The sequence below is a fragment of the Lygodium microphyllum genome, chromosome 24, assembly GCF_053477565.2.
Source record: "Lygodium microphyllum isolate KBCC chromosome 24, Lygodium_microphyllum_v1.1.10, whole genome shotgun sequence".
In the NCBI taxonomy this organism is placed as follows: Eukaryota; Viridiplantae; Streptophyta; class Polypodiopsida; order Schizaeales; family Lygodiaceae; genus Lygodium; species Lygodium microphyllum.
The window spans coordinates 90,874,780-90,946,868 of record NC_141158.1 but is presented as its reverse complement, the minus strand read 5'-3'; the positions used below and the strand labels follow the sequence as shown (position 1 = coordinate 90,946,868).

The following is a 72,089-nucleotide window of genomic DNA, read 5'->3' as shown; positions in this document are numbered from 1 at the left end:
GATGACAAGGATTGGGGACAATGGACAGCAGACAAAATTAGCAATGTGAAAGACACAGTGGCATCCACAGCGGGTGTTGGTGGCAGCGAGCCAGAAATAGGTGAGGGGAGAATCTCAACACCAGTAGAGGAAACAAGAAACACCATCTCTGAAGGAGGTAGGCCAGGGGATGAGAGCAGTCTGGGTCAATGGACAGCTGACAATGTCAACAAGGCCAAGAACACTATTGCATCCACAGTGGGACTTGCTGGAAGTGAAAGTAGGCCAGAAGACACAGTGGGACTTGCTGAAAGTGAAAGCACGCAAGAAAGAGTTTCTACTCCTGAAGTGGACAGAGGTACTCCAACAGTGGAGGCACACTACACATCGGATGATTTAGCAGATGAGAAGAGTTGGGGACAATGGACAGTGGACAAAATCAGCAACGTGAAAGATACAGTGGCATCCACTGTGGGTATTGGTGGCAGCAAGCCAGAAATGGGTGAGGGAAGAATCTCAACACGAGTAGAGGAAACAAGAAACACCATCTCTGAAGGAGGTAGGCCAGGGGGTGAGAGAGGTTTGGGTCAATGGACAGCTGACAATGTCAACAAGGCCAAGAACACTATTGCATCCACAGTGAGACTTGCTGGAAGTGAAAGTAGGCCTGAAGAGGGGTCTCATGTAGCAGACGTTCCTGAGAGCAAAAATGTGGTTGGAGACACTGCAAACTTAGCTGCCCGGGAGGGAGACCGTACCGGCTTGGGCCAACGGGCAGCGGATAAGGTAGGAGATGTCAAGGATAGTGTGGTGTCTACTGTGGGCTTGCCTGCAGCCAATAACGAGCACGTGATCTCGGAAAGTCAGGAACTGGATATAAATAGAGACGCAGATAGAGACATTTTGCCTCAGACTGCCTCAGGAGGATACCTGGACAGAGGTTTAGCCTTACTCCCTGAAGGAGGAGTTGCAACAAGTGTCTCCCCTACTATGGAAGATGAGCAAAGGGAGAAAGAAAGCTGGGGAAAGTGGGCAGCAGATAAAGTGAACAATGCAAAACTTGACGCTGTGGCATCAACTGTGGTATTGGGCACAAGTAGGCCGACAACAGCAGAAGAAGAAGAAGAAGAGGTGCCGGCTGTGATAGCATCTGAGAATCTTAGTAATGATGGTATAAAAGAGAGAACTATGTCACTGGCATCTGATGAAAACTATTATGATCCCAATACACTGGAAAATAACAATGTTGATGTGATTGGGATCTTCTCAAACTCTAGAGATGATTCTCAAGAGGCACCCTCTCTGAAGGAATATGCTACTGGAAGATTACTTGGGTTGAAGGATGCTGTGGCATCAAAGATTGGATATGCTGCCTTTGCTGCTGAGCCAACAGATGGCAATGCTAGCCATGCTGATTCTGTTGTATCTCCAGCCTCGAATAGAGTTGCAGAAGAAGGTATTAATGAAGGTGAAGGAGGGGTCAATGGCACTGGATTCACTCAGAAACTCCTAAATACAGCAGTTGCGTCAAGAAATTTTGTGGCTTCTAAGGTGGGGTATGCCACTTCAACCAAGGATACTGAAACTGGTGAGGCAGAAGACACTGAAAAGGAGCTTTCACCTATTGAAGAAGATCTGCAACCTGGTAGCAGTACTGATGGAACAATGGTGGACAAAAACCAGAGAGGGGAGGAAGGCAAAAGCAAGAACAGTCAAAGTGCTAACCACAAGCAGAAAGTGCTTGATGCAGCAACAGCTGCAACAAGGGATTATTTAGCTGCTTCAGTTGGGTCTGGAAATGGAAAGAAAAATGCAGAAAATGCCAGTACACATGGTGAGGGCTCTACTACCGTCTTGACAGGTCAACAACCAGGAAATGTAGATGAGAAGAGAGAGACTATTGCTTCAAGACTTTCTCCTGGTGAGGAAGACAAGGCCCTTTCTCAGCTTATCACTGAGAAGATGTCTAGCACTGCAGTTGCTCTTAAGCAGAAGTTGATGTCCCCTAGATCTGCCCGGAGCTCTGCAGGAGCGGAGGCACAACACTGATGAATGAAAGTGATGTTATCCTAAGATATTCATGCGTTGAATGGTGATGCAATACCATCTATCTAACTAGAAATGCTTTTGGTAAGGGTTTTGTCTATTGCATATACCTTTATCACGTACATATTGTAAGGTTGAATGTAATATCATATTCTTGAGATAAATGAATGGTGCTCTTGTATGCAAGCAATGTTGTATCTTCTTGTGCACGTTTTGCAGCTGCATCTACTTGGATTTCCAGGCAATTGTGGATTCTTGTTCTATTGCCAAGTTTCAAAGGACTGTCAACTATGGAAGTTAAGATTGCCATGTCTACTTCAGTTCCCTGTTCAATCTGTGTAGAAGGTTTACAACAAGTGCTGCCCTATTGGGAGTTCACAAGCCATTCGGATTTCTTAGCGACTCCAAGCATTGGGTGGCTAGCAATCACATTTAGAGCAAACGAAGGGTGGCGTACCAAACATTGGCAAGCTGGCTGTAATTTGGGAGTGAGAGCACTAAACCAGTGAGCATGCACTTCAGAGCAATGATATTGTCATGCCATGTCCAAATCCACAAGACTTAAACAAACAAGTAAGAGGAAGTGGGAAAGCACCAAGGCCACCCGCATATTGACTATGCAAGGACCCCGCTTGTGCCAACAAGGAGAGAGAGGGTATTCGAGGGGTGAGAGTGCCATTTAGAGGAGCGTGAAAAAGGTCTTCGAGAGTACGATTTTCACCAATCCGACGATTGTCAAGTCTTTTGCATTTTTCACGTTCATGGAGTATCACCATTCTTAAAGGGTACTTCATAAGTGAAATTTACTTAAGCGAGGCTTGGCTCTAAGCTTAGCTTGTTAATAAATTTTTAAATATTATATTTAGTTTACATCCCTCTTTTGAACAAGAACCAAGGAATTGGCAAGGGTTATGCTAAAGTGAGAGTGCTAAAGGAATTGGCAAGGGTGAGAAGACTTCCTAGCCATTAGTGTGCATTGACAAATGTTAAACACTCCATATAAGATAATGGCCAAAGCTATAGTGTTGATATTGCTAGATTGGTTCACAAAAACCAATAAACTTCATTCATGGAAAATGTGTTGGAAATTTGGGATAGTAGTTGTCAAGAAATTCAGTATTGGATTGATGTTTTGTCAAATGGTAAGGGCTTGGTTTTCCAATTGTAACTAGCAAATCTCCAGAAATTTAGCTTTGGATTGATGTTTTATCGAATGGTAAGGGCTTTGGTTTTCTAATGCCTTTTCAACATCCATTAATGAGGATGCTTCTATTGGCCTTGGATCAAAGAGGAGTATTAGGCAAGGATACCCCCTTGGATCCCTTCTCTTTGCATTTGTAACTCACCCTTCATTGTGCAACATAGACTATGCTAGTAAAAGAGGATGCATTAAACCTTTTGTCCCTTCTAGATGGTTAATATCTTTGTGACCAAGTTTGATGGAGATCAACTTGAAAGGCAACTTGCAGAAGAAGAGGATGAAGAGCAAAAAGATGCATACACTACCATGGTGGAGACCTTCAAAGCACAATCCCAAAAGGTGATTGAATATCGTCTTTCCTTTGAGATACCATCACAAGATTAAAAGGGAAAACTAGAATAAGCTGTGCAAAAGTACCACAAAAGATACAAACTAGATACCTCATTAGTATTTAACTTCAAAGTGAATGAGGAAAGCACATTCAGAAGACCACTACCTCTATGCACAATGTGGTTGCTCATACGGGCAGCCAAGAATATAACGACTGGCTTGATCAACCTACCATAGGTCTTGCCCTCCACAAGGAACTAGGTGCATATATTTTAAGAAGAAACCAAGGGAAGTATAGCCTGGTCAGTTAGTGTGGTGATATCCCATCCTCAAAGAAAACAATAACCCTTTCTAGGAAGGCAAAGATGAAGGCGAGATGTACAAGAAGAAATACAAAATCTTAGAAATAAAAGAGAGAAGTGAAAACAAGAGCATCTCTCAAGCACTTGTAATTTTTGGCAAAAAATTATTTGAAAAGAAAGTTGAGCTCACTTTTGTGCAAGGCTCAATATGATCTAAGTGAGGCATAAGCATAAAAGTTTGGCTTAACAAAGTTGGAAAAGATTTGCAAAAACAAAGAGTGTGTATAAAGTGAGAGAAAATCAATTTAGGCCAAAGAGACGGGAGGTTGCCCAAAAGATCAAAGCCATGTATAAAATCTAAGAAATGAAAGAATAAGCTCATTCTTGTAGTGTGCAATTTTGTGGAGTTATTTTCTTGCTTCTTGCCTCCATTTTGAGAGAGAGAGAGAGAGAGAGAGAGAGAGAGAGAGAGAGAGTGTGTGTGTGTGTGGTAGAGTGAGAGACCAATGTGGGTGAAGCTCTTGCTTTTTCTTATTTTACTTCTTCTTCTTCTTCTTCGCAAAGCATGTTCAACAATTGAGACTATTGAGTTGGAGCTTGCTTGAGATGCATTACTTCAATCATGGAGCTATTGACAAATCTTTGTGGATAGACTACAACAAAGAGGTAAATTGGTGAGTTTGCTATGTCTTCCGTGAGAGCTTGCAATGGTTATATAAGAGATAGCTCTAGTCGTGTTGCTTAAAGTGCTTGAAACAATAGGCATTTCATCAAGTCCAATGTTTAAAGCTTGGAAAAGCAATGACAAATAACAAACGGGCATGGGAGGCTCTTTGCTACTCACATGAAGACGAGAGGGAAGATCCTCTCTATTGCCCCTATCCATAGAGGCATGGCAGAGAAATACAAGGAAAATAAGCATGATAAATATAACTTTCCTAGGATTCTAAAAGATAAAAGCCACCCATACAAATAAAACCTACCTATTCCAATCCTTAGACCTAGTGAGATTTCAACATTGCCCAAACAGAATTCACAACTATCTCAAATGGATGATACTATAACAACTAGTCACACCATATGAAGATGGCCTCACACCACTATTTTTTAATATAAATATAGATATTGATCGTGTGGTGATTTTTGAACTTTGCCTCGAAGTTATTTTATTGCCACTTACTATATGTATAATCACTAGACATGATGGATAGTAGATTCGTTAAGTGCATGCATCCCTTCTTCCTTGAGTTGTCCTTGCACCTTCGTGAGTCTGTAAAATAATACCTCCTCAATAAAGGATGCCTCCAACAACTACTCCCTTCTTGAGTAGTACTCTCTCCTTTATACATTTAATTTTACTTTATTCAAAAAATAAAAAATAAAAATTTTGAAAAAGAAAAGAAAGAGCTACAAGCACATCATACTTAATCACTACACCTAAGGGGTCTCACGTTAGAAAATGTTCGGTAGCCTTGGTTGACCACCTTTGTTTGTAACCCCCTAGCCCTCAGCTCCCACATCACAATCTCATAACACATCAAGGATAGGAGATCCCAGGCTTGTTTGGATGACTTGTTACCCTGAGATCTACATAGCATAATAGAAATTCACGCCAAATGGGCCCTCAAGTGTAAGACAACATTTTTAGTTTACTCGAGATCCAACCCAACTCCCAATTACATATGCATATGCATAGTCACTCGATAAGTAAGGTAGACACGCCCTTTAGGAAAAACACTAGTGAGCTTTAGAGCTACAATGGACTCCTTGAAGATCCCTCAATATTGATGGCCCAAGTCAACCATAATCCATTATCCCTTCATTCACTAGACAACCATCACCCTTTTGTCATTTGATGCAACCCTATCAAAAAAAAAAAAGTAATCTTCTTCAATAGCAACCAATATCCCTCCTCTACAAGGACTTTTCTCCTTATTAAAATCTTACCTCTGTTGCATTATAAGAACTAGTTTATCATCATTCAAGGGGTCCATGATCAATATTGGGAGTGGTGCATGCCTCAATGGAGGGGATTGTTGAGCTAACATTTGTAAATTAAGAGTGTCCATTAGAATTATCCATCAAGAAAAATTAAATTTAATTCACTTACATAAAAAAATTTACTTTGTATGAGTGGTCAAGATCTTTATGTATGGAGGAATTGGAGGATGCATGATTTTTGTGATTTTTGGTTGGTTTATTGATATTTATAGACAAGGGTTATTTGTTTATGAACATTGTTTGTTTTGGGGATTCACCAATCAAAAGTTAGGGTTATACTCAAGCATGGTGAGGTGTCTAGATATGAAGACTGAACCATGAGGCACATAAGATGTAATTGCATTGAACGAGGGGCCATTAAAGTGATCGAAAATTTGTAGATCTTCTTCAATTAGGATTTTATCTAGAAGTGGGTGATGAAGCAATTCTTTAAGTACGTCAAGTTTTTGTGATTCGATGATGGATCTAAGACAAATGGATTCACAATATGTGGCCACGGTCACACTTTGGCTGATTGAGTACATGGCATTGTTATTAGCTATCTATAGTGGCCATGTCATATCATAATCAGTACTAGTTTCCTACGAAGCGGCTCAGGGATGTACATTGCTGCTTGAGTGCCTCAACATTAGATTGGTCTTTATGTTTAGTAGCAGTTGCATATGTGGGAAGTATTTAACACTTCTACAATTGCTTTTGGGGGAGTTCACACGAGAGTTTCTCCTCCATGATAATGCTTTTTTGGTACAAATGCTCGTGCTCTTACCAAAACTAGGGTACCATTGGGAGGTAAGCGCAACCATGTTACTATAAAAAACAAGCAGACCTAAATCAATCATAGCAAATAGCTCAAAAGTACCAAAGGTTCAATCTAGCTATAGAAAGCATTCAATCAGAGAACATAGGGTTTCTTGGGCCATTTCATCCACCGTGTTGTAAATTGAGCAATAGTATTGATTCATTTTCAAAGTGGCTAGAGGTAGTGGCCTATGGTTATTGATCCTGAAAGGAGATACATTATGGTTTTCCTTGATACACAAACTAGTTGAGGACTAAGATGCATTGTGGTGGTTTCCTTGATACACTAGATAATCAAAGGTAGTTGTGATAAGGGTATTGTCTACTGTTGTGTTTTTTGGACTCCTAGGCTTTCAAATTTCATTGTGGTAGGCACCTCATAAGGAATAGAATAGTTTTTAGTGGGGTGCTTTGTTCTATAAACCATCAAATACCTAGAGTTCTCATTAGGTGCAATTGTTGTGGAGATTTTGCATGAAGTTTGGTTGGATTTTTAGGGGACCTTGGTGGCAAAGTTTGTTTTTCTTGACTTTCCTATAGTTTTTCCATAGAAAGAGAAGTGGCACAGATCTAATGTTGTTGTGATTCCCATTTTTTATAGCACATGCTAGCTTGCGTAGGATGAGGCAACAACTCCTGGGGGCATGATTGCAAGGGTGTGGATTGCTTAAGAGTCCAAAGATATTGACATATTGGTAGTATCCTTGCACTCATAATAGGACCTTGGGTACCCATCGAGGCATCGTATGTGATCTCTGTCAAGTGTGTGTGTTTTTGGGTTCTCCACAAGAAGATGTAGTCGTCCAACTAGACCTTAGTCCCTATTGGGGTTGTATCTTTAGCCTCCACTATAAGCGATAGGCTACATCTACTCAATGGTGTTGCATAAAAAAATTGGATTTGGATGTTTTGGATGATGATCGGGATAGCAAGGTGGGTTTAATAGTTTGCATGTGCCCTATAGTCAAATTCTCAAGACTAAAAGTTGAGATGACCTAGTGAACTTCAAGTGGGTGTTCTTATCTATATAGTTGACATTGCAATCCATGAGATATTTGAATGGGTGTTCCAATAGTATTTTTGGTTCCAACCCCTTCTTTGTTCGGTAAAGCATTGAAGAAGATCGGAATGCTTTTAGTCTTCATTGTCAGCAGAATCAGTCTACAACTTCCTAACAATAAATAGGATTTTCCTCCAAGGGATTCAAGTTAGCATCAATGGTGGACTGTAGCAGCAATTGACCCAATTCTCTCTAGTAAGAATAAGAAAGATTATTAAAATCATTCCCCTTGGCAATGCATGCATCTTGGGTACAGCCTTGTCTATGGTCAATTGAATGCAGAGGTAGGTGGATGGAATTATGAGATCATTTTTCAATTCTAAGCTATTAAAAGTCATTGCGCTAATGTTAAAGCTTGCAAGTGTGGAGGGAAATTTGTCATTGTGTTTGTTGCTCCATTTTCTCATACCATGTTTGTTTCATGACCATGATAGATCTAATGGGAATGTCGAGTTTCTTCATGAATTGCTTATGTAAATAATGACTTGGAGGGTAGTATTGTTTAATGCAGTTGTCATTAAAGTGTCCAATACTTTACACTTTCAAGATTTTCTAACTCTACGTTACCTAGCCTACTAATTACGCAAATGCTGGAGGGTCCAAGGCCTTGAAGTTTACACTTCTTTATGGCCTTTAATTGAATATAAGCGTGAAGTCACCTTTCTTGAAGGATCACTCCTTGACATGCTTATTAAACTAGGCCTTTCATCATGAGTCTTTTTAGCAAGCAAGGCGTGAGGTACCAAAAGTCGGGTTTTTGTGAGGTATTGGACCCAAGTCTTAGTGCCTTCTCGGCATTCTTACACTATGATCTAAAGACTAGGGATGAGGAATTCGACTGGGATAATCGTATCCAAAATCAATTGGAGGGGGTTGCCATCTTGTAAATTGTTTGATAAGCCCACATTGCTATCACGAGCTTATGATCCCAATTTGATCTTAAGGTTGAGATCATCTTGGTTAAGACACTTAACCAGTATTTTATTAATGGACTTTGCTTCGCCATTTTCTCAAGAACAATAAGGGCTCGACTTTCAATGTAAGATTAGGAATGTGCACAAGAGATATTTGATGATCTCATTTAGAAAATGGATTGCTTGGTCATTGATGATCTCAATGGGACAACCAAATCATGAGATCACTTGCTCCCATAAAAATTTTGATGTGGTGAGAGAAACATTCTTGCGAGTGGCCCTAGCATGTGTCTACTTGGTCATGTAATGAGGGGACAGAATAATAAAGCATGCTTGGGAATATTGGATAGTAGGGCTAATGGGTCCCATGAGGTCTATAGCTCACTTCTTGAAGGTTGTTGGGTGACTACTAGGGAGAGTTCCATTTTATCTTTCCAAAATTTTAGTTTGATTCTCTAGCACTTGTCATAATATTTGATGAAATGAGCTACATCCTTGAATAGAGTTTCCCACCATAATTGGGAGTGTAAAACCTTCTAGGCTATGATGTTTGTATCAAAATGACCACCTACAATCCCTCTACGTGCCTCTTGTAGCACATTCTCAATTTCATACTCACACACATACCTTCAAAGAAGATTGCCTTGCCCCAATCTCAATATAATTGACTAGCGATATTTGATAGGGTTGGGTCTCAATCAAGAGAAGGATGAGCCATGTCTTTTCAATAGGTTAGTCTATGTGCCATTTTCTACCATGTGAACAATATGATTCACCTAACGGGGTGTGAGAATAGCCTTAAATAGTTGGGCCTCATGTTATATTCTAAAAAAATGGACATCATGGAGATTATCATTGACCATGATCGCTTTTTCTCCACTAGTGATACATGACATGTGATTAGCAATGAAGTGGTTTTTTCCACATTAAAAAATAGAATTTAAGTAGTGTCAAAACTTCTTAACGGTGTATGAAATTGCTAAACCTTCCTTTTTGTTGTCAAATAATTCACTTTTGTTTCAATGAGTTATCTCCTTGCAAAACTTATAGGGGAATCCATATTATGTTCACTGGATTAGCACATCACAACTCCAATTGCCATTTTTGAAGTGTTAGTATGCACATGGAAGATTATCATCCAATTTGAGACTCGCAAGATAATTGTCTAAATATTCCCCTTTTAACAAGCTCATATGAATATTCCTCTATTTGGTGGAAAAGGGGAGATATATTGGGCCCATGTGACAAAGATAATTCTACCCATGTGAGGTGCTAGTTGTTCTCCCATGTGACGATGGGGTCACCTATGATGTAAGCAAAAGCAACTTGTCTATGCCTATTAAAGAGGTACTATCGCACATTGCACACCCCAAAAAAAAAAATCCACTTTGTATCTAATTTGTGTCTTGCTCTCTTGTTTCTCTCCACATACACATTTTTTCTCTCATCCACACAACATGAGCACTCTAAAGTGCCATCCTCTATAGCTCACTCTCATGTGTATAAACATGTGCGGATATGTGTATACCAAAACTCCATGGTGTCAGAGTAAGCAACATGATTACCTAAAATGAGCTTGCATCATTAGTCTCTCACATGCTTAGGATTAATTTTGTCCATTGTTTTATCATTCTCTACCTAATCCTAATCTCTTTTAGCACTAAATATTATTGTTATTATTTTGATCTATCATATCTTCTTTATTCTCACCTAATTCTTACTACTCAACATCCTCTTCACCTACTATCTTCTCTTTCTTCATTATTATCAACTCCCTACTTTATTAAGATACATGGATAGATAGAGGGATCGCTCTTCATTTTTTACTTTACTTAAAAGAAGGGGGAATCATCCATTACTCAATAGCCATCTCTCAATAATTTTAGCCATTCACTAAGCTCTATCAATCAATATCTAGGGTAACAACTCATTGGCATTCTCAGAAATCTTCATAGCTAAAAAAAGGGGCTTCTACTCTAGCTCATAACTCCAAGCAATTACACTCCACAAAAGTCAAGGGTGCAGACACGAGTCCACCTGAAAGCCTCTCATTCATAAGCAAAATAAAGGTGGCAAAAGCAGCATGGATCTTCAACCTCAATCACAACATCAACATGATAGTCCACACTTCAAGCTCCTGATCAACATGATACATATGGTGCCATTAATATGTTGATTATTACAACAATAAATAGGTTTTTAAAATTATATTACTAAGGGTTAAAAGCCTCAATTCCCTTAGTAGCTCCTATTCACACTAAGCTAAGAATCAAGGGTAGTAAGAAATCAACCTTTCACGTATCATCTCTTAGCGCTTGTTCATAGTATGAAGCACTATTCGCACCAGCACTTGTCTTGTGGGCTCCGATCTATCAACATGCTTTTGAAAAAAAACTTTTAGATTCAATGAATTATGTGATTCTATTTGCATACTAGAAGCGAGGGATATTAAAATTATATTCGCATCACTACAACAAGAGATTCCATAAGAATACCTCAAAGAAACCATCAACAAAGGGTCAAACATATCACTCTCATCAAATATCAAATTTTGAATATTTTATGCTCCAATTCTCTTTTCTATTGAGAGTTACATTATTATTTGTGATTGAGCATAAATATCTATATTGTCTTCTCACGTGGAGAATTTGAAGACTATTTGTAATGGTTAGGTATTTTGTTTATGGGCATCTCCTCAAATATATTTGTACTCCTAAACTTGAAGAAAACCATGAAACTTCAAGTTTCATATGTTTCTCTTTCTGTTCATAATGTTAGTTTGTCTTGGACTTTATAGATAAGTTCCATCTTTTTTTTAACCTTTGTATACGTGGACCTAAAGAGAACCATTGAATCTTCAAGGTTCCAAATGGCAAGACAAATTTTTGGCCATTGGGCAGATTAAACCATCTCAAGATGCACTTTTGTAGCTATAGTTCATACATCCCAGCTCCCTATGCATAGCACGATCTGGTCCATGACCATAGGGCTTTGGAAGCCCATTAGCCAAGCTTCATTTCCATAAAAGAAAGTTCTAGAAATGATTGAGTACACAGCCCATGCATAGTGAAAAAACCAGGCCCCTGGTCGTCCTAAAAACCCTAAAACTCCATAGCCAGTTCACTTTAAGCTCTTTTTCACTTCATCTACTCACTGGTTCCAACACATTGAAGGTCCTGTCACTCAGATATGAAGGTCCGCCTCCATGCAGTTGTGTTGATTGGAGTAGGCCAATCCTTCCTGCATTGAACCTTCTTTGGATCCACGGTGATATCTTGTTTACTTTACTATATGGCCTAGATACTCCATCTCTTTTGCCATGAAGATACACTTTGACTCTTTTACAAACAATCTATGCTATCTCAAGAGCTCAAACACTTCTCTTAGATGTTGCAAATGGTCTTCTTTGTTTTAATTGTAGACCAATACGTCATCAAAAAATACAATGACTAGTTTGTAGAGGAAAGGCTGGAGTGTTTTGTTCCTTAATGCTTGGAAAGCGGTAGGAGCATTGGATAACCCAAAAGGCATCACTAAGAGATGATAGAGCCCTCTCTCAATGCAAAAGGTTATTTTATGCTTGTCCCCTTTCTTCATTCAAATTTGAATGAAGATTTATCATGGGACTTTGGCATCTTTAAACAATACTTGCATGAATCTCTTTTAACAAAAAATATCTAGATAACTGCATGAATAGAAGCAACACAAAATAGGGCCAATTTACCTATAAGTTGATCTGTTGAAGATAAGATTGAATCGTTGTTGATCAAAACCCATTACAAATGATTGTGTGTTTTTAATAAAAACTTATAACATTTTTATATTTTGAAGTGAATGACCAACGACTAAATGCAATTTTAGCTATGTTAAACAAATGACTTTTATATCATGCAATTGCATTTTTAAATGCAAGATAAAATGCAAAACCAATTTAACTTAAAATTAGTATCATATAGTTGCATTTTCAAATTAAACATATAATGTGATACCAATTCAACTTAAAGATGATGTCATGCAATTGTGATTTTTAATGAAGATAGAATGCAACACCAATTTAATTTCAAATTGATATTATTCAATGCATTTTTTAAGTGCAGATAGAAGACAATATCAATTTAACTCAAATTTGATATCCTTATCTTTATTTGAAACCTTGATTACCCTAAATTGGAAAGTAGACCCTTTTATATTCATTATGTTAGAGTCATATGTCTATTTTAGTCTATTTAGATCATTCTCTCTCTCTCTCTCTCTCTCTCTCTCTCTCTCTCTCTCTCTCTCTCTCTCTCTCTCTCTCTCTCTCTCTCTCTCTCTCTCTCTCTCTCGGAAATATTGATAATCACAATGAGGAAAATTAACATTGCTATATTCATTATCTTGGACTTATTAGTCTAATATATGAGAGGGAAGCAATGGTAGGATGATGCAAGGCAAAAGCTATGGAGTGTAAGGGGGCCAAGAGAAAGAAAAACACAAGAGAGTCATGTGGGTACAAAATGAATGGTACTCTTATTATTTGTTATCTTCACTTATGTATGATTATACATTGTGTACATATATAAAAGGTACCTATTCGGCTATTAGACCATTGGCCTTTACCCCAACAACCTCCCACTAAAAGACCAATGCAGCTTTATGAGAGTATTTTAAAAAAAGTGAAGATACTATCCAATGCCCATCAATACTCTATAATATGCAAAGTGTGTAGAAGGTAAAATCTGCATGAGAAGCTCTATAGGGTTATCATTCACATGGATTGTAACACTAGTCTTGTAGCAAAAAATCCAATTTTATGGCAATTTGGACCCTCTACGAAAAATTCCATTTCTCATCAAAGAGAAGAATTGAGAAGAAATTGTTTTAGGAAAATATGATCAACACAAGATAGCAATTGAAAAAAAAGGGGGTCAAACAAGCTAGGAAGTGTATATTTCTATATTCACATTTGAGACTCTTTTCACATAAAATTAAATAAAATTAGTATTTATAATCAAAACCATCTCAAAATATTTTTAATCATGATAAAACTTTCATGAAAAATGCTTTGGTGTATAGTTTGTATTCCCATTAACAGATTTGTAATTAGATAAAAATTGTCAACTTTTTTAAGAGCTTCAAATAGTGTTTAGTATTGTTTTGATCAATTTCCAAATTAATTTTCACTTAAAAATTATTCTAAATATTTTATTCTATTATCTTACATAATGAAATAGCACGCGAGCCATAAAAGTGGCTTGCGACCACTTTTACGGCAAATTACATGGCTAGTATTAATAAGCTCAATGTGTTTTTCCTAAAGAACCTTCCTGATGAAGTAATACTTCATCTAAATCTACTTTGTCTTTACATGAAAGACAGGGTTTTGTACCAATTGAATGGTAATGTAGGCACCTCTCTTACAATAGCTTCCTTAGTGGGCTACAACATACTCTATCTCAGTATGGTAGATAAAGCCATATGCAATTGCAATCAAGAGATCCAAGAAATTGTAACACATGTGAAAGTGATGATCAAATCTGTAGTAGACCTCCTATACTCTACACTTTCTACACAATCAACATCTAAATATCCAAGAACAAATGTATCCTTCCTTGAGAAGTATATGCACATAGACCTAGTGTTGTTCAAGTATCTCATGATACTCTTTACTTCCTCCCAATACTTCTTGCTAGGATTTTCCATATACAGACTAACCACTTCCACTACATAGACAATGTTTGACATGTAGCAACCATGGCGTGCATCAAGCTACTAACTCTGTAGATGCATACGAAATCTTTGCCATTTTATCCCTTTACTCATTTGACCTAGGTTTGTCCTCTTGGCTAAGTTTTACATATGGAGACAATGAAACATTGGTAGCCTTCCCCCTATTCATATTGAAACACTCCAATTTCTTCCCAATGTATTCCTTTTTAGACAAATGGAGTATCTTTTTATCTCAATTTCATATAACGTATATACCAAGAATGCAAGCATCATTCTCCAAGTTCTTCATGTTAAAGGTTTCCTGCAACCTTCATCTACATATCCAAGAACGAACGTATCCTTCCTTTCGAAACATATGCATATACATCTAATGTTGTTCATGTATCTCATGATACTCTTGATTTCCTCCCAATACTTCTTGCTAGGATTTTCTATATACTTACTAGTAAAACTCGGCTACTATTTTCAATACTACTTTTTAAATCGAAAATTTTTTGATTCATTTATATTTGAAATAAAGTTCCTTAATCTATAATTTGAACCATCTTTTACCAAATATTTTTCTTTCCACTTTCACTACATAGGCAATGTTTAGACATATAGCAACCATGGTGTTCGTCAAGCCACAAATTGTGGATGCATACAAAATCTTGGTCATTTCAACCTTCTGCTCATCTGACTCGAGGGTGTCCTCTTGGCTAAGTTTCACACATGTAGGCAATGAAACATTGATAGCCTTCCCCCCTTCATATTGAAGTGCTTCAATTTCTTCCCATCATATTCCTTCTTAGAGAGTTATAATATCTTTTTAACTCAATTTTATATATTACACATACCAAGTATGCAACCAACATTTTTCAAGTCCATGTCAAATCTTTCATGTCACTAAATTCCGATCAACATATCATCCACATAAAGAATCAAGATCATAAGTCTACCATCTCTAGCCTTCCTCATGTATAGACAATAATCAATCTTTCTTCTAGTATACCCTTATGATTGCATAAAGCCATCAAAATTATAATACCATTCTCTAGGAGTCTGTTTCCAAACCATATAAGCTCTTATGTAGCTTACACACCAATAGCTCCTTTCCTTCCACACAACAAACCCCTCCGGTTGGTGCATAAATATCATTATGCAAGTTTCCATGCAAGAAAGTGGTTTTTACATCCATGTAAAGCAACTCCATATCCTCTTTGATAGCCAAAGCAAGGACCATACAAAGGGTGGTCATCTTGACTATTGGTGAGAATACCTCATCAAAGTCGACTCCTTCTCTTGCTTGAATCCTTTTGCTACCGATCTTGCCTTGTACTTAGGCAATATTGCATTAGATGGAGACACATTCAACTTGTAGATCCACTTGCATGGTGATGCATGTTTACCCTAGGCAAAGAGATTAATTCGCATGTAGCATTTGTTTCCAAATATTCCATCTATGATTGTATAGCTCTCTTCCAATTACAACTATCATCCCTAATCATTGCATCTACATAACAACAAGATTCACCTGCATCACCCTAGGCAAAGAGATTAATTCGCATGTAGCATTTGTTTCCAAATATTCCATCTATGATTGTATAGCTCTCTTCCAATTACAACTATCATCCCTAATCATTGCATCTACATAACAACAAGATTCACCACAATGTATGAACATGATATAGGTAGTCTAGAGACTAAGTATATCTATATAGCAGTCTAGAAACCCTTGCAGACCTATGTCAAACTCGCTCAATAGGAGCTTTTGGTTGTCCCTCATGTCTATCCTATAAGACATGAAGATATGCCCCATCTTGTGGCACTTCACCTTAGTATTAGTAGGATGTCCATGTTGGGGGTTAAAGATCGCATATACCTAGCCGCCTATATTTATTGTATATGGATCTGTACACTTATATACGACAAGTGGCAGATGTCCATCATTGTATCTTTATTCTTTATTTTTTACTGACAAATAGAATAAGTGAAGGCCTAGTCACACATTGTGACTGTTGAATTTCTCACACACCAATCTCTCTTTTTCTTGCTTGAGTCTCCATAACTCTTGTACTCTTCTTGCTTTAGCTCCTACTTCCACATTCCACTCACCTTTTAGCTAGTATTAGAGTGGGTGTTCAAGAAGCTTCATTGACATTATGTCCAGCCTAAGAAGAGAGCTTGACCTATAGCTTTCATGATAGCCTCATTTTAGTCCATTTGAGGCATGCATTGGCTTTCCTACCTTCAATACTTGTTCCAAGATTTTACATACATCTATAGTGGGTAGTTTGATGTATGTTATGATAGCCACTCATCCTAACATAGCATTTGTAGTGGGAGTTATGGCACATTATATGGCTACACCTTGAAGGTGACATTGGACACCGTAAAGAGTATCACGAGATACCTTGAAGACACTGCAGGTATGTCCATTTGCTATGGTAGCTAAGATATAAGAGTTTTAGGTTACACTGGCTTAGATTATGTAGGACATACATATAGTAGAAAGTCCACCTTTTTTTATTAGTGCATAAGGGATCTTGGCCATCATGAGAAGGTAAAGGGCAGCCAATAAGCTTAACATCATGCATATGAAACCGCTCAAGGACCTTCTAGATATACTCCTTTTGTGACAAGGTGTCCCTTAGAGTGATCATGCATGATACATATCCCAAGAATATGTGAGGCATGTCTCGTGTCCTTAATCTGAAAGCTCTTCTTGAGCTGACTTTTCAAGGCATCCAACTCATCAATGAGCGCTCCTAGAAATCAACATATCATCCACATAGAGTATCAAAATAATAAGGCTACCATTATGGACCTTCGCGTATAAACACGGATCCATATTATTGTGGATGTATCCTTGTGAATGCATGAAAGTATCAAACTTTTTAATACCATTTCCTAGGTGCCTCCTTAAAGCCATCAAGGCTCTTTCTCAATTTGCACACTAGGTGTTCCTTGTATTTTTCCTCCTCAAAGCCCTTAGGCTGCTGCATATAAATCTTATCATGTAAGTCTCCATGTAAGAAAATTATCTTCATATCCATCTGAAGGTCTAGATCTAACTGCGCAACCAAGGCCAATACCAACCGTAGGATAGCCATCTTGATGAAGTCTTTTCTCCCATGAAGCGTAGAAAAGACTTCATCAAAGTCAACACCATGCTCCTCCTTAAAACGATTAACAACCAATCTAGCCTTTTATGTTGTCTTGGGGCGTCCACGAGTATGCTACAACTTATACATCCACTTGTTGAGCAAAGTACGCTTTCCATTAGGCAAGGAAACCAAATCCTACATATGATTTTTATGCAATGAGTCATACTCCGACTATATGGCCCTCTTCCAAAAGTAAATGTCACCTCTACACACGACCTCATCATCATAAGCAAGAGGTTCACCAACATTTATCACCATAACATAGTCCATGGAGGGTGCAAACCAATTAAACTGACATCTATCTCTAAAAGATCGTCACAAAATAAGTTGTGAAGTATGTACATCTGGTCTAACATCATGGTCATGTACCACTAGAGCATCAACTTTGTAGACTATCTAGTTGCCTGTACAGGAGCAAGGGGCTTCTCATGAAATATCACCCTACACACCTCAATTGCCTACCTTAGACTACTTATGTTTTTTCTCCTAATTTAAAACAATATCATGGTTGTGGATGACCTTCCAAGCCTACGGATCCCATAGGTTGTATTTTATCTCACTTGCATTCCCATAGCCAAGAAATATACATTTTACTGACTTAGGATCCAGCTTATTGCGCTTGTTTATGGAAACATGGTAGAAAGCCTCACAATCAAAGATATGTAAATGAGCAAATAATTGAGGTTTTCCAGACCAACCTCCTCTAAAACCTAATATCCAAAAGTAGGAATCTATTAATTAAATGTACAATGATAGTAACTGCCTCAGACAAATTATTGCAGTAAGGCTATATAGACTCTCTCCTGACTCATCCTATTCTTACGCTTACCCATAACATTCTAGGATGGGTTGTACGGGGCGACCAATTCATACTTAATACTCTTCTTATCACAAAACTACTCAAAGATTTTAGATACATAGCCACCCCCATTGTCAAATCATAAGTATTTCAGCTAATATTGAGATTGGTTCTCAATAAGAGCAAGCCAATGTTGAAATATAGCTAATAGTTTTGGTGTTTGCTTTATGTAGTATGCCTTGACCTTATGTGAGTAATCATCAATGAAAGTATCGAAATACTTCCCGCCACTAACAACTAATAAGACATAGATCCACAAATATTAGAATAAACAAGAGCCAGAGCCTTATTCATGCACATAATACTAGACTTCTTATGTGAACTGTGTGTTTGCCTACCCTAAAGACAATGGTCACAAGAATCAAAATATTTATAGTTAAGGGACGAAAGGCACTGCAAATGGGTGTTCAAGGTGACAACGTCATAATGATACATGTAGTACTACATCCACTACCCAAACATGGTCGATAGACCCAAATATAAGGGATAAAGAGTACCAGACTTGGTACCTCGTACAAAAACAAGATTCCCATATGTAATCTTCTATGAGAAATTACCAAAAGATACAATGTGACCTACATTATCCAATTGTCCAGCAAAGTATAGGCTTTTGGTCAAACTCAAAACATAACGTACATCATGTGCAAAGTAAAGATGTTGTCTAAAGAAAATTGCAACCATACACCTCCAAGACCATTGGTATCCAATGCCAATTCATTACCCAATCTAACAAATTCTATCATGTCATGATGTGAGTGAAACCACACTTGATTAGGAATAACATGAAATGAAGCCCTTGAATCAATTAGAGCATAAGTAGATGCGACACCAATCAACTGTAAAATATCTAAAGAGAACGCTACAAGTGTGTAACTATCATCCAAATCAATCGACACGAAATGTATCCCATAATTCAAGCTATGTAACTAGCAAGAATAATGGTGAAAGATTCTCCTTAAAGTTAATGCCCTCTAACAAGTGGCTAAAAATAGAATGAAACTCATATAAGTGAGCAGATATGGAAGTTTCCTCCTTCATATAAAGGTCCATAAGCTGCTTCAACCAATACATCTAAGAGACAAGGCTCTCCTTATCATAAACATAATGGATTTTCTCTCTCTCATAAGTGCCATATAGTCTATCCTTCAAAGACTAACATTGTAGAATACATGCTTAGAGTGACAAAATGATTGTAGATTTATATAACTCATCCAATTCAACACAATCCTGCACATCAAAGAGTTTGGGCTTTATACTCTTGTGTCTCAATGGCTTGATATGTAATTTTTGTACTAAAACTTACAATATCTATGCCTTTCGATAGCTGTAATCAGTAGCATCCAATTGTCAATATTAAAGATAGCATTATCATTTGATCCACCAACCATCATGCCAACAAAGGGAAGCACAATACAAGAAGATAAATTATTGTAAATGACTGCAAATCAACCCCAAATCACAGTCAAGACGGTCTAAACAGAAAAAAAACATCAAAGTGTCAAGCTGTCCACTAACTGCTAGTAATAGATAGTTAAATCAAAGCATCTAGTCTCATAAATAATGTGTAAACCTTTAATTACAACATTACTATAATAAATGCAATAGTGAATCCAAGATCATCTACTAGCAATCAATTAAGAGGAGCCAAGTACATGGTCTTGGATATAACTTGTACCAATATGATATATAAGAGCAACTAGTAGTGAAGATGCATATAACTCAGACAAATATATGTCACAACTTCAATGTGTCAATAAACAATACATCCAATAGGCATAGACATCATGCATGTAGTAGACCTTAAGATGAATAAAAGAGAACTACCAAATCTGAGTAAGGATAACAAAGCTCAATACATGGCCAAGTAGTGTGTGTATATTATTGACATCACACTGATAGAGATAAGTACCAAATCCAAAGTATAAATCAAATCAACCCCTAAAAAGTAATTGTATCCAGTAAGCATCAAGAGAGCATGGACACAACCCAATGAGTCCCATTGTCTCAATGAAAAAACACTCAACTGCATAAAGCCCAATGCTCTACTTAAATGCAAAATATCCAAGTAACTCAAGTGACTCCCATTGGAACAAAGCCGAATGCCAATTAAGCAAGACAACCTCAATTGATCATATACATGACATTTAAGCATCCAAGATACATCAAGTACACAACCAAGAGCATTAAAACCCAATACCACAAGAATATCTTATTGGCTTGGGTTTTCGAAAAACAAAATAAGATCACTATAATTTGACTCATTCATACAACTCACAGTGTTTGCATTGGTCATAGTGCAACTCCCCACGAGTACTATCTCACATCTAATATCACAGCATTTCTTCAACAAGAGCTTATCTTTGTTCTTTGTGGTATATAAACTCTTCTTAACTATAGGCCTTAATTGGAGTGTGCACATCGACCTTTGATATTGTTTTGATTAACTCTCTCATCTTACCTTGTTTGACAAGCTATGTGAGAGCTACCAATGTCAGAGTTTCCTCCAATCACACTTGTCATTAAGCTCAAACATCCATACCAATATAATATGCATATCATTTAGTATTTTTGAGTGTGTGGCAAATAGTAGTTTGCTTTGGTTAACTAAGTCTTGAACCATCTGCACTATTATGCATTCTTGAACTAGCAAGAGTGCCAGATTTAGAGACATTCATTGATTATCTATTGCTTGAGATTAGTACTGTTGGGCCTCGAATGTTGCACCTATGTGTGGATTCAGTAAAGTTCTTAGGTGTGGGAGTTTCTGTCTCTTCTAGTTGTAAGTAATGGTCTTATCTATCCAACATTGCACATCAAATTTTAAAGCTTAGAGACAAGAACTATAGATATGTTCCAAGAGGGCCTTTAAAAGTGAAACATAAGATTCTCTTCCATTCTTCTACACTTGTGAGGATTATTACATATGAGGTTGACAAAAGATGCCTCATATTTTATTTTAAATGGACCATTCTTTCATGCATGGCAAGGATTCAAGGATTAATACTCTGGTACCTTTCTACTCTAGGAGCAACTAGGATGACAAATAAAAATGAGGAGTTTCAACCACAGTTTTGAGTAGTAGGATACTAGAGTGGGCATGTTAGTCTCTCCTTGAGGCTTAAAGAAGTCAATTATGTGGGACATACATGTTGTGGAAAAGCAAAGTTGCAACAAGAAGAATGTGCACAAGAGGAAGATGAGAGCTCAAAGTACAAGAACAAAATCTTCCTTACTAAGTTGCTCAAGATACAACTAGGGTACACTCTATCTCCCACTTGATAGTGACCCATAGATTATTTATATAGCCATTGCCAAGTTAGGGTTAGGTTTCCCCTACCCCTTAAGGCCATTCACATCCATCTTCCCTCATATACCCTTGCTTAGGGTGAATTCCCATACTTATATTGTAACACCACCTCAATGCCAAGGAGACATTGCATCACAAGACATATTAAAGTTCCCCCTCTCAATCAAATGGAATGCCTTTATAAATCAAACTACAAGGATATTCATAGGTAGAGGCTATTATAAGACTCAAAAGAGTCGGTCATTTGTGGATTGAAAGGCAAAGAACATTAGGACACTTACTGGTGATATGCTCGATCTTTTTGCATTTGTTGCACTTCATTTTATCAAGGTATTTCTTCTAGCAATTGCTTACAATATACCCCTTTTTGTGACAGGAGCACTTAATAGAAGCGGTAAGAACTAACACTTACTCACGAGAAGTGATTGCTTACGTTCCTTCAGTATGGTTTCTCTTCTCTTCATCCAAGCAAGACTAGATGGTACTTGCCAAAGTTGGGTTCGGGATATTAGTTAGGATAGTCACAAGGGTTGGAAAAACCTTCTTCACAGACTTTAACAGGATGGCAATGGCATCTTCATCATGGATGGATGCCTGAACGGAGGCAAGTTGTGCCATAAGCCTCTTCATATGTAAAATAAATTTACTTAGATCTTCATCCTATTTGTATTTCAAGCTGAAAGACTCAATCTTGAGAAATATCTTAGAGTTCTTCTCTATAGCACTATAGAGCCTTTCAAGCTCATCCCACTTTTCCCTGCAATGGATAGTTGGTCAATATGATAAATTAAAGATTTATCTAAATGAAGCATAATGATGGCTTGAGCCGGTTCATCATCTTCTACATCAAGGAGATTGGATGGATCAATTACTTTGGTTCCTTTTATGAAGGGTCAATAGCCTCTCTCCATCATTTTATATTATACCAAGACTTGCCAAGGATGAAAGTCTTTTCCATTGAACTTGGAAATTTGAGGCCTTACATCTGCATAGGCCATAGCCATTATAGGAAGGTCTTACCAATTGCCTTAAGCAATGGCAATGTCTAGTTCTTTCAAGTGGCCAAGTATACCCAAATAGCAAAACTGATAGCCAAGTTTCAAAGTTGAGTTGAAAATTATTGAAAATCATACATATGCAATATCTCAAGATCGGATTTAGGAGGTCCTGTTCTTCGAACAACCCTTGATTTAGACTTCACTGTTTTTCTAGGTTTCAACAAGGTGAGCTTTGACTAGACTTCATGCTCTTCCCGATAACGTGACCTATTAGAGAAGTTCTTGGTGGAACACGGCTTAGCGATCAATGCTATGCTCTTGGATGAATTAGAGAGTACAATAACACTCATATCTCTGATGTACCAACAAACTAATATTGGGTTATGGTCTATATGTTTATAGTTGTACACATAGCCTTACAACCAAGCAAGAAGAGATAAATATTATAAAGCACTTTGATGGATTTAATTTTCTGTTAAAAAGCCAAATTGAAGCCAAATTGAAGCCAAATTGAGTCAACAACCAATTGACAACATGATTGTAAAATGCAACATTAGTGCTTACAAGCACTCCTCTCAAAGTTTATGTCACTTGAGAGGTAAGATATGGATTGTTTGATGAATTAAAGAGACCCAGCAAGGGTAAGAACTTTGAAATGGAGCTTTCAAATCTTCAACTAACTTGGAAAAAGACCAATCAGTGATTAGAATCACTATTAGTGCTCAAACATTGAAAAGTTTGAAGAATGAAAAAGCTTGAAGATTCCTTGCTATGGCTGCCAAGAAACAAACAGTTAGGGTTTAATTGATTCCAACCACCACAGGAAGAATTTCACCAAATCCTCTTAGAGGGAGATAGCTCACTGGGGGGGCTTTGAAAGCCCTATGGTGGCCAAGAAGATTGCGCCGCCTGTAGACCACGCCATTCCCTGGAACTTCACGCTGCCCAAAACTGCGTTGTTTTCTGAAACTAAGCAATGCTGCCCTCCACGTCAGCTAATCCCTGCGTTCAACATGCCATGATGAAGCGCCTTGTGTTGGGAAAGAAGTTCTCAGTTGAGGTCTGGAGCTGAAATACTCTCCTTTGGCTTCCCCAAGTCCTCCAAGGTCAAGGGGTCAAGCTGGCTATGGAGGTTGAAGGTCCAAGATGAGAGAATGAAGCTTTTCTTGTGCACTTAGTGAAGCTGAGGTTAGAGGAAGCTGAAAGGATTAGAAGAGGCTCTAATACCATGTGGAAAAGCAAAGGTGCGGCAAGAAGAATGTGCACAAGAGGGAGATGAGAGCTCGAAGTACAAGAACAACTTACCAAGTTGCTCAAGGTACAACTTGGGTACTCTTATCTCCTGCTTAATAGTGACCCATAGGCTGTTTATATAGCCTTTGCCAAGCTAGGGTTAGGGTTTCCCCTGCCCCTAAAGGCCATTCACATCCATCTGCCCTCATATACCCTTGCTTAGGGTGAATTCCCATGCCTATATTGTAACACATGTTGGCCAAACAGCCTTATGCATCCTTGATTCTTTTGCAGTATCTCAAATCCTGCAGGAACACTCTTCACCCCATAGACTATCACATCCGCCAGTCTCTCTCCCTCACTGATAGCACCACCAGTGTTGATCAATTTGAAATTAACAAAAACACAAAACAGGTATTGAATACAACCTGATCAAACAGTTATTAACAAGAGCACAGTACATTCCAGGCATGCAGTGACCAGACTGCCTCACGGTACCAAATAGAGTTGACCCTTGCAGGCATGCTAAGAACTCTGTTCAAAACAAGGAAGAAACGGGCATGCTTTTCTCCTACAGAGACATTTAGGTGAACCCTCCAGATCAGTACTGAGGTAGCTTAAACCCACTTAACTGCCATCAACTGCAGCTGTATCAGCTTCTCTTTGTAAGATCTGCATAGATCCCTTTTGCTTTGACAAGGTTTTGCATCTTGCCTTCACAGACAGGCCATGCCTTACTGTGCCAGTTTTGCAAACTTTCTTCATCCCTTCGTGTGTTGCATGTTCACTTACCAGCTCGGCTTTTAGCTGCAAAATGTCCTGATGTAAAAGAATGGCTCTTGCATCTTCTTTTGCTAATTTTTTTGACAAGATTGATGACTGCTCCTCCATGTGTTGCAGCAGCTCCCTGGTCTGCTCCAACTCTTCACGTAATGCTCTATCATGCGTCTCTTCTTCTGTTAATTTCTCCTGACACATAGCAAGTTTCTTCCTTGCATAAGCTGACGCCCTCTTTTCCTTCTTTAAAGCCAGGGCAGAGTCTTTCCGAGTTTCACCAAGTCTTCCCAAACCTTTCAGAAGATCTGGTATCTGTGTAATCAATAAATCAATGCTGTCCTGCAAATATGAAACCTCATTTTTAGAGGCTCTCAATGCTCCACTGACCTCAGGGAACTCTTCAGTCAGCCTGTGTCTGAAAGCCTTACGTTTGTCAAAGCCACTTTGTCCGTCTAAAGAAACATTCCTCAGCTGCTTAAAAGAAAGTTCACTTTCCCGTTGTCTTACAGATCTTTGCAGAAGCTGTTCGTCAAGAGTGAAACGTATGTCAGTCCTTTCAGCCTCCAAAGTGCTCAGCTGTTTTTGAAGACTCTTCAGCTGCTCTTTTAACCTATTTGAGATGGCCCGTTTCTCATCAAAACTCCTACTCAAATCATGTCTTTGGCTAGCTACCTCAGTTAGCAAACTAGAAACAGCCTTCAGCCTGTCCCATTCCTCCATGAGTTCGGTGGATAAAATTTGCATTTCTTCTGCCACAACATAGGATGACTGTGTAACATGATCCCGTTCATTTCGAATTGCTTGTTTTGCATCCTGTAGGTCCTTGCTAGATTCTTCTAATGTGCTGTCAGTAAGTTCATTATTGGCAATAGCAGACTGTAGCTCCTTATTTAAGGAACTTGAGTAATCAATTTTCCTAGACAGGTCCTTTCTGTGCTTAAATGCTATGTTCTCAGCATCCTTCATGTATTCTAAGGACCTGCACAGAGAACTTTCTAAAACAGCATAATCCTGAAGGAAACTGTTACTTACATTGTCTTGATTAGCAAGATCCACTTTTAAGGAGTTGATTTGTTTCTCCTTAAGCTGCAGTTGTAGATTGACCTCATGCAACTCTGCCTCCTGCATTTCTGTACATTTCTGCTTTTGTTCAATAGTCTCCAACAGACACTTGCACTCTAATTCCACCTTCATAAGAGTGCTCTTCAGGTTAATTTCTTGATTTCTGAGACTTCGAAGCGTTTCTCCTTCAGCATAAAGAAGCTGCTGTTCAAGTTCAGCTGCATGTGACTTCATCAAAAATAATTTACTGTGTGAAGCTTCAGAGTGCAATGCATCTAAGTTCAGAAGTTGCGAAATTTCAGACTTCGATCTCACAGATGCTCATGTCTGAGAGCATAAGTCTGTCACAGCTTTCTCCAGAGATCCCTGAACCTGTATAAACGAGGCCAGAGCAGATCAACAAGATTATGGCATCAGTGAAGGGACATAGCAGGAGGTTTAAGTCACCCCAAAGGCTGATTTTAGGACAACTCACTTGAGCTACAGAGCTGCAAAATACACATAAGATCTCTTTGCTATACCTTCAGAAAGGCAAAGCAGAGCTTACATGTTCCAAAGCAGCATCACTAGATGTTCTCGTATGCCGTTCTTTGAAAAAAAGAAACCCAAAAAGTGCACAACCTAGCAGCCCCAAACTACCCTCCGAACCTGTCTTAGGTCTCATGGATGCCACCTACATGAAAACAGTAAAGCAATATGAATATGATGAAGCTGCAATATAATACATGATACTAGTTCTACACTTGCCATGACAGCATACCAAGAAATTTTCCAACTTCAAAATGTACTCTATTTGAGCTGTGGAAAATATAGTCTATTTTAGCACTTCAACAAGATAATGTGTACCAATCTGATCCTCAAATTCACTTACACTAAACTGAACACATGCTCCAAGCAAAGTTCATACATTCTACCTCTCACAATCTATTGGTGGTGGTTTTTTTGTTTTGGGGGGGGGGGATTGGGGGTTGTGCACGAACAAGACTCAGTTCCTTTAGACAATTTACACATCAACCACTAGAAATGCTTACATAGACAACAGTCAAAGCATTTAAATTAACAAAGCGAAACTGCTTCCATGAGCTCGAGAACACACAGGATGCAAAGCAATATAATCTATCAAAAAATATTAAAAAGCAAACAGGCTGAAACCTTCTATTCATTACTGCACCATTGGAGCAAGGCACCCAAGATTTTACAGTCTACCAGGTGTACATGATGCTTTGATGTTGGTGCTGGCCTGTATAAAGCATCTGTAATAGAGACTTGTTGAGTATTGGAAGCCAGAAAAGGGCATATCTCATTCAACTCCATCATTTCACCAAATTCAACTGGCTGCATCATATTGCTGTACACTTCTGCAAATCAGAATTCAATATCATGTGTCACTAACTTGACCAGACAAAAAGGCCCTTGTGAATTTCCTGCACCATATGGTTAACAACTAACAGACAGTGCCATTGGCAAACTGACCACTAAGAATGCAATACCTAGTACAATGAACATGTTTTGGACAGAAGACTTTCTTAGACAGGCACAGCCAAATTACAACCTAAGTAACCAGAAACATGAAATGTTTAATCTCCAGAACTTAGTAAGTTTGCAGAAACGTGTTTTGGACAGAAGACTTTCTTAGACAGGCACAGCCAACTTACAACCTAAGTCACTGGAAACATGAAATGTTTCATCTCCAGAACTTAGTAAGTTTGCAGATTTATAAGTAAACAGAGGGTTCTCTTTTCAGCACAGGTTGTACATATACCAAGATGATAATTCTAGTATATTGTGATGAGCCTAGACTACAGGTCAATGTGCCCCTCAGTCAGAAATGTGACGACAAGTGATGTGTTAAGTCATTGTAATCCACTAGAAAGTCGAGTTTAAGCCTTCTTACTCCTAGATTGAGCAAGAATTTAAAGTCTCTGTTTGCATTTCTGTTTTCCCATTTCCCAGGGTCATAACTATGCTAGTATCCCATCCCCAAAGAGGACACATACCCTATCCCTGTTAGAGATCAGATCATAGCCTGATCAGGGGCAGCAGGGCAGGTGGCCTGGTGCAGTCGGACTGCCACGTGGCAGTCCGACCTGCAGCAGGCAGTTGGCTGCATTTAATGCAGCCGACTGGGCATTTCTGGCGCCCTGTTTTTTGTCCCGTTTTCGGCTATTTATACCCGACTTCTTCAGCAGTCTGGTACACTTCTCTGCTCGCAGATTACAGACCGGTGAAACGCGCAGATTCCGTCTCTGTTCGCAGATTTCAGACAGGAGACAGTGCAGACTGCAACGGACTTCGAGGTGAACAGCAGGTTGCATCGTCGAGGTGGAGACACGCAGTCCAGCGCACTGCGCCCGTGTATATATCTGCATATCTTTGTATTCAGCACTCTTTATACAGCAGATCTTCATCGTCCACTATCTCTTTCTCTCTCTTCTCTCTCTGCGTTCTCTCTCTCTCAATCCTACGCTTCCGCACCGCTGCACTCTGACATGGTATCAGAGCAGTGTTTGAGGGCTGACTGAGCGCAGAATCAACCTGAAGAGGAGTTTCCATCGCGACACAAATTTGCGTTTTTTGCGTTTAAGGCCAGACAGGAGGGCTGCGCCTTGGAACAAGGCTGAAACGAGTGTGGGCGCACAGGAAAGGAGTACAGGTGGTGGATTTGCTGCTGTTTACTGCTGTTTGACGCGGAGGAAGTTTGAGTTTTCAGCCTACGAGTGCAGGTTTTGCTTTTTCATCGCCTCCGGCGCGTGAAGAAGGTTCAGGACGCGGAAGAGCCGTAGCAGGCTGAGTTTTCCCAACCAGAGGGGGCTGCTTTTGCGTTTGTGAAGGCATTGTAGGTGAGGATGTCTACAGAGATTGACTTGGAGTTCCAGGCGATTATGGACCGGAAGGTGCCTGTCTTACCAGCTCTTCCTGCAGATCAGAAGCTCGACGGCGACAATTACCGCATTTGGCGCGTCATGATGTTGGCCATCCTTGAGTCCTATGATTTGGCGGAGTTGGTACAGGAGGAGATTGACCGGCCCTCGGTAAGAGATGAGTCCAACCTATCTTCCGATGCTCGTGCGGAGTTGGCCAAGGCCCAGTCTCATTGGGACAAACTGAATGCCAGGATTCGATCCTTTCTCTTTCTATCATGCACTACAGCCGTGATCGCTCACATCGAGCACTTGACGGTGGCTCGGGAGATATGGCTGGAGCTTGATCAGATGTACAATCGAATGACCCTAATGAAGCGGGTTTCTTTGGAGGTACAGATGCGGACCTTGTCCGTAAATAAGTCTTCTTCGCTGCGGGAGCACATTAACAAGCTAAGGCAGCTTCAGATGCAGGTTCAGAATGCGAGGAAGCCGATTTCCTCCGAAGACATGGCGATCACACTATTGTCTCAGTTGCCGCCACGATTCGGTACATTTTACTCTGCCCTTATTGCTTTGGGGCGAGAGTCTACTCTTCGTTGGAAAGAGTTGGTTCCTATGGTCTTGGACCAAGAGGAACAGTTAAAGGGACAGAATGCTTCCAAGTCGGAGGCGCTGACAGGTCAAGCCTCTCAGAAGAAGGGGAAGGACCAAAAGAAGAAGAAGGGGGATAACAAGTCCAAGAAGGACAAGGAGAAGGACAAGGACAAAGACTCCACATGCCATATTTGTGGAAAGACTGGCCATTGGAAGAAGGATTGCCCTGACAAAGACACGAAGGACACCAAGAATAAGGACACCAAGGATTCTAGAGCGGTGGCTACACCCTCATCAGCTGCATTTCTTCATCTAGCTGTCATTGAGGACGCTTCACCGAATGCTTCTGATGCTGCGATGACGGCTCCCCAGGCTCGAGAGTGGATCGTTGATAGTGGTGCCTCACGCCACATGACTCCTTCATCAGATGGTGTTGCCCAGTTGCGACCCTTGCGTGGGCAGATTCTCATTGGAGACAGCTCTTCAGTATCTATTGCAGGTCGGGGTAAGATGCAGCTTATTCTCGATGGACGAGGTGGTACCCATACCTCAAAGGTTTTGCATGTTCCAGGATTAGGGTACCATCTCCTTTCAGTTCATAAGATTTGCTCCCTTGGTCTTTTGGTGGAGTTTGATAGTACTACGGTGCGAGTCCTTGATCGTGGATCAAGGAAGATTCTCTCATCCGGATATGAGGAGAACGGCATTTACAAATTGAAGTCTTCCACCGCCCTCTCTACTCTTCTTCTTACCTCTCAGTCACAGTCCGACTTATGGTATGCTCGGTTTGGTCACCTGAACTATGACTATCTTCGGAGGGCGTCACGTGGACAGCTTGTTCGAGGGTTGCCGGATATAGTGGTAAGCCAGCAGCCATGTGTCTCCTGCATTCTGGGAAAGCAGCATAGGGATGCCATTCCCCACACAGCTTCGCGGCGGTCTACTTCACCGATGGAGCTAGTATCTACGGATCTATGTGGCCCTATGAGGAATGAGTCCTTGCGTGGGAGCTCGTACTTCATGCTGATCGTGGATGACTACAGCAGGATGGCATGGGCCTACTTTTTGGCATTAAAGTCAGAAGCTTTCTCGCACTTTAAGGATTGGCTTCTCTTTGAGGAGAACCGATCGGGCCGGAAGTTGAAGACCTTGCGATCCGACAAGGGAGGTGAATTTGTTTCTTATGAGTTTGCTCGGTTTTGTGCAGATAGAGGAATTCACCAAGAGTTTGCCAATACCAACACTCCTCAAGAAAACGGTATTCTTGAACGGAAGAACCACAGTGTGATCGAGATGGCGCGTACCATGATGGAGCACCGACAGACCCCTCAGGTTCTGTGGGCCGAGGCTGTGGCTACTGCAGTCCACATCCTTAATCGATCCCCTACTTCGGCCGTGGAAGGGATGACCCCATTTGAGGCTTATTTTGGGACAAAGCCAGATGTTTCTTACTTTCGGGTCTTTGGGTGTGATGCCTATGTTCACATTCCCAAGGCTCACCGTGATAAATTTGAAGCAGCTTCCCGAAAACAGGTATTTGTTGGCTACAGCTCCCAGTCCCAAGGCTACCGACTATATGATCCCATCAAGCGGGATGTGTACACTAGCCGTGATGTGTGGTTTGTGGAGGTTCCGGCTACTTCAACGGGTGAGGAGCATCCCGTTCTTGGAGATCCAGGGGAGAGTTGGGCTCCTTCTACAGTTCCACTGGAGCCCGTGCCTTTTGATTATGATTCTGTTTCTGACATAGAGTCTACTGTTCCACCGGACACCTCTGAGGAGTTACCACCAGTGGATATTCCAGAGTCTTCTGCTGATGGAGAGAGACGAGGGGAGGTTCGGCCTCCTCCTCGCTGGGCCCGTGACACACTCCGTGATTCAGGGATCGAGGGGGTTCCTGAGGAGTGGGGACCGCAGGATGGTCCGCGGCGGTCACGGAGGCACCAGGCACATTCTACGGAGCTTATTTGCTCCAACTATTGTTTGATGACCCGTGTTATGCAGGATCGAGAGCCCACCTCCGTGAAGGAGGCTTTACAGTCCGCACCATGGAAGAAAGCTATGGAAGCCGAGTTGGAGGCTATTGAGAGGAACGGCACTTGGTCACTTGTGCCCCGCCCCCCGAAGAAGAAAGTGATTGGAGTCAAGTGGGTCTTCAAGACCAAATACCTTAGCGATGGTTCTTTGGATAAGCACAAGGCTCGCCTTGTTGCTAAAGGTTTTGCACAGCGCCCAGGTATTGACTATCGTGATACTTTTGCCCCCACAGCTCGTATGACGACCATTAGAGCTGTTCTTGCTTTGGCTGGCCATAGGAGATGGCATGTTTACCAGTTGGATGTGACGTCGGCCTTCCTCAATGGTGATTTGAAGGAGGAGATCTATGTTGAGCAGCCTCCTGGCTTTGGATCTTCAGATGGGAAAGTCTACAGGTTGAAGAAGGCCTTGTATGGCCTCAAGCAGGCTCCGCGTGTCTTTTGAGATGGAGGATTGTCGGGCCCTATCTACTCCTATGGATCCGAACTAGAAGGCCACTTCCCATTCAGCTTCTCCTTTGGCGGATGCGTCCCGCTATCGTCAGTTGATTGGGTCCTTGATTTGGCTTCTCAACACTAAGGTTAATCTATGTTTTGTTGTTGGGCTCTTGGCAGGGTTCATGAGTGAACCTAAGACGGTGCATTGGCAGGTTGCTCAGAGGATACTTCGGTATTTGAGGGGGACGTCTGACTTAGGGATTCATTACCCCACAGGGCCAGATGGGTCAGATCTTGTACTTGTAGGTTGGAGCGACTCTGATTGGGCCGGTGATGTGGACCACAGGCGGTCTACTACAGGTTACTGTTTTACCTTGGGTGCAGGTGTTATTTCATGGAGTAGCAAGAAGCAGCCCACGGTAGCCCTTTCGTCTACTGAGGCGGAGTATCGGGCCGCGTCTTCCACCACATGTGAGGCTGTGTGGCTTCGCAGATTATTGGAGGAGCTTGGGTGCCCCCAGACTCGTCCTACTTTGCTGCGATGTGACAATGAGAGTTGCATTGCCTTGGCAAGGAACCCTGTTTTTCATGCCCGGACGAAGCACATAGAGATCCAGTACCACTTCATCCGAGAGAAGCTTCTGGATGAGACCATCACTGTGGAGTACTGCAAGACGGAGGACAATCTTGCAGATTTGTTTACGAAGGCACTTCCTCAGGCTCTACATCAGAGACATTCCAGATCCCTCAGGCTTCTGCCCTGCCCAGGCTCTGAGAGGGGGTGTTAGAGATCAGATCATAGCCTGATCAGGGGCAGCAGGGCAGGTGGCCTGGTGCAGTCAGACTGCCACGTGGCAGTCCGACCTGCAGCAGGCAGTCGGCTGCATTTAATGCAGCCTTGAATGCAGCCGACTGGGCATTTTTGGCGCCCTGTTTTTTGTCCCGTTTTCGGCTATTTATACCCAACTTCTTCAGTAGTCTGGTACACTTCTCTGCTCGCAGATTACAGACCGGTGACACGCGCAGATTCCGTCTCTGTTCGCAGATTTCAGACAGGAGACAGTGCAGACTGCAGCGGACTTCGAGGTGAACAGCAGGTTGCATCGTCGAGGTGGAGACACGCAGTCCAGCGCACTGCGCCCGTGTATATATCTGCATATCTTTGTATTCAGCACTCTTTATACAGCAGATCTTCATCGTCCACTGTCTCTTTCTCTCTCTTCTCTCTCTGCGTTCTCTCTCTCTCAGTCCTACGCTTCCGCACCGCTGCACTCTGACAATCCCTCCCTTTGGCAAGGCCAGGATAGGGGAAATACCCCCATTTTAACATGTCTCTGAAATTGTTCCGTTTAGTGACACTGTGCTTGCCCCCGTCCCCCTTCCCCGCCCCCCCCACCCCCACAAAAAAAAACAAGCCCCCTAGATTAATAGCCCAAATTAGAAACTCGGAAGAGGACACGTGAAAAAGCTATGGAAAGGCACTCCTATTAAAAACCACTAGATTCATGGACCTAACAATGAAGCTGATTTCACAAAACCCACTCATGTGCCCCACTAATATATGAATTATACAAGTAAAATCTCCAATTGATGACTTTCCAATGGTAGGTTACCTAATTATGGTCCTTAGCATGGACCAATCGAGCACTACTCAAACCTTTTTGAGATCAATTCAGATGTGCCATCAACCAAGATGACGTATCCGAAATACGAAAACTCCGTACAAAAGAATTTGCACTCGGATAGCTTTGCAAACAAGTGTTCTTATCTAAGAGACAAAAGACAATACATAGATGGTTCGTATCCTCCTCCAATGACTTTGTTGGGAATATAGTACATGTGTAAGAGTGAGTACACACCCAAACACCGTAAAAGGCACAGTGACCCTTTATCCCCAATAACCTCCCACCTAAAGGCTGTTGAGAAACCCTTCATCCGCAATTTGTGTTTTTGCGTTTTTGTGTTTCGTGTTTAGGGTTTGCAGCCCCAAAAAGGGGCGCCATCCTAGACTGACTATGCCTATTTATAGGCCACTCTCTCATTCATTCCTCACAGCTAATTCATTCAATCCGTCACCTCTTCTCTCCAACCTCTCCACTACCCTTAGACCCCTTCAGGAGGACACTACGATTCGTGGTTCGTGGTTCGTGGTTCGTGGCTGTCTTCATCATCTTTCTTGTGCTACGGCACCCTTGTTCCCTTGTATCACATTCACTCCATGATTCAAAACTTCATCATTCCATGTTTCTCGAGTTCACTACATGTTCCTCCCCGCAAACCCTACTGTCTCGCCGGTATGTCATCTTTTGACAAAGGCAACATGCATGAAGGTAGAGGAAAGAATCAACTAAGTCTATGTATGTACAAAGCTGAAATACAAATATACTATCCGACCCCATCATCTAGCGGCAATGAGCAAACCACTCTACTAGAAGACCCTTCATAAAGAAGGTCTGCAAGGTTATCATCGGTATGTACGTTAACAAGCTCAATGCTCTTGCTGCCAAGTATATCCTTGATAAAATGATACTTTACCTATATGTGCTTTGTGTTTGCATGAAAGACAGGATTTAGTGCTAGCATGATAGCACTCTAACTATCACAACGGAGAATAGGAACCGCTGTAATGCCAAGCTCTCTCACCAGACGTGAAAGCCATAAAGCCTCCTTACATGCCTCAGTGGCAACCACATACTCTGCCTCTGTAGTAGACAATGCAACACACTTCTATAACCTAGATATCCAAGAGACTACACCCCCTGTGAATATGAACACATATCCTGAAGTAGACTTCCTGCAATCAAGATGGCCAGCATAGTCTACATCCGTGAAACCAACAACAGATGACTTCTGCTTCCCAAAGCGGATGCATAAGTCCTTTGTGCCTTTAAGGTACCTCATGATACCCTTCACTACTTCCCAATGCTTTTTGCCAAGATATGCCATATACCTCCTAACCACTCCCACCACAAATGCAATGCCAAGACATGTAGCAACCATAGCATACATCTGTTAGAGAGTCATTTCCTGGACAGCAAAGTGCCACGTCAGCAGTACGGACAGCGCAGGAGCCACATCAGCAGGACACGTCAGCAACCACATCAGCAGTCTGCGCAGGTGCAACGTGGCAGTCTACAGTCGCACAGTTTTTATCATTATTTACTGCAGTCGGCTGCATTTACTGCAGCCGACCTAGTGCTGGGCACTATTTTTTCTTGGCTATTTATAGTCACTTTATGGCACACTTTCAAATATTCTGATCTGGCATCTGACAGAGTTGGTCTGCTGAGACTGACAGTGCGCGGGCTGACGGAGATCAAGGTTCTCAAGATGGAGACACACGCAGATATTTTATCTCCACCCATGTATATTTTTGCACTCCTATACAACCTACTATACTGCAGATTTTCTGCATTACACTGTCTCCTTTTCTCTCTCTCTTCTCTCTGTGTTTACTCTCTCTCAATCTTTGTCCTACGCTTCCGCATTGCTGCACTCTGACAACATCAAGCTACCAACAGCTGAAGCATAAGGAATCTTGGCCATCTCAAACTTTCCATCATCAGATGTAGGCCTGTCATCTGCACTAAGTTTCACATATGGAGGCAACGGTACACCAATGGCTTCCCCCCCCCCCCCCCAAAATTGAAACGCTAGAAAACCTTAGTAACATACTCCTACTGTGACATATAGAGAATGTTGAAACATGGATCTAGGACATGGCAATGCGGAAGCTATGGAGGTTGAAAGATGAAGACCAAACTCATGAAGATATAGACACAGACAAGACCAACTGTCACACAAGTGAATTAGATTCCAAGATTGAGACTTGGACTCATAAACACAATCTTGTGTGTGGACAATGACACAGACACTTTACTATAAAGAAATGAGTACTATCATTGCATTGAAAAAAGGAAGCAAGTGCAATGCTTTATAGGAAAGTCTAGGTAGCATATCCTCCTACTGTGCTTATGGGATTCTTGACCTGAGCCTTCACTGCTCCATCCAAGGAGACTGAAGTAGGTGTGATTGCAAACATCTCAACACCCCTCCTCAATCACAACCAAAAGTACAAAGTGTGTAGAGGCTTTAGTAACCACCTAAAAAGTGTGGGCATACTGCAAACTTGGTAAACACCAGAGGCTATCATAAAAAAGGCTAAGTGTGAGTACCAAAGACATGGTGGACATCCAAAGGCTGTAACAGGGACCTCACAAATTGTACAAAGGCTGTAGTACAAGGTTTACATGAGGAATTTACAAGCTTATGTCAGAAGCATTAGGGCTAGGCAATACACGGCTAAAAAAGTCTATCAAAATAGAAGGACTGATGAGGTTTGTCCTTCTCTTGGTGGTCTTCTTCTTCTTTTTCTTCTTCTTCTTATTCTTCTTCTTTAATAGCAACTAGATAGGCCTTCTGAAACCTCTTCCTGGCATGACAGAACTTCTTAGTGTGTCCCGTCCTTTTGCAGAAGTCACAAAATAGCTGGTCCTTTCTTCCATTGTTCCTGTTATTGACATACAGCATTTGTTTATCTTTAGAGGTGCTTGGTTCTTCCTTTGACTTTATCTTTTTTTCCTCCTCTAGCAAAGAAGCTTTAATGTCAAGAGTTTTTTAAATTTATCCAAGGCCTCGTCTTTACGATGGATTGGATAAACCCATACTTTGTGTGTAGCATCATCAACAAAAGTAATGAAATACTTCTTTCCTCCTAGAGATAATCCTAGCATCTGACATACATCTGAATGTACCAACTCTTAAGGGTGAAAACTTTAGAGAGAGATTTTTTATATGACATTTGAGCATGCTTACCATAAATACAATGATCATATTGTTCAAAATCAACATACCTCAAATATGGCAAATAACCCAAACAAGAAAGCACTTTCATTCCAATTTGACTCATATGTCCCAACCGGCTATGCCACAAAGAAACACTTGGTTACTTGGTTACGGCGACTACATGGTTATGACTCATATGTCCCAACCGGCTATGCCACAAAGAAACACTTGGTTACTTGGTTATGGCGACTACATGGACAAGCACACTAGATACATACAAAGAAAGAGTGGACCACCATTGTAATGAATTCCCTTTCAAGAAAATGGTTGCCTTTCGAATCTTCAAGAACTCCATGAAATTCCCCCCTAAATAGGCTGCATCAAACTATTGAATGAAAGTCGAAGCTTTCAGCCTATCTTGTACACCGTTGAAGGACTCAAACTTCACTGCTTTTCCACCCTCATCATAGTCTTTTGCTGCTCCTTTGGGTGTCAAGTTCTCATACACTGGCTGCTGCAAAAAGGGTGCATTTGCTGAATTTACATCAAAACCAACGCTAAACGAAGCATTTGCATGACCAACATTCATTCCTTGAGCCCCATAAGCATTCGGGGGGGTATAGATGCAATATCAAACATACTACTTTGTGCCCCAGGTATCAAACTAATGCTGCAATACATAGGGTTTTGCATATTTCTAGCCATACCCGAATACATTGGGCCTTGCACACCATGCATTGGTTGCTGAATACCATAGGGATTTGTACCATACATTTCTGTATGCGATTCTTGTCCAACCATAGAATGAAAAATCGTGCTTCCACCAAAATATCCTAGCTGCCCCATCATAGCATGCATACCCAACTGTCCAAAATCCATTGGATTGGCACTTCCGAGATGGCCTTGCATTTGCATTCCTTGCCCCATAGGTACCAACTGTTTTATTTCATTAGCATCTTTGGGAGCTTCAAATGAAGGGTTTGACATTATCTTCAATGCATCTTGCTGTCCCGAAGGTGTAGAAGACGTCTTCTTCTTCTTACATTTGCTTCCTTCTTTGGAGCATTCAAAAATCGGGTAAATTGAGAATCCTTTGCCAATGTAGCAAAGAGATTTGATGCTATCCTCATTTGATTCTTGAACTGGTCATCAAATTCCTCTTCACTTTGCTGGTCATCAGCCTCCTTATGCCCTGAAGACCATACATCTTGCCCAATAGCAACATTTTCAGCTTGCTGTCCATGGTCTGAGCCTTGTCCAAGGTCAGGAATTGCATTTACTTCATTCTCATGTGAATGTTCATACTGAGAGGCACCATCACTGCTTGAGTCCACCTCACTGTATGAAGACATATTGCTGTAATTTCTCAGCTGGAATTAAAAATCAGCACTAGCACAAAGCTTTGGCTTACAATCACGTGCCTTGGGTCCACCAAATCAAGGGATTGAGTGGTATCCCGGCAATGGAACCATGTAACCAGCCGATTCCTCGTATAGGGTGGTAAATAACCTGATTAAGCACTATTTACAGCAATAAACAAATTCACAAAACTGAAATGCACACTTTACCATATAATATTGGACATTGGACACCCTGTTGGCCCCAAACTTAATTGAAGAAGAAGTTGGTGTACAATGGGATTCTCCCAATCCCTTTCGGTATTCCAACTCCCCTTGCTGTCCAAAACGACCAGCAAGTCTTCAATCTGATTTGCCTCTTGATTCGGGCAATTAATTGCCCTTTACCCGCTTTGATGGAGATGGAAAAATGCCCCAAATTCAATGATTTGCTAGTCCCTCCACTTAAACAAGCTAAAAACAGCTTCAACCCTGTTGAATTTAAGTCTTGGAGCTTCCAATTTTTGGCATGCTTCCCAAGGCTGCTGCTAAATCCTAATTTTTGTTGATTAGGCTTTACAACTAAGAAATCTTCCAAGCAAGACTGTAGAAAGGCTGGGAGATGAGAGAAAATGCTGAGGAGAGAAATTTCAGACTTTCTTCACGAAGAATTAAAGAAAATCTATCATTTATTGCTACTACCTTGTCTCAACAGCTTGTAGATGCAAAGAACTGAAAAAAATCAATTGTTTACTGCTGTTGCCTTGTCTCAACAACTTGTAGATGCAAAGAACTGAAGAAAATCAGTCATTTACTGTCGCTGCCTGTCAAAAGATGATATACCAGCAAGATATAGGGTTTGCAGGGAGAAACAGGGTGTGAACTCGACAGACACTGAGAAGAGAAAAGAAGAGAGAAGAAACTCTGATGAATGGGATGATGAAGATCTAAATCATGGAGTGAATGTGATACAAGGGAACAAGGGTATTGTAACACAAGGAAGATAATGAAGACAGCCACGAATCACGAACCACAATGTCCCCCTGAAGGGGTGTGAGAGCAACAGTGGAGAGGTTGGAGAGAAGAGGTGACGGACTAAATGAATCAGCCGTAAAGAATGAGTGAGAGAGTGGCCTATAAATAGGCACAATCACTCTAGGGTGGCGCCCCTTTTTGGGGCTGCAAACCCTAAACGCAAAACGTAGAACCGCAAAAATGCAAACTCCGGGTGAAGAGTGAAGGGTTTCTCAATATTGGCCTATCTCAACAACTTGTAGATGCAATCACCCGCTCTTGATTGGTCTTCTCCTGCCCCTAGCTACCTCAAAAGGTCCTCCAATGGCTGCAAATCAAACCAGCAGCATCTCCTCCCTCTCTCTTACAAGCTAAATACACTAAAAATGCCTCTCTCCAACCTCTAAAGACGTTTTTTAGGTCTTGCATGGGCATTTTTGACAAGTGGCAGCCTTTCCAAATGGTTTTTTCTACATTATCCATAATTAAATATTAATTTTCAGTCTTTAAATATTGAAAATTAATATAATAATTATTTCGATGCCCTAAAAAATAATCTAATTGGCAAATAATTAAATTGGCTAGGTAACTTCCATTCCTGAGTGTCTCTGTGTTATCTTTAACCATCAGATTGGCGTTAGGTACCATTAAACGCCACTTCCCTAGTGTCACCAACTGACACTTATGGCCCAATGAATAACCTAGGCCAACAACTGGCACCAAATACCACCAACTACCTGTGCGGCATAACTTATAGCAACTTTTGCCTTTGACATCCCATGAATTCCTCAGGTCCCGAGCTCGTAAATTTACTCTAGCCCCAATTACACCTCACATATATGCAACATTTACTTAACCATGTTATTAAAATTTAATCCACATGTTAAGTGAGGTTTCAAAAATACATGTCCTTATGACAGAAAGAGTAAAAAGAGAATCGAAATTGAGAAGGAGTAGAAAATGATGAGAAGGAGAAGAAGAAATTAATGAAGGAGGAGACGGTTGCAACCAAAATGCACTAGCAATGTCATGGGCTACAGTCGAGACACAAAATGAGACGCAAGCACGGGTTGACACAAGTTAGTTAAGAGAAGAAAAACAAAGAAGAAAACCCTAGCAAAAACTCTTTTGATAACCCCAAGATGTTTCGTCACAAAGCATACCTCCACAATCTTTGTTTTTTAAATTTAAAAAATCATACCTCAAAAGTTTCATTTCACGATCTTATTTCACAAAACAAAACGAAACATTTTGTTGGTTTTGAGGTTTCATTGCCAGAACAAAACGCATCTTTAGGTTACTATGCCCACAGCAAAAGTACGCTCTTCACTTAGTTCAACAACATTGCACTAATCAGGTATGGCCTATGGCCATGTCTCTTTATTGTACTACCAAGCTTTTTAACGATTCCCTGGGTCAACCCTTTGATGAGTATAATTCTAGGTCAATCGTAGAGAAACTACTCTAGTTGATTCATTCTAGTCCAAACCTTACATAGCTCTATTTTTTTAGTCAATCAATATTTCAATGCACCTAAGTTGTCACATCAAATTGCTTGCATGTGTATATTGAGATATGTTCAATGTAGTTATTCTTACAATCTGACATAGGGTCGTGGTTTACTTTTGCAAGATATACTAATTCAAACTAGGCTAGAGTTCCTAACACCCAATATTCTACCGGCGGCTATATCTTCTCTTTGGGCACAGCTTCCATTTCTTAGTCAAGCAAATGCCCTTCCTAATCACATATAAAGCATTTATTTGCAATAAATGATTCTTTGCATTCAACATCACTTTTCCAAGATTTGAATGGCCCATTCCTCCTCTTTTTAGCATTAGATAATACCTTGTCAAACTTCTTCGACCTTGCTATCTTTGCCTCTAAATTCCTCTTAGCATTCTTAAAACCAGTAGACTTTCCACACAACAATGCATCTGTTGTACACGTGGTGTCTCAATCAATTGAGACATGCTAGTTATCATTGTTTCGATGCAAAAATCACAAATTCCCTTTGATAAACCAAATAATATTTCTCAATTGCTCGCATATAGGCACTAACCAAAAAGAAGTGATGAATAACAACGCTTCCCAAAACTTCTTCCTACAACCTCCAAGTTAGCGCAAACTCAAGCATCCAATTTGTGCCAAGTGGTCATAACATCCACCTCAAAATGCAAATGTGCTTAATAATTAGCTTGAAGCTAATACTTACTTAAATTAAACCCAAGTGGATGGTGCTCTATCCTACATCAAAAGAGAAGTCCACCAGTGCAAGGGATTTCCCTTCAAAAAAGCAGCAACATTTCAAACTTTTGATGACTCGATGAAGTTGCCCTCCACAGTAAGCTACATAAAACTACTAAATAAATGTCGAAGCTTTCACCTTGTCCTAAGTGCCACTGGAAGTATCAAACTTGAGAGGTTTCCCCCTTCATTAAAGTCCTCTTGGCCTTGCCCTCGGGTGCCAAATTTTCATAAACACATAGCTGCAAAAATGGCACATTCGCTAACACACCACCTTGACGACATTTAACATAACATTCAATAGACCATCCCGAAGCCCATCAGCACCAAACATGCAAGGTAGTAGGAATCTCGGAGGCATTACCAAACATTCCCGTTTGCATACCAAGTACCATACCAATGTGACTATAAATGGGATTTTGCATATCAACCACCATGTCTAAGATGCCCCACATTTTGAAACATAGCTTACTATCCGAGTGGCATAGAGTGGGCATTTTCAACATTCCAACACATTTTGGACTTTTTTCCAAAGCAAAGATTTGCATTTGCTCATTGGATGCATTGGGTGAATTTTGAGGTTGTACCAACCCAATGGACTATTGCTGCAGCCTGCTGGATTTCTAGATTCGACACAAGTACAACACACTCTCTGGGTTGTCCCCGACATCTCTAATATCACTCTCATCTCATCCTCACTCCCCAAGACATGGAGATTTGAGGCCCCTTAGTAGCATATTCGGCATATCAATATTCACTCTTCATCCATTCTCTAAGATATTATTTTCATTTTGAGTTTCACATTACACTCTTTGTTTGTTGTACATTTTGTGTCTCTCTGACCTATGCTCAAGCATTTCTTTACATCCCAAAATGAACTAGAGAGGACACCATTTTGAAATACACTTGTGGCTCAAAGATAAAAATCAAACTCCAATGGTCTATATCATACTCTTCAAACACTATGAGAACAACTACGTTGAGGCTATCTAAAGAAACCAATTAGTGAATTTTAGGCCAAAAGGAACCGCCTTGAAAAATAGTAACCCACACAAAAATACAAGAAGCAGCATATCTATTTAGGTGTGTGAAGCCACAACCCAAAATCTACCCTAAATTAATGAATGTACCCAAAAAAAAAAGAACTCTAAACACACAATAGCACCAAGAAGGGTGGTGAATGGGAGACGAGACAAGTTGTATCTTCAAGAAGTGTGTGTACTGCAAGTAATGTAAACCCACAAACACAGCAAGCAATCGCATGACAATATAGCCAAGAAAATTGCCACAACCATGGCCACATGACCAGGGGAAACCATATTAGAAGCAAGCCCCAAGGTAATGTAATCATAAAGCCATAGTAAGGTAACAGACTGTCAACTACATCACTTGAACTTAAATCTTTATGTAAGCTAATACAAAACTAGCCTCTAGCCTTCAGCCTTGTCATTGTTCATACCATGCCAAAACGAAATTCCTTCTCCAAAAGGAAAAAGAGATGAGCAAATGCATTGGCTAGTTTTGTTCAGGCCGAAAGATTTTGGCACTACAGACAAACACGTTGGACCATACCTAAACGAGTCCACCTAACATTAAAGACACCTCACAAGGCGAGGAGACCTGAGGTAAGTACCATTTGAATATTACTAAAAATATGTTTAATAAGCAACATTTTGCTCGTATTATAAGACACACAAGATTTTAGACGATGGTGGGCAAAGTTCTGTCTTATACATATGCTTTCATACCATGCTAGGTATGCCAAATTGTACATACTGTCTAATCTGTTTTCTTTTCTTGTCTGAGAGAAGACTTATCACACATACATTGTGTGTGTGTGTGTGTGTGTGTGTGTGTGTGTGTGTGTGTGTGTGTGTGTGTGTGTTTTTCCAAATCCAACTTTTTAAGCAACAGATTCTTTCTTCTTACTAACCTTGCGGTTGGGTATGGGCATAAGAGGTCGAAGGAAGGAAGCCTTGCAAGAGGAGGAAGGCAGCAGATGCCGCTGCTGCAGCCGGCCCGAATGCGGCCACGCGGTTATTCTGCTTGGAAGAGCAGCCAGGAGGATGACCGTGACGAATGTCAAGTCTGGTTGGCCGGCTCGATGGAGAGAAGGGTAGGAAATCAGACCGCTTGCCAGGTTTCGTCCCCACCAGCCATTGCACTTGAGCTGCCGCCATGCCTCCCCCCCTCTCTGCCTCTCTCTGTCTCTCTCTCTTCGCGTCTCCTCCCCCCGGGCCCCCCGCAACCACAATACGACATAAATGACAATACACATGCAACAGTATAGTACTATCGCTTCATTTACTTGAAACTTTTATTCTGATCTTTCTGTCTTAAGACATTTTAAAAAACTTACAAAGTGCTAATTAGATTCCCCCAGCCATCCCATAATATGCCCTTGATTGCAATGCTAACAAGAGCCAAAGGTGGCTTGCACGTCTAGTGAAAAAAATAAAGAGAGAATCAAAAATAAAGAGTTGGGATTATCGTGTGAACAAAAGCTATGATACCAAGAAAATTTTTATTCGCCTTGGGCCGGGGAAGGGGGCGGCCGAGGGGCGGGGGGGAGGGGACTTATAGGTTTGCAAGAAATTAAAGATATAGGGTAAAGGGGCCAATGGTAGAAGAGGTAAGTTCATGCACAATGTTCACATCAACTAATGAAAATTTTGTTGCTCTTTTGCTTCACACATGTTCACAACATGAAGGGGAAGCAAAAAAATTTAGATTTGGTCGTGCAATGAACAATGACATTGCGATATAGATGAAATGTGAAATCTCATTGAACAAAGAAAGCCCTCGAGTCAAACTAATAACAAGGCGAGACCAATGGTAAAATAGGGGTTTGAACCCTCCCCCCCTTAACACTTTCAAACTATCCACAATGATATTCACCACTTTCCCCTCAAACACATGTGTGATGTTATTGAGTACCAAACATTTTATCATTGGGCCACTTTCCCCTCGAACACATGTGTGATGTTATTGAGTACCAAACATTTTATCATTGGGCCACACTAGCACCAACAATGTGTTCCATAATTGACCTATCTACCCTAAGGTACAATCTCCTTCATTTTTTAAAGCCAAAGCTTTTAAGTCTAATATTAATATTTTTTGGAAACTAAGTTCGAGCATGGTTATAACTTATTATTCATTCATGTACTTAAAGAAAGACGAAAGGGTTCAAAAGAGCATTGATTTTAGCCAATCCCAACATGAAACACCAAAAAAGAAATTACCTTTTATTGGGGCATGTATGCTTTAAATCTAGTCATTCTATATATTTACTTTTGGAACTTGATTTCTTAGAAGTTACTAGGACATTATACCCAGGTGGTTTATTTATGTTTTTTACTTTCACTCATTTTGAAAAATAAAAAGATACCATGTAAGGTTAATGCTTACAAGCATTCTCTTAAATGGCTAAGACCATGTAAGAGCAATGATTGTGATTATTTTCTAACAAGCATAAAAATAAGTAAACCAATCAAAAAATAGCACCAAAAGAGTCCAAAAGGAGAGGGTAATGAGCTTAAAGATTCTTAGGCTCAATCACACAATGTCACATAATCACACCATGTCACACAATCATTCTCTAAAATGGTCAAGACCATGTGATAGCAATGATCGTAGCTATTCTATTAAATGGCCAATAAGCACAAAAGTGAGTAAACTGATCAAAAAATAGCACCAAAAGAGCCTAAAATGAGAGGGTAAAGAGTTTAAAGGTTCTTAAACTCAATGTTAAGACAATCACACAAATGTCACATAATTGCTTGGGTTTTAACTTAATGTTTATAACTTTGCCACATTTACAAGCATGTGGCACTTATGTCCTACCATTTTGGAATGACCAATAAATAAAATAAAAGAATGGCTATGGTTCTATCATATATATGGAGAGGGGAAAAAAAAAGTTAAGAATGTCATGTTGAATAAGGCTATTAGAATAGGGGGGGATGTGCAACTTGCATCTAACAGTAGTTTAATGAGGAAAATGGCATGCCAATCCCTAGCCATTGGTTACATCATCTTCAAAGGGAAAAACAATATTTAAGGGCTTAGATTCCCAAAAGAATAGGATTCATGATGAGTAGGGAGTGAAAGTGGAGGTTGAATGGTGCAATGTGTCTAGGTGGTGAGCAACGTGGAGTACAAGAGAAACATGGCAATAATGTCTAATTAAGATTTTGCCATGCGGCCCCTCCCTACCCTAACATCGATGCAAGATGGGAATGGTACCAAGGCTGAAGGGGTGAAGAAAAGCAATCTGAGTGGTATGTCCAAGCTACAAAAACATAATGATGGGATGGAGCTTTATTATGTGAGTGTCACAATGGTTGGAAAAAATATAGTGGAGATGGAAAAAATGATATGAAGTGATCAAAAGTTGTTCAAGGAGAAGAACAATTCAACAATTGATAGTGGTAAGATTATGCACATAGCTTTTCCTCTATTTAGGATTAGGCAGAGGTAGACCGCGACCCCCCACGTCCACCACCCGCGCCACAGACTACCTCACCTGAGATCCCACAGCCCTCACACCCACCCCCCCTCAAACACCCGCCATGCACCGCCGTCCACCCCACCATCCCTCGATCCTACTCCCCCCCACCACCACCCCTACCGAGCACCCCCCTGATCCGCACCCGGTACAGGTGGTCCCCCCCCAAACCCACCCCCCCTCCTCCCATAGGAGGTGATGAGCCACACACGCCTACATCCTCCTCACACCAACAATCTTCCCCCTCCCATACAGCCACCAGTTCATCCGCCCCTACTACCCATCATACTTTCCCGAGATAAGCATAGCTACTGCCACATGATTTCTTCCGCAGTGGCCCATGGTCCTACCTGAGAGTCTCTGAGGTGTTGGAGTTGTTTGATACCAAAGGCATCAACTTGGTGGTTGATGTCAAATTTTAGGTTTTTCTTTATACCTATTTCATTTATAGAGAGGGTGGACATTATGCAAAGGACCACCCAAAAACGAGGAAATTGTGGAGAATCCGAGCATGTAAGCCCATTCTAAGCAAATATCAAAAAGGAGATAAGAAGCAAAAATATATATATTAAAGAATTTGCATATAAGCCCTTGGTTAATCAAAACTATTTTGCAATCCTTGCAATCTTTGATGGGCATGAAGAAGCTAATGATAATGGGAACTTGATTTATGAATACAGAGAAAAAGGTAACTTGACTTACTCTAATCATAGGGAATGTTATGGGATTGGTGAGTCCTTCAAGAAAGGACTTTGCTAAGCAATATTGTGAAGAAAGAAAATGAATGTGGTGGATTTGCAATAGGTGAAATTTGGAAGAGAAGAGGCCTTGAAACTTTCAAGACCTATGACATGTATGATGATTTTTGTGGCAAAAAAAGGAGGGATTTGCTTCTTTTGATAAAGAAAAGATGGAGATCTGGGTGAGAGGTGATGGGAGTATTGTGGTAGTGAGCATGATCATTGGAAGGAAAAGGCTCATACTAATTGTTGATGTACGGGCCAAATTTCTCTACGGCCCCTCTATGGATAGAGTTGCTCTATCAATGGAATATAAAGGAGTGGTAAAAGATAGCAACACAATCCTACTCATGGATTGGAACATGGCATTGCTTGACATCGAATACTTGCACATCAAAGTATGTTATTACATGAAAGAGAGAGGTAACAATAAATTTTCACATCTAAGGAGTTGATTGACATTGCAATGATATTCAATAATGATGGCAAACTTTCCTTCACTTGGCACAATCAACATGTGGGAGAAACATGGAGGTCAATAAGGCTTGGTAGAATTTTCCTAAAGCATGGAGCTTGATGGATTACCCCAGATTGTAGGTTAATGATGATGTCGAAAGTCACATCATCTAATCACACACTAGTGCATGTACTCTCTAACTTTGCATGATGGAGGAGGAGGACAAAGCTCCTTTGCCTTTCTAGTTTAATATATCCTTTCTAGAGGAGGAGGGATTCAAACAACATTTTAAAGAAGTTTGAATGAAAGCTCATAAACAATGTGATGAGTGAGTAGGCAAGTAGATTAATTATACGAGAGCTATTAATAAGGCAACCAAGAACCATGATAAATTTAACGCTAAAATACAAAGGGAGTGCAACATCATAGTCAAAGATGTAGAGATTTTCTCCTTGTGGCTCCTCCTAGAAATCTTATGGTTTTGAATCAACTCTTAAACAAAGTTGAGGCTATAAAAGCTCGATCAAAGTGGAATTGATAGCTTATGGGTGATGCTCCCAACAAGCTATCAATTCCACTTTGATCGAGCTTTTATAGCCTCAACTTTGTTTAAGAGTTGATTCAAAACCATAAGATTTCTAGGAGAAAATCTCTACATCTTTGACTATGATGTTGCACTCCCTTTGTATTTTAGCGTTAAATTTATCATGGTTCTTGGTTGCCTTATTAATAGCTCTCGTATAATTAATCTACTTGCCTACTCACTCATCACATTGTTTATGAGCTTTCATTCAAACTTCTTTAAAATGTTGTTTGAATCCCTCCTCCTCTAGAAAGGATATATTAAACTAGAAAGGCAAAGGGAGTGCAACATCATAAGTCAAAGATAAGATTTATAAGAAGAAGAAGAAGAAGAAGAAGAAGAAGAAGAAGAAGAAGAAGAAGAAGAAGAAGAAGAAGAGGTGGTCAAAGGAGAATGGAAGAGAGGGAAGGAAGAGAGAAGAAAAGGAAGTGGAAGGAGAAGGGAAGGGGAGAAGGAAGGAGGAGAGAGGAAGAAGTGAAGGGTGAAGAAAAGAGAAGAAGGGAGAGGGAGACAAGAAGATGTGAAAAGGAGGAGAGGAGAAGGAAGAAGAGAAAGGGAAGAAGGAAGGAGCAAGAATATAATAGGTGTAGAGAAGAAGAAAAGAAGGAGGAGAGTAGAAGAGGTGTAGAGAAGGAAGAAAGTAGAAGAGATGAGGATGAGGAGAGAGGGAGGGGTTGAAGAGGTAAAGAAGGACAGAGGGAAGGAAGAGTGAAGAGAGAATGGAAGTGAGAACAAAGAAGGACATCCTCGAATCACAAGAGGAGTACCACTCTAACATTTTCGACACAAGTCATTTCTCCCTAGCGAGATAGTGATCCCACAAGGAACCCCAAAACCCATATGGAGCTCAAGATCACCCAAGTTTGGAGCTAGTAACGTGGACTCCTTTTTGCAATGGCCCCCAAGAGGAGAATTTCTAGAGTGAGTATCGTGGACTCCTTTTCACAATGGCCCCCAAGAGGAGAAAATTTGGAGCAAGGAGCATGGGAGCTACTAATGCAATCACAAACATGGTCAACACGCCACCTCACATGGTGAAAGATCGGGTTCCTTCATAAATTTATGATTGTTAAATACATAGTTAGAAACAAAAAAAAGGACACGTAAGGATTATCAAGTCAAAATTCAAAGCTAAGGTAAATTGTATAGTATTGCATTGGACAATTATATTAGGATCCTTATAGACGAATAGTTGCATCGAGAATAATGCTCTTTTCGTAGTTATAAACCATGTTAAAAATCATGGAAAGATGAAAGGAGCATTAAGCTTAATTCTTATACATTTATAAATCATAGAAAGAGAAAAGTTGCATTGAGAATATTTTCTTTTTGCATGAAACCGTTGGAAAGATAAAAGCTCCATTGAGAATAATTTCTTTTTGCATGAAACCGTTGGAAAGATTAAAGCTGCATTGAGAAAAAAATTCTTTTTATGTTTATGAAGTATGTAAAGTAGGATAAGTGAAGTTGCATTAATAATAGTTCCTTGGTTTTTACAAATCGTATGAATGTAAAGGATAGTAAAAATTGTATCAAGGATATTTGTCTTCATGCTTACAAAATTCTTAAATATTTAAAAAATATTCTGTTAGTATGTGTAAACAAAGGCAAATAACTTTAGCTTGTATTAAGAGAATCAAGAAGGATAAAATAGATGATCAACATCATCGATTAGGAATACTTTTTAAGGGAGAAGAAGCCCACTATAAAAATAAAAATCCAATAATCCCCCCTTCCCAATTTAGGATAATCTCTAGAATTCTTGATAGGATTCATGACCAATCCTTGATAAGAATTATGAATGAAAGGTCATACTCAAAGACCTATGATAATTAAGAAAAATGTTCACAAAGAGAAAAGTTAATCGAGGGTTAAAGGAAATGAAAGTTAGAATATCAAAGCCAAAGGGAAATTGGAAAACTTAAGAGTTAAAAGAAAAATCAAGTTGGAAAGGGTTGCCTTCAAGTTAAGACCTTGCTCAATTGCCTCTTTTGTTAAAAAATCATTGGAAAGAATTTGCTTGTGTTTCTAACAGTGCATACGATTTTGATTCAATGCATTTAGAAAATTGATTGAATAATGGAAAAATCCTAATACACTAAGTTTGCAATATGATAAAAAGGAAAGCACACTAGACTTCCCCAAGGCTAGTTATGAGTCCCTTCCCAAAAGGGAAACAGATTGCCGCTTCAAAGAGTTTTGGACCCGACCCCGATGGCGAGAGGTCACTCTGTAAGAAGTCCTTGGGCAAGAGGAGTGAGGGTGCAAGGGGGGCTAAAGCCAATAAACTCTTAGGAATCACCCAAATTCCTATGTAAATCAGGATGGGTTTCCTAAGGCCCCGATACTAGTCAGCAAAAACTTGGGATAAATAATGGCCTTCACACCATTCTTCCGTATGGGCAAAAGGTGATGATTTGTATAATGAATTTTATTGAATAAAAACCTATATTCAAAAGTGTAGTTTTCATTATTTGTGTATTGTGATTTTAAATTATGCAAGAGAACATTATGACTTAAAGGACTAATTAAGGAAGTTGATTTTATATGTACAACTTAAATGTGTTAGGTAAGTAGATAACTAAAACTACCCAATTGAGGGAAGTAGGAAGGCGTGATCCCTGGCAGATTCACCCTAAGGTAGGGTGGTCCTAGTAAGCCAAGAGCTTCTCACAGATTTGTTACATTAGAATATAGGAGAAATTGATCCTCGAAACAACTAGGACCCTTAACTTCGTATCGTTTTAGGGGAATGGAGTTAGACTTTACCTTATGGGTAGAGGCATTGATGTTTTCATACTCCCCCTCGTTTCTCACTCTCCTTGAACCAAGTGCGATACGAGTTGGCATTAACTCAAGTAATCTAGCATAAGTAGTTGCTCAAAAACTAATAATAGTTCATTCCAGATAAAAGACTTTAGCTTACGTAGAAGCCAAAAAAATCCACATCAATTCTTGTGGGAACGGCCAAGAGCCTCCATGAAGTGGACTCAAGACAACCTAGATAATAAACCCCATGTTATTCGAAAGAGTACTAAGCATTGCTACTTAAAAAGGATTTATCTTGAAGGACCACTAAATCATGCCGGCAAGGACATCTCAAGCGGGCATGTCACAAAGGAGGTCAAAGAAGTCATTAGAGCCTTTGCTGATCATATATCATCCATTGTGGACACTCTCCTAGAGCTACCATGGGATTACAAGCAAAGGTTAGAAAATTTTCTATCTATTAAAAACTGAGGCCTTATTACCAGAAAGGCCCATTTCAACTAAAGAGCTGTGGCATATTATTGGCAAAAAGAACAAGGGTAAATCCCTTGGGCCAAATGTCATCATAATGGAAGTGTTTCAATCCTTATGGGAGGTATGTGATTAGGACCTTTGTAAATTTTTTTAGTGGAATGTAATTGCATACCTTTGTAAAAAAAATTAATGGAATAAGGCACGATGGTGTTTCCTTAAGAAGTTTAATAAGGACGTAGTAAAGCTTAATTCATTATACATAATGAAATTATCACAATGCAGACTCTTAACTATGTTCAACTTTGCCTATAAGATTATGACTAAGGCAATGGCCTACAGTATAGGATTCTTGCTTGGTAAGATAGTCCATCCTTAACAACATGGATTTGTGCAAGGGAGAAAAATCATTGAGTATTTTGAATCTTATATTCTAACACTACAAGAGTATAGGGGTATAGCGATGGCCCTTTGCGATGCAAACTAGCGATGTCGCTATTTGCAAATGCAATTCAAATAGCACGGTACTCTGAGAAAAAAAAAGTGGGCGAAACCCGAGCACAACATTTTTCCGCAGAAGAGAGAGAAAGAGAGAGTGAAAGAGATTGTGGCTTTGGGAGGGAGAGGGAGAGGAAGAGAGAAAAGAAGAGCTTCTCACCGCCGCTGCCACTGCCACCGTTCGCAAAGAAGAGGAGGAAGTGCATTAAGGAAGAAGAGGGGCCGTTGCAAAGAGGAGACGAAGAATCCATCCTCGAGCCTTTGTAGTGAGTACATTGCCTCCTCTTGGTTTGTTCTTGTTCTTTCTTCTTTTCTTTTGTTTTTTTTTCTTGAGAATGAGATGCATTGAGGGAGAAAGAAAGGAAATGAGAGAGAGAGAGAGAGAGAGAGAGAGAGAGAGAGAGAGAGAGAGAGAGAGAGAGAGAGAGAGAGAGAGAGAGAGAGAGAGAGAGAATAAACATGAAAGATAAAGAAAGAGAGAAAGATAGAGAGAAAGGGAGGGAGAGAGGAGAATGAGTGAGAAAACACAAGGGGGTGGAGAGAAACAAAGAGAGGGGTAACAAAGAAAGAGAGAGAGAAAGAAAGAAAGAGAAGGGGGAGAGAACATGAAACGAAGAGCACAGAGAGAGGTGGATAAATTGTGTTAGGTTAGTTAGAAAACTAAAGCCACTCTTCGAGGGAAGGGGGTGTTTAAATTGCCCATGGATTTTTTATACAACAAAGTGGTTTTGGGATGGTTAGCCAAGAGAATTCCATTAAAAATCTAAAATGCTATTAGGTCAAGTTAGAAATGATTGAATATCAACTATCCTAGTGTGTCATCCTAGATCCAAATCAATGTTATTTTAGGGGGCTTGGGTTGAGACTATACCTTATTAATAAAGTGGTTGATGCATATTACTCCCTCTCATTTCTCACTCTCTTTAAACCAATGCAATGTTCTACTTAAGTTTAAGAGATGATAGCAAAGTAGTTATCTTAAGCTAATATTAGATAACCATGGTAGGAGACTATAATTACGGTTAAGGCTTACTTTAGGTTGATCCTTGTGGGGTTGAGGTGAAACTTTCCCTACGAGGTAGACTTAAGTAGTTTCAAGTAATGCAGTTTGATTATTACGAGTTTTGAGCGGAAGTTATATTGATTACCTCTTGATATATTTGTGCCATTAGGTTTGGTGGATAGACATGTTACAAATATAGATATGCACCTAGATATAACTATAGTCTCTAGATTTGCAAGGCCATGCACTCTCTAGAAATTGGATAAAAAGGGATCTATTTGTGCACGCCTTAAATTGAATTTATGATATTTCTACATTATGAAAGGTGTTGGATATGGAATGGCATATATTGCTTTATCAATGTCGATCATCTTCCCTATATTAGAACCAACCTTAAGTAGATATAGTGGATGGAAAATCTATAAGTTGTTTAATGTTTATTTTAAAGGAATCTATGGTTAGCCATACTATTAATGTATCTAATTTCCATGGGTAAATCTTTATAATAGGATTCTTATCATGATGTAATGTCTCTTAGCTATTGGAAAAATGTAAATAAAAGATGACTCTTTCCCTTCTACTTGTGTAAGCTCAATAGCTCCTAAAAATTTATGTTAAAATGTAAGAAGGTTTATACGGAATCTTTATAATGTATATTAAACTAGTTCGTTATGTGTTGTAAACCAAGACGTTTCAGTTGACGTTAATTCTATTGAGTTACAAGAAGAGAAGAAATCCCTTCTCAAATAGATTAAAAAAGAAAAAGAGAATGAGAACAAAAACCGGTTGTTTGTTGTAACGCAGACAAAATGGAAAATGATGATGGTTGTGATGTTCAAGATTGCGAGGCATATCTTAGTCAGTGTGTCCTGTGTTCTTACTCTCAATGCAAGCTGGCAATCAAACGAAAGCATCGTTTGTCTATAGAACACGTAATGTATGACGCTTTAGCGAGTTCCAATCAGAGATCATTGATTAGGCGATCTCAAACTTTGAGCAAATGATAAGAAAAGTGTGTATCAATCATGCCTTACATTCACAAGCTAATTGAATATCATATACAAAAACATTAGACATGGTTGTAAATTTTATACAAGGAGGTGACGTCTCATCCCAAGGAGGAATGCACCTATTGCGGCCAATTAGAAGAGTTCGTGGGCGTGCGATGGATGGAGTGCCTAAGCCAATCCACCACTTGGAAGGTAGGACTCAATCTATACCATCAATACTAGAGGAGATATGCAGCCTTTAGGACCCTCCTCCAATCTTGGAGCCTAAGATGGAGGCAATGATCAATGCATTGATGCCCACGGATGCCAAGACATCCGATCTGCCTAAGAGAGGAAGCATCCATACCATTATATGATGGATGTTGAGTATCTCGCCTAAAGACACTGCTTGCACTTCTAAGTGTGCAAGCAAAATACAAGTGGAGCGATTCGAGTGTGACCGAGTTGTTTAGGTACATTCTATGTATGCTTCATGGATTTCTTTTCGACACCATTATAAAAAACAATTGTTCTTTTTCAAGGTGTTTTATGATTTCTTTTCAGGTTGCTAAAGTATCATATATTACCACTTGAAAATACCATGCCTCACTCTTGTGATGATGCGCGACATGTTTTACGAAATCTTTGTATGGACTATAACAACATCCATGCATGTGTCAACGATTGTATGCTATTTCGAGGAGAGTATGGGACTATGGAGACATGTCCAAAGTGTGGTGCTCACAGATATCAATATGTACTTGCAAGGGCAAACCATTCCTCAAAAAGTTCTTAGACACTTTTCACTTATCCCTCGTATATTTCACATGTTTTGTATGTCGGGCATGGAGAGCTTGACAACGTGGCATGCACATAATAGATCCACAGATGGAGTTCAACGAATATCAGTGGATTCACACACATGGAGCCACATTGACTCTACGTTTTCAGGCTTTGCACGAGAGCCAAGGAATCTTCAGCTCGGTCTTGATATGGATGGCATGAACCCATTTGGTCTCTGCTCTTACAGTGTGTGGTCTATAGTCCTTGTTAACTACAACATTCCGCCATGGCTTTCTATGAAGAAATGATACCTGATCCTTAGCTTGCTTGTTCCTGGTCATTATAAAGTTAAGAATATGAACGTCTATCTCCGTCCATTAGTTGATGAGCTTAAGATTTTATGGGAGGAGGGGGTCACCGTGGAAGATACGAGCAAGCGTGATGATCAACAGTCCACCAATATATGAGCCATTCTCATGTGGACCATGCATGACTTTTCGGGATTCGAGGAGTGCTCAGGTAAGTAGGCTTTCATTCTCGTTGGTAGTATCTATCATAGCTCGTTCAAGTTTGTGTTCACTAAATAGGGGTGTTGGGACATGTTTGGTTACCTCAGGTTATCATGCATATCCATTGTGTGGGCCACAATTAGACTCCCAAAGGTCACGAACCATGAAGAAGATGGTATATCAAGGACACACCGCTTTTCTTGCTAGAGAGTCATGAACTGAGGGAAGGTTTTCTTGGACGACCTCCAGTACGAACGAACGCCCAAAGCTGGTATGAGTTGAAAATGGTCCACACGGAGTCATATCCAAACGGAATGCAATGGTTCTCTATTTTCTATGAGTTGTTGTATTTGACCCACTTTAACAGATCAACTACTTGTTGGATCCCATATATATTTTCAAGAATGTGGGCAGCTTACTATGGGACCGCATCATAAGAAAGAGAGACATTGTAGGGGCGTGAATGGATTTGAAGGAGGTAGGCTATATGTGACAACTAATCTAACCATTTCAATGTATATTACAAAATATACTATGCAGTGTGGTCATGCGGGCGATATTTTTGCGTCGAGCACATCGACAAAATGCACTCCACAACGGATTGCGGTGTCATGGCAAAGTTTAAGCAAGAGAATCGACGGCGAGCCACGGATCCAAACATCGTTATAGATGAGATGGAGTATTATGGGAATTTGCAAAGTGTTATCTCAGTGGATTACCGTAGCTTTTCCATGATCATATTCGATGTGTAGTGGTTCAAAGTGGTATTGGAAGGAGCCAGGGCAACCGTTGGATAAGGTCCATCTGGATTTCTCGAAATAGATTTCGAGAAAAGATGGACGGATATATACAACACGTGTACGGACTTTTTTAAAACTTTTTTCACGACATATATATGTCACAAATGTTGAATCTCTCTTATATGTGATTTTGAACATGTAATTTTCTATCCAAATCCTTGATAACCTCAATGGTGGTATGTTGTGCCTTTAGCTCCTCGGAGTGCAAGGGTGTATGGTGAAAGCAATGTTTACAGCATAGATGAGGACAATATGTAGATGGAGGGGTCAATATTGCAAGGGGTGGAGGTCGAAGATGGCTGGGAGCATGTAGAGGAGGTAGAATTGGGTAACGATGACGAAAAGACAAGAGGCCAAGAATTCTTTGAGAATGAGGTGGACTCATCCTTTTGTGGTGACCTATTTATCGACCTTCCAGTGTATGTGAAGTTGTGCCAGAAGACTGACATGGGACCATAGGCTTCGCCATACTTGCAGCATCCGCCTACTCAATTCCTTGATGAATTGCTTTTTATAAGGGTACTCTAGAATATTCATTTTAAGTAACATCATTTTTTTTTCAAAGTTATATTACCGTGCTTTGCTTGAATCTTTATATTGATTATGCTAACATCACTTTCTATCTGTGCACGTGACCTTTGATGATATTTGGAGAGTAAGATGAGCTGAGGGATGAGTGATGAGGAGTTATAGGAGATATTCACACGTATGTCTCCAGATCAGATGGCTCGATTCAGAGATATGGTGGACCAAGAGCTGTCTCGGACACCATCAAGCCTTTCTGTTAGATCTACTTCGGCACGCTCTGATGCTTAGGTTTCCAGTAGAGGAGGTCGACGCTCTAGATTGGGCCCAGATGGAGGGAGTGTTTTTGGGAGGTGCTATGGAGATGTGGATGTTGTAAGCTCACAGTCGACTTGAGATACAGGTGCTACTCCTCGCTCTTGTGCAGGTTTGAGAGAGAGTAGCTCATGTGGTTGTTGTGGAGGTACCGATGCAGTGCCTGTGTCTCATCGTCTTGGTGGAGTTGCATCACATGTAGGATTTGTCACACATGTGGGGACATCTACTCTAGTGACTCCAGCTTTTTCTCGAGCCATCCACAGGTGGTACCCCTATGGGTGCTACTCCAAGAGATACCACCCCCGTGGGTACACCAGATGTATAGGGGTCTCTTGGTTATGCCCAAGAGCACGGTTGTAGGTGGGAGAGGACACATCTTAGACATAACCTAGAGGGGTATGGATACCTTGTAGATGGCAGGACAGGAGCCGTGATCATGAATGATGAGGGGAGGAGGGTGATGTCTCATATGAGAGAGTTGTGCCAATAAGTTTTTTGGCACAACGTCTTGGACCATTGGAAGAACATACTCGAGGGGAATAAGGACTACATAGTAGCATCCTTACATGAGGAGTTTTCGATACCCACCGTGGTAGAAAGGTTTTCCACATGCTCGATGATGGAGTGCATGAGTGCGTACATGTCACACAGACGATCCGATGCACACAAGGCACTCAAGAGTGGTGCCTCAAAGCCCGAGGGGCTAGATGCAAATGACTGGCGAAGACTTAGGGAGGAGGCTCTAGATTCTCCGGGACGTTGGCGACAACAGTGGGAGGCAGTGAGGGCACGGCTGGAGGCAGCAGTGGTCCATCATCTTGGGAGTGGCGGCTACAGGACTTATCTGGAGGACTTTATAAGTTTTTCTTTTGTTCTTCTCACTTTCTTATTTGTAATATCGTTTGTACTGACAATCGTGTTTCTAATAATTGTATTTTGTTTTCTTTGCAGCACTCCATTACAAACCCCACCGGCTTGGAGACTTGATATGCAAAGAGACACGGTCTCACTGCATTGATCAATAGATTGTATACATGCGGCGGCCCAATAGTCACTCATGTTTCTTGTCCGTAGTTACTACTTTTATTAAAATGCATTATGTATGGTGGACTAATGTGTAGTTGTTTGTTTTACAGACTCCATTCAATGGTCATTTGTGTTGGGACGAAGCTTTCGGATGGCGAGGATCTATAACTCACACTTGGATTCATGGAGCACACATCCTCTTCATTTTTGGTCCTATGATTTATGTAGGCATCTTCTATATACTGTGTTATTATCATCCTTTGTATCTTGCTATAATTCCATGAGTTTTCATCAGCAATCTTATATTTATTCTATGTATCAGTCTTGTGGGTTCGAGTATATTTTGCACTCACCTTGACAAGCATTGCACACTTAACATGTAATCCATTTGTAGAATATAAATACATCACATAGTGCTATATGTGGCAGGGCCCAACCACAAAATTATTTTTTTCTCTATAACTATCGCTATTAACGTTGCAAATTTACTACACGTGTCGTTATTGGTGTCGCAATATGCATTGCAAACCATCGCAATGTGTCAATATTTGCATCGCAAAACCAATGCAAATTGTGATGCTAATACCAATATAAATTGCGACAGTTTCATGGAGACACTAATACCGACACGTTTAGTGACAATGGGGGCAATTTTTTTAATGAACATTTTCATCGATTTGAACGTCGGTATAAGGCCTGTATCTTGTAGTGTAAATGGAACATGCACTCAATTCAAAGTTAAAATTAAAATTAATAAACATGGATTCTGATAAAGTTTATGATAAAATAAGCTAGTACTTCATCATTGAGGTCATGAAGCCAATGGGTTTTGGTAGTGGGTTATGAAAATGACCAAAGCTTTCTTCACAAATGCTTTAATAATGGCCTAATGAATTGTGCTCTATGCCATTTGAATTAAAGGTATTGATTAGACAAGGAGACCTTATTGGCCTCTTGCTTTTTTCCCTCATAACCAATCCTTTGCTAGGGGATCCAAACAAGGATATAGCAAGGTGTGACATAGGGAGTGCCCATAAGCCAAGAATATTACTTTGTGTCTCAATTTAACAGATGATAAGCCCAATATAGTGGAGGTTGAAATGCCTTAGATGGAGGTCTTAGTAAAGGCCTATAGCTCCAAGATAAGCATCAATAGGAGTGAACTAGTCTTTTTGAGCTTAACTAAGCTTGATCCATGGCTACTACAATTAGGGATCATGCTCATTGACTTAGGCATGACCTTATCTTCCAATATCTTGGTTGTTGGTTGGGAGGGGATATAACCATGAAATAGAGAGTAGCTTGGATGAGAAATAGGGAGATGGACATAATAAAATTCTAGAAAGAATAGAGACTCGTCTTTACAAGGAGGGTGGTCGTGCTGCTAAAGACAATGTTGACACCAATCTTTGTTTTATGGCTATAGTGTTGAATTTAAGTGGGTCTACTTGCTAGAGGATTAAGAAGGAGCTTGCTACATTTTTCTGAAATCAACAATTTGATGGGGGAGGGATTGGAGATTGTTCTCATGTCCATTGGTTTAAATGCAAAGAGGAGGAGGTGGGCTAAATGTGCCATGTCTTGTGCAATAGTCCCAAATGCTTTTATTTGCTCATTACAAGCAAGTTGGCTACATACAACCTTAGATTGTGATCATTAAAGCATGTCTAGCCAATGTTAAGGCTAAAAAAGGAAACTTAAAGGGATTGGAATGGTCATACATCCTCTATTCAGGGCAAATGATTGTGATTCTGGAATCACAAAAGTTATTTAAAGCATGATGGCATCATGGAAATGAGTTTTGGAGGTGCAATGTTGGTCAAGGCATAGGACAATGAGGGAGACACATCAATTATTTGCAGCTTTGAGACACCTTTGACCTATTGTATAGTCCTATTGAAGAAAGCTCATAAATGGTTAAAGTCATGGTCAAACAAGTTGCCATGAGAGGGCTCTTTGAGTAGATGGACATATGGGACTCCAAGACCATGGAGTTCATTGAGACTAAGCCAAGAAGGATTAAACTCAAGCTTATTGCAAGGGAATTAGGCTTTCTATTGCAAGTACTATGCAAGAAGTGATAGGATTGCTTACAATCAAGGTAGTGTGTGATGGATATTAGCCACATGGAAAAGGTTAATGCATTTTGGAGAAAAATTAGTATTTGTATAGTAGGTACTAGGCAAGAGGTGGTAGGACTAGCTTACATGTAGGGTAGTGTGGAATAGTCACATTGCCAAATTTATGGCTATATCCACAAGGAAAGTCTTTGGAGATGTAGAAGGAGGAGGGCTACTTTGAGAGGGATTTTAGCCACATAGAAAAGGTTATTATATGTTGAGGAAATGATATCCACACTTTAGGAAAAGAACATAGAAGAGGAGAATAAGGTGTCTAAAAAGTTGCCCCACTCTAGGAAAAGAAGATAGAAGACTAGGATAAGGAGTGTCTAGAAAGCCACCCCATTCTACAAATTTAATATGATCTTATGGAAATTTGAAATGAATAAATTCCCCACAAAGGATGGAGTGGGAAAATCAATGAAAGTCTCTCCAATATATAATTTTGCAAAAGAGAGGATGAGAATATTCCTCATCTTTTTGGAGCTACAAAGAAGCGAATGTGGTTAGGAAGCAAGCTTAAGGGTAGTTTAAAAGAGTAGGCTTTTTTTAAAACATTAACATCAAGCTAGTGATTTTTGAAAAAAATATGACAAGTGAAGATACATTGAAGGCATGTGATGTGGGAGGGATGTGATGTTCACTTATGTATGGAAGCAAAGAAATGGCTGCACTTTTGCAAGGACCAAATCGGCCAAAACATTATAGGCTATTGGCGGAGAGCTAGAGATGAGGTTCTAATTGTTTTGAAGGGTCTCACAGCTCATTGGAATAGCTTCAATGTGGATTATAAAAAGCTTAGGACTTAGAAGTGCTAAGGTGATAGCCTTGAATGATTTCTATGTGGCAATGTAATTCCTCCTTTCTTTCACATGAACTTATGCACACATGACAAAAAAGAATCATAAGAATATGAAAGTGACAAGCATTAGGTAATTTAAAGATATAAGAAAAAGAGGAAATTCATAAAAATGTTGAATTAAAATGGTAAGAAGGCAAATGTAAGATTTGTGTATGTAAAGGCAAAAAATATTTTGCATCATTAAATAGCAATAGTAATGCCACAACATGGAGTAGCTAGACTTTCTTGAAGTCTCTAAATAAACTCACATGCCATGTTCTTCTTCTTTCATTCCCTTATAATCATGTGACCCAAAGACTAGGTGGTTAATAACCATCCTATTAAATGATTAGCAAAATAATACAAGCCAAAGAATAGCTATTGTCTTGTCAAATATAAAAAGAGGGGAATAAGAGTAGAGAATGCCATGAAAACAAGAGTTATGATATAGAAATAATGAGTAATATGTAAACATTATAAGTGAAAGAATGAAAATTGGTAACTATTATTAAATGAAAGAGCAGCTAAATAAGAATACAATATATACTAAAACCTCAATATTTGAGACAATTGAATGATTGATACCCATGTAAGGGGATTGATTAAAGTGGTTAATTTATGCTACATTATAATTTTAGAATCTCCCATACCTAAGATATGTGGAAAACACAGCTTGCTCTCAAGCCATCACCATAAATTTGCATTTCAAAAGGAAAATGATCAAATAAGAATTGTTGAAGAATACAATTTGTTGGGGGTTAAAGACCGCCTATGTGTAGCTACCTATATTTACCTGCATACAATACATGAAAACTTGTACACTATAGGTGTGGTGGCCACCCATCACTATCACTTTATTCTTTATTCTTTTAGTGGCGCTAGAATAAGGGAAGGCAAGTTACACATTGTGACTATTAGAGTTCACACATATTGGTCTCTCTCTTCTTGCTTGAACCTCCATAGCTCTTGCTCCCTTCTTGCTTTTGCTCCTACTTCTAGCTCCACTCCACCTTTCAATAGGTATCAAAATGGGCATTCAAGGAGCTTCTTCATTACTTACTTCAGCTTGGGAAGAAGAGCTTCATTCCAAGCTCTTGTGGCAGGCCACCATTCATTCATTTAAGGCATGCATTGAGTCTAGCCTTGTTCCTGACGACCTATTGGAGCTTGTTCTAAGGACTCTTAAGGATCCTTTGACCATTATTTGAGGCTCCATTGTGGCCTACACAACTAGCAACCCTTTAGGATAGCCATAGACAATTTGCATTGTTTATTAGGGGAAGGACAAGAAGCGAGCTTTTTGAGCAAGCTTTTGAGTGAGTTTTTTTTGGCAACCCCTCTATTATTATTCACATAATTCACTTATTCTAGCTTTAGATGTACCTCCACTTTCACTTCTACCACCACTACCAACATTGCCACTACTGCCACCCCTGCCACCGTCACAACCAGCGCTGCTGTTGCTAGCTCTACCACCATCACTACCTTTGCCACTACCTTCACTCACTCACTCATACACACACACACACACACTCTCTCTCTCTCTCTCTCTCTCTCTCTCTCTCTCTACATGTAAGAAGTTCATTCTCTCTCTCTCTCTCTCTCTCTCTCTCTCTCCTCTCACACACCACACATTCTCTCTCTCTCTCTCTCTTTGTCTCTCTGTCTCTCTCTCAAATTATGCCACCTATCTCACCATCACCACTATCTCCCTCTCTCTCTCCCTCCCTCCCCCCCTCTCTCTCTCTCTCTCTCTCTCTTGCAACCCCAAAATAATTTGTGCTAGTATTATGGATTGATAGAATTTGTATTATATTATATTATGAAAGGTGTTTCAACAAATAGTTCTCTCTCTTTCTCTCTCTCTCTCCCTCTCTCTCTCTCTCACGTTTGCAATATAGAAACATTTGTGTAAGTAGTCCAAATCGATAGAAACTGTATTACATTATTGGATTGTGACATGTGTTCCAACGAACAATTCTCTTTTTATCAATATATAGCTCTCTCTCTCGTTTGCAATACAAAAGTATTTTTGTGAGTACTTTAGGTTTGATAGAACTTGTTTTACATTGGATTATAACATGTGTTGCAACAAATACTTCATTTTGTACTTGTAAATAGTTCTCTCTCTCTCTCTCTCTCTCTCTCTCTCATATTTACAATACAAAACAATTTCTGTAAGCAATCTGGATCTAGATTCATATTATGGTGATCTCTAGCAAGTGTACTATTGTTTCACAAATTGATAGTTTATGATAGTAAAAGATTATCATAAATTTAATCATAGCTAACCAAAACGACATATGTTTGTATTTTCTCAAGAAAATAAATGCATTTACTCTAATAATTAGCAAAGTCTTTGCTTTGTTGGTCACACTATGGGCTACGTTGGAAAAGCTCTTCTCTTTCCAAATATGAGATGTAAGTTTTCTTCGGTAAGCATGGGTTGATGTATAAACACATATTCATTTGTATCAATTCCAAATACTCAATAAACATTTTTCTTTATACATGGCTCTAACAACCTTATTAAACATTGGTTAAAAAAGAAACACTCATTATTAAGGCTTGCACATTTTTGGATTATTTATTATGGTAGCAAGAAGGGATATTGATTGGTGAAAACAAGTATAAATTCGATGCTCGGTCAATATGCTTAATATGAGAGAGAGAGAGAGAGAGAGAGAGAGAGAGAGAGAGAGAGAGAGAGAGAGAGAGAGAGAGAGACCTTCATCTTGGTCTCTCATTGTGCATGTCTTTGCTAAGTTGACATCATGTTGTTGAAGTATTAATATTCATAGGCTATAAAATATAGTTATATTTCTTTGAACTAATCAATGTGTGTATATGTGTGTGTGCACGTGTTAAGACTTCTAATACCATCATCTTGGTCTCTCATTGTGCATGTCTTTGCTAAGTTGACATCATGTTGTTGAAGTGTTAATATTCATGGGCTATAAAATATAGTTATATTTCTTTGAATTAATTAATGTGTGTATATGTGTGTGTGTGCACGTGTTAAGACTTCTAATATACACACAAATATATGCACAGATACATATGTATATGTATTAATGAGAGATATAGAAACAAGTTCTTAATGAGACACACATACATACACGTGTGCATGCATGCACACACACATACACATAGAGAGAACAATCAAGGTAGGTTTGTCTAGTGTATATTAGAGAACTAAAGACATAGCTTTAAAGATTATTGCTCATATAAACTCTAATCCACCTTAATTAAGCAATTCATATTCTAGATACTTTGAATGTAAGGAATTTCAATGGAAGGGTTTTAGGACTTAATGGAGAAGAGAGGGAGGAGAGAGAGATAAAAATAACTTTTGGATGAAAGAGAGAGAGGGGATAAAAATAAATATTGATGAGAGATAAGAAAGATGTGTCTTTTTAAAAATCATTGATAAAAGAGAAGAGAAAGAAATGTGAAAAGTAGTTTGGATAGAGAGGTACCTTTTTCAAATTAATGTAGGAGAGGCCCAAAAGTAGTCTTGTCGAATTGTAGGAGAGAGTGCTAGAAAATTTGAAGCCAGCGCCCCCTTCTTTGGCTTGTAGAGAAGTCTCCATGCTACTAACTTGCATGACTTCTAAGACTTACTATCATCATTTAGTTTGAAATTCTATTTATCTCCTATGTGAACTAGAAGAATAAATCTTTGTCCACTTGAATGTGGTAGTAGTTTCCTCATTGAGAAAGAGATAGAGAGACAGAGAGATAGAGATTATATGACTTTATCATCATCTCTCTAAGGGGATGTGAATTTTTTTTGCTGAGCAAGGGTTGCTAGCAACCTTTGAGAGAGAGAGAGAGAGAGAGAGAGAGAGAGAGAGAGAGAGAGAGAGAGAGAGAGAGAGCTTTGGATCACAACTCCCCTACATCATCTCTCTAAGGGGACATGAAATTTTTTATCGCCAAACAAGGGTTGTTGGCAACCCCTTCTTGGTGAAAAAAATTCAAAAGTTGCCTCCATCTATCTAAGGGGACTTATGATTTTTTTTTTTTTTGGCTAGGAAGGTTGATGATAGCTCCATGTTTAGTGATTTTTTTTTGTAGAGAGGACTTGTGAAAAAAAAATTCAGAGAGGAAGGGTTGTCAGCAACCCCCTATTCAGTGGAAATTTTTTTCACAAATCCCCTCAAAGAAATGATGGAGGAGACTTGTGAAAAAAAATTTCATCTCAAAAAGTGGTTGCAAGCAATCCTCTTCTCGACAAGTTGCCATCAACCCCCTTCTTGACTCAAAAAAAAGTCAAAGCAAGTCACATAATCTCTCTCTCTCTCTCTCTCTCTCTCTCTCTCTCTCTCTCATTTGTCTTTGTCTCTCTCTCCCCTCTCTTTATATTTCTCTTTAGTAATTAACTAAAAAATGATTAGTACTTCACTTATTACCTAAGCAATAGATTAACTAGTTCATGTGTGTATGTGTATCTCTCTCTCTCTATGTGTATGTGTATGTTTTAATGTGAGACATAGTAAATTGAGACTTTTTGAATGAACTATATTGAAAAGTTTGGATCTTATGAACAAAGAAACAATCCTCTCTTTTGGGAAATTTTTTTCTCCTAGCATAGAAAACTAATAATTAACATAACATACAATGGCTATTGTCTTTTGCATTGTGTATTTGGAAAAATAAAGACCTTATCAAAGATTTAAAAAAGTTTTATACTATTGAAATTATAATCAAAATGTGACTTTTTAGCATACTCTCCTATAATACTACAAAACTACTTTGGGCCTCTCCTACATTAATTTGAAAAAGGTACATCTCTATCCAAACTACTTTTCACATTTCTTTCTCTCTCTATGGGTATGTGTGTGTGCACGCATGCACGCGTGTATGTATGTGTGTCTTATTAAGAACTTGTTTCTATCTCTCTCATTAATATATATATGTGTGTATGTATTTATGTGTGTATATTAGAAGTCTTAACACTTGCACACACACATATACACACATTGATTAGTTCAAAGAAATATAACTATATTTTATAGCCTATGAATATTAATACTTCAATAACATGATGTCAACTTAGCAAAGACATGCACAATGAGAGACCAAGATGATGGTCTCTCTCTCTCTCTCTCTCTCTCTCTCTCTCTCTCTCTCTCTCTCTCTCTCTCATATTAAGCATATTGACCGAGCATCGAATTTATACTTGTTTTCACCAATCAATATCCCTTCTTGCTACCATAATAAATAATCCAAAAATGTGCAAGCTTTAATAATGAGTGTTTATTTTTAAACCAATGTTTAATAAGGTTGCTAGAGCCATGTATAAAGAAAAATGTTTATTGAGTATTTGGAATTGATACAAATGAAGATGTGTTTATACATCGACCCATGCTTACCGAAGAAGACTTACATCTCATATTTGGAAAGAGAAGAGCTTTTCCAACGTAACCCATAGTGTGACCAACAAAGCAAAGACTTTGCTAATTATTAGAGTAAATGCATTTTATTTTGTTGAGAAAATACGAATATATGTCGCTTTTGTTAGCTATTATTAAATTTATGATAATCTTTTACTGTCATTATCTGTCAATTTGTGAAACAATAGTACACTTGCTAGAGATCACCATAATATGAATCTAGATCCAAATTGCTTACATAAATTGTTTTGTATTGTAAATATGAGAGAGAGAGAGAGAGAGAGAGAGAGAGAGAGAGAGAGGGAGGGAGGGAGGGAGAGAGAGAACTATTTACAAGTAAAAAAAGAACTATTTGTTGCGACACATGTCGTAATCTAATGTAAAACAAGTTGTATCAAACCTAGAGTAATCGAAGAAATACTTTTTTATTGCAAACGAGAGAGAGAGAGAGAGAGAGAGAGAGAGAGAGAGAGAGAGAGAGAGAGAGAGAGAGAGAGAGAGAGAGAGAGAGAGAGAGAGAGAGAGAGAGAGAGAGAGAGATGTATAAGTGTATCTGGTTTTGCTTATGTGTGCACAATAGAAGTACTAATACATCATGATGTAATTATAACATATATACAAATAATTGAGAGAGGGGAGATGTGAATGTATACATAATGTGATATTGCTTGTGTATGTGTAATTCAACCACTAACATTGTGATAATATTATAAAAAATAATCACACAAGCTTAATGTAGTGATGTAAAGCAATGAACGAGAGAGAACTGCTAATGTGTTGTTAGAGAGAGAGAGAGAGAGAGAGAGAGAGAGAGAGAGAGAGAGAGAGAGAGAGAGAGAGAGAGAGAGAGAGTTGGAGGTAAATAAGAGAAACAGAGAGAGAGAGAGAGATAGAGAGAGAGAGGGTGTTATTGAGGGGAAGGAGAAGAGGGAGATACATGTTGTGGGTCTCCAAGATATGAGAGAGAGAGAGAGAGAGAGAGAGAGAGAGCGAGAGAGAGAGAGAGAGAGAGAGAGAGAGAGAGTTGGAGGTAAATAAGAGAAATAGAGAGAGAGAGAGAGATAGAGAGAGAGAGGGTGTTATTGAGGGGAAGAAGAAGAGGGAGATACATGTTGTGGGTCTCCAAGATATGAGAGAGAGAGAGAGAGAGAGAGAGAGAGAGAGAGAGAGAGAGAGAGAGAGAGAGAGAGAGAGAGAGAGAGAGAGAATGAACTGTGGTTCTGATGAGGAGGAGAGTAAGATGTGGTGGTGTAGTGGCGAGGCTAGTGATGGTAATGTTATTAAAGGGGAGTGAGATGTTGGTGGTTGGTCCCCAACATATGAGGAGAGAGAGGAGAATTGGTTGTGGCTCTCATGAGGAGGGGGAGAGTAAGATGTGGTGGTGGCGGCGGCGGCAATGGAGGAGCAACATTGGTGCTTGATATATGCCCAAAAGAAAAAGAGGACCAAGTGGACTATGTGGAATAAAACTTGAGGTTGCCAAAAAAAGCCCGCTCAAAAGCTCACTCCAAAAGCTCATTTCTCGCATGCACTCTGTTTTTTACACCTCGATTTTCTAATATGTAGCTTATACTTTAGTCATTCTTAGGTCCTTGGTGCTTCTCCTACCACAATCATTCTGGAATTGCTTGGCTTCCCTGTGAGTACTCTTTGAAGAGTTCTTGATCATTAATGCACTCATGGTTCGGTATTAACTTATTGTATACATTGTGGACATCAAACAATGAGTTCCATAATGCTCATGTAATGCTTCAACGATGCCATTTTGGCGCCTAAATGTTATGGGGATGCTTTGAGATGCTTTGGATTGGATAGAGCTCATTTAGCTCAGTTTTGAAGGGTCTATTTCTATAATAATAGTTTGGACAGTAAGTATACAATGGTGAAGCTTTATGTGTTGAATGCCTACAAGTACTTTAGGTATTATATATGCTTATATGGATGCTTGGCATGAATGTATGTTCCTGGATATGCTTATGATACACTTTGAGCTTTGCATTTGAGCTCCATTGGATATATTTGGGCTTTGGACATTTGGTTCAGTGATCCTTCACTTGCGAGTAAAAGACATATTGGACGTATATACTCTTGATTGCATTTAGGATGTACTTGAGCTTCTCGAATGCTATGACACTTATGTCTCGAGCTTTGCTTGCTCACTTTACATTCTAGATTCACTTTCAGTGGGAGACACTTGTATTTTTCTTATAGAGCTTGGTTCTTGAAAGACAATTGGTGTCTCTTTCTCATGTACATGCTTAGTTGATATATGTATATACTATTCTTGCAGATATCGACTCTCGTGGGTCGATTTGCTTCTAAGCATTTGGACACCCTGTACCTATCATTGTCAGTGGGTTATCAATGGTAGATGCTTGACATGCATTGGTTGTATGCATCTATGTATCTGAAACTTCATGTGCTTTTAAGGTTCTTAATACTTAGTTGCTACATTACTAATAGCATTTTATATATCCCAAATTGCTAAAAAGCCATATATTCCTAGTAGTAGGAGCTTACTTTGTTAGTTATTTTCCTAGTGATATATGGTCATTTACTATAGTTTTGTGGATAGCAATGATGAATATTGTTTATGAGCAATTTCTTTCCATGCAAATGCCTTGTTTGAGTATTCTATTACATCCTATTTATGGACAACTATATTCTTTGTTGTTTCCACCTCTTGCTCACCCTTTTGGCTTAGTTTTGGGACCATTTTGTTGTAATTATAGTAATCCATGCTCTTGTACTTTGGAATCATTTGTAGTCATAATGTTAGGAATAATCTCTTTGTCAACTAAATAGCACTCATAGAATTTGAATGTAGTATATTGACCACATCAGTAATGCCAAGGTTTGCCACTAGACAATCTAATCAGAGAGCCTCCTTGCAAGCCTTAGTGGCTTCAACATACTCTCTCTCTCTCTCTCTAGTAGAGAGGACCATGCATTTTTGCACCTTGGACATCCAAGAAACAACATCTCCAACAAAAGTGAAGACATAGCCAGAGGTGGACTTCCTACTATCTGCATGTCATGAATAATCAGAGTCAGTGTATCCCATGACTCTTGTATCTTGGCCACCATAACAGATACACATAACTTCTGTGGCCCTTCAAGTACATCATGATATCCTTGACAACATCCCCATGCCATCGGCCAAGTATAGCCATATAGCATGCCACAACTCCCACTGCAATGTTATGCCAGGGCGAGTGGCTATCGTGACATACATTAAACTACCCACTATGGATGCATAAGGGATCTTGGCCATCTCAGCCTTTTGCTTATCAAATTGTAGACAATCAGCCTGGCTAACCTTCACACGAGAAGGTAAAGGATAGCCAATAGGCTTAACATCTTGCAAATGAAACTGCTCAAGGACCTTCTAGATGTACTCCTTCATGATAAGTAAAGGAGCTCCTTAGAGCGAGCATGCATAATGTGCATCCCAAGAATATGTGAGGCTTGTCCCATGTCCTTCATCTTAGAGCTCTTCTTGAGCCGACCTTTCAAGGCATTTAGCTCATCATGAGTACTCCCAGTAATAATCAACATATCATCCATATAAAGGATCAAAATCATAAGGCTGTAATCATGAGCCTTCTTCATGTATAAACATGGATCCATATCACTATGGGAATATCCTTGTGAATGCATAAAAGCATCAAACTTATGGTACCATTCCCTAGGTACCTATTTAAGGCCATAACAACTCTTTCTCTATCTACACACTAGGTGGTCATTGCCAGGTTCTGCAAAGCCCTTAGGTTACTCCATATAAATCTAATCATGCAAGTTTCCATGAAGGAAATCTGTCTTGACATCCATCTGATAAAGATCCAAGTCAAGCTGAGTAACCAAAGCCAGTACCAAATGTAGGGTAGTCATCTTCACAACATAAGAAAATATTTCGTCAAAGTCCACATTATGCTCCTGTTTGAAACCCTTAGCAACCAATCTAGCCTTGTATGCTGGCTTGGGGCGTCTAGGGATACTTTTCAACTTGTACACCCACTTGCATGGCAAGGCATGCTTCCACTAGGCAAAGAAACCAAATTTCACATATGATTGTTCTGTAGTGAGTCATACTCTGATTGCATGGCTCTCTCCCAAGAGTGACTATCACCTCTGCATATGGCCTCGTCATAAGTAAGAGAGTCGCAAGCATTTGTCACCATAACATAATCCATAGAGGGCTCAAAAATCATGTACGTTGTCATCTATCTCTAGGGTAGACCTCGCCTCAAAACAGGTTGGGGAATTGGACATCCTGTGAAGCATCAAGAATCTAGGCCACTAGGGTATCAGCTGCGCCATTACTTGCAGGTTGTCTAGCTAATTGTATAGTAGCAGGAGACTCCTCTTAAAATATCACCTTTATCTCAATGACATGCTCAGGCTGCTTATATATTTTCTCATTCTGGAAAACAACATCATGGGTTGTGGATAACCTTTCGACTGCGGATCCCATAGGCGATAGCCCACATCACCTACATCTTCATGACCAAGAAATATGCATTTCTTAGACTTATGATCCAACTTATTGCACTTGTCCTTAGGTACATGGAAAAAAGCCTCACAACCAAAGACACGCAAATAAGCATATAAGAAAGGTTTTCCAGACCATATCTCCTCTACAAATTGATAGTTAAGAGTAGTACATGGGGACTAATTTATCTAGTGTACGGTAGTAGTAACTGCCGTAGCCCAAATATGTTGTGGTAAGCCACTTAGTTAAACTACGAACTTGCTCTTGAATTGTTCTATTCATGTGACCATGGGGTGTACAGGGCATTCAATTGTGATGCTTAATACCCCTCTCGTCACAAAATTTCTCAAAGGCTTTAGAAACATACTCACCCCCATTATTTGATTGTAGGCATTTTATTTTATACCCAGATTGGTTCTCTAATAAAGCTAGCCAACACTTAAATGTAGCTAAGACTTCTAATTTTTTCTTAATAGAATATGTCTAAACCTTATGCATGTAGTCATTAATGATGAAGATAACAAAATACTTTCGCCACCTAATAACGACTTGCAGGGCATGGGACTACATACATCCGAATGAACGAGAGCCAATGGCTCATCCATGTGTGTCATACCATACTTTTTATGCATATTATGTGTCTGTCTACCATATAAACAATTATCACAAGACTCAATGCACTTACACTCACGGGGCAATAGCTACTCCAAACCGGTAAGATTTTTGGTTTCTTTCAAGGACATATGCCCAAGGCAACGATGCCGAAGAGATACATGTGGAACTGCATCCACTACCAAAACATGGTCAATTGACTCAAATATAAGTAAGAGGTAGAGAGTATTGGACTTAGCACCATGTGCAATGACAAGATTCCCACAAGTATTCTTCCATGAGGAATCACCAAAAGAAACTACATAACCTGCATTATCCAAAGTGCTAGAGCAAAGATAAGGCTCTTTGCGAGAGCCAATACATAACATACATCATGAAGAGTAAACATGCAACCTGAACTAAATTGCAGTTGGACATCACCAATACTAACTATCTTTAGTGCTAGGTCATTATCCAAACAAACAAATCCAATGAAACTGCAATAGGAGTGGAACCACTCTCTATAAGGGGTCATATGAAAGGAAGCCCTTGAATCTATTAACTAACACTTATTATATCTCAATAAAGCATCAATCAGGTGCAAAGTATCAAGAGAAGAAGTTGCAAGTATGAAACCATCATCAAAATCAATATGCACGACATTAATCTCTTTAATCTTAACTCTGACTACTTGCTAGAGACAATGCTCCAATAATCATTTTTGTAATGCCCTTAAGACTTGCCTTTTTCCTTGTGATTGTTCTTACACATTTTATGGCATTGTGGCCAAATATGTCATGCTTTCCCATAGTAATGACAAGTCAATGAGGACTTACAACCATAAGACATTGCGAGACTGTTCAAGTTGTCATGCCACTACATGGGCATAGTGTGAAAAACTCTGGAGTGCATCATCATCTGACTTTCTTATTGATCGAGAGAGTCAATGACATGTGAGTCATTAGTGCTAGTGTGAGTGGCATGGATGGCCTAAAAATACTAGATTTTTGCACAATTTTAGCCTATTTTAGATATGTTAGATATTATTTATTGTAAATATTCGAAAAAGCTAGGAAAACTTCTAGATTAGGATGGCATGCAAAAAGCAAGTTGCTTTTTTAGCCAATTAGGGGTTTTTTCATAAAAAAGAAAGATTGGCAAAATCACGCACTTCACGATCGCAATTGAGAGCTAGAAAACAAAACTTTGAATTGGAAGAAGAAGAAAGAGTAATCTGTGAGATCCCTGACTAGGTGTCCTTGGGTTTTACCCCCCTTTCGAAGCCAAAGGAGCCATTAGATTTGGGTTCCGAGTAGCAGAGAGGAAGTTATTGGTTGATATACATTTTTGGTCTACGAAGGAGCTCCAGGAGATCTAATGTCTATATATTGATTCCAAGTAGTGCCAAACAAGGGATTTCAGGTTCTGTCAATACATATTGATTTGATTCATTGTGCTTTGTCTTTATCGTATTTACCTCTTGTCCATTCTTTTTCTTCTTTTCCATCTCCTATCTCTACTTCCTTCCATCTTTGATCCTCGGTGGGTACAACCTTTCGACAAAAACCCCTCCGACAATGTGACTGAAAGTGAGATTGTTGAGAGTCTCTCCCACGGTGGTCATTATC

The 72,089-nt window shown here is 39.7% G+C and overlaps 3 protein-coding genes and 1 long non-coding RNA gene across 7 annotated transcripts in view; 2 read left to right on the top strand and 2 right to left on the bottom strand.

Moving 5' to 3' along the window:
• The window catches only part of LOC148015355 (uncharacterized), a 6,326-nt gene extending 3,515 nt beyond the window's left edge, over nt 1-2,811 (top strand). Inside the window, exon 5 of one of the 2 annotated variants that reach the window (XM_087665021.1) lies at nt 1-2,811. This exon is cut by the window's left edge and continues 1,841 nt beyond it. In XM_087665021.1, the coding sequence (XP_087521147.1) occupies nt 1-2,028 (2,028 nt within the window). In that variant the 3' untranslated portion in view covers nt 2,029-2,811. The other variant, XM_087665022.1, reaches the window with a different exon arrangement.
• A 20,361-nt stretch (nt 2,812-23,172) lies between these two features.
• LOC148015354 (uncharacterized) lies at nt 23,173-26,039 on the bottom strand. Its single transcript, XM_087665694.1, has one exon. The coding sequence runs from the start codon at nt 25,954-25,956 to the stop codon at nt 24,511-24,513; it is 1,446 nt and encodes a 481-aa protein (XP_087521820.1). The 5' UTR covers nt 25,957-26,039; the 3' UTR covers nt 23,173-24,510.
• Nucleotides 25,956-43,298, bottom strand: LOC148015353 (uncharacterized). 3 transcript variants are annotated; one of them, XM_087665696.1, is made up of 4 exons: nt 42,971-43,298; nt 26,938-27,080; nt 26,270-26,395; nt 25,956-26,094 (listed from the first exon to the last, which is right to left on the bottom strand). In XM_087665696.1, exons 1-4 carry the CDS (start codon nt 43,215-43,217, stop codon nt 26,044-26,046), a joined length of 567 nt encoding a protein of 188 aa, XP_087521822.1. In that variant the 5' UTR covers nt 43,218-43,298; the 3' UTR covers nt 25,956-26,043. The 3 variants fall into 3 exon arrangements, with proteins under 3 accessions (XP_087521822.1, XP_087521821.1, XP_087521823.1); XM_087665695.1 differs by having other exon boundaries at nt 26,929-27,080; nt 42,971-43,294; XM_087665697.1 differs by having other exon boundaries at nt 25,957-26,094; nt 26,198-26,395; nt 26,929-27,080.
• LOC148015352 (uncharacterized) lies at nt 43,191-57,208 on the top strand. Its single transcript, XR_015688402.1, has 3 exons — nt 43,191-43,321; nt 56,944-57,020; nt 57,129-57,208. It is a non-coding gene; the product is annotated as an uncharacterized LOC148015352 (long non-coding RNA).
• Nucleotides 57,209-72,089: the final 14,881 nt, after the last annotated feature.

Coding starts and splice junctions, on each gene's coding strand:
- LOC148015354 (XM_087665694.1), bottom strand. CDS start 25,956: ATGAAGTCACATGCAGCTGAACTTGAACAGCAGCTTCTTTATGCTGAA.
- LOC148015353 (XM_087665695.1), bottom strand. CDS start 43,217: ATGGCGGCAGCTCAAGTGCAATGGCTGGTGGGGACGAAACCTGGCAAG. Junction 27,081..42,970: donor TGCCCATACCCAACCGCAAG/GTTAGTAAGAAG, acceptor TCTGATTTGCAG/AAGTGTACAGCAATATGATG. Junction 26,095..26,269: donor GTGATGCTGCTTTGGAACAT/GTAAGCTCTGCT, acceptor TCGTTTATACAG/GTTCAGGGATCTCTGGAGAA.